Source organism: Hypanus sabinus, unplaced genomic scaffold (genome assembly GCF_030144855.1).
Source record: "Hypanus sabinus isolate sHypSab1 unplaced genomic scaffold, sHypSab1.hap1 scaffold_135, whole genome shotgun sequence".
In the NCBI taxonomy this organism is placed as follows: domain Eukaryota; kingdom Metazoa; phylum Chordata; class Chondrichthyes; order Myliobatiformes; family Dasyatidae; genus Hypanus; species Hypanus sabinus.
In genome coordinates, this window is record NW_026779420.1 from 769,308 (window position 1) to 840,972 (window position 71,665).

General features: G+C 45.1%; 4 protein-coding genes across 7 annotated transcripts in view; 2 read left to right on the forward strand and 2 right to left on the reverse strand.

The window, feature by feature from the left end:
- Nucleotides 1-11,604: 11,604 nt before the first annotated feature.
- On the forward strand, nt 11,605-29,617 carry LOC132386870 (zinc finger protein 214-like). Its single transcript, XM_059959226.1, has 2 exons — nt 11,605-12,490; nt 27,816-29,617. Exon 1 carries the CDS (start codon nt 11,680-11,682, stop codon nt 12,379-12,381), a length of 702 nt encoding a protein of 233 aa, XP_059815209.1. The 5' UTR covers nt 11,605-11,679; the 3' UTR covers nt 12,382-12,490; nt 27,816-29,617.
- LOC132386871 (zinc finger protein 850-like) lies at nt 17,225-48,825 on the reverse strand. Its single transcript, XM_059959227.1, has 4 exons — nt 46,686-48,825; nt 25,016-25,183; nt 20,439-24,931; nt 17,225-17,345 (listed from the first exon to the last, which is right to left on the reverse strand). Exons 1-3 carry the CDS (start codon nt 47,639-47,641, stop codon nt 23,926-23,928), a joined length of 2,130 nt encoding a protein of 709 aa, XP_059815210.1. The 5' UTR covers nt 47,642-48,825; the 3' UTR covers nt 17,225-17,345; nt 20,439-23,925.
- LOC132386869 (uncharacterized) lies at nt 31,120-39,038 on the forward strand. 4 transcript variants are annotated; one of them, XR_009509693.1, is made up of 3 exons: nt 31,120-33,486; nt 34,707-34,781; nt 36,664-37,292. XR_009509693.1 is itself a non-coding variant. In XM_059959225.1 (2 exons), the coding sequence occupies exons 1-2, from the start codon at nt 34,480-34,482 to the stop codon at nt 38,739-38,741; spliced, it is 822 nt and encodes a 273-aa protein (XP_059815208.1). In that variant the 5' UTR covers nt 33,796-34,479; the 3' UTR covers nt 38,742-39,038. The 4 variants fall into 4 exon arrangements, 1 of the variants encoding a protein (XP_059815208.1); XR_009509694.1 differs by lacking the exon at nt 31,120-33,486 and adding an exon at nt 38,222-39,038 and having other exon boundaries at nt 33,796-34,781; nt 36,664-36,771; XR_009509692.1 differs by lacking the exon at nt 31,120-33,486 and having other exon boundaries at nt 33,796-34,781.
- Nucleotides 48,826-63,324: 14,499 nt separating the features above from the next.
- LOC132386851 (zinc finger protein 850-like) overlaps nt 63,325-71,665 on the reverse strand; it is an 11,879-nt gene continuing 3,538 nt past the window's right edge. The window contains exon 2 of the mRNA XM_059959196.1: nt 63,325-66,744. Coding sequence (XP_059815179.1) covers nt 64,193-66,340 — 2,148 coding nt within the window. The 5' untranslated portion in view covers nt 66,341-66,744 and the 3' untranslated portion in view covers nt 63,325-64,192. The remainder of the gene's footprint in view (nt 66,745-71,665) is intronic.

Consider the following 71,665-nt stretch of genomic DNA (forward strand, 5'->3'; position numbering starts at 1 on the left):
AACACAAACAAAATGCTGGCGGAACTCAGCAGGCCGGGCAGCATCTATCAGAGAGAAAAATCACACACCCACCCCACCCCCCGCATAAAAAAACGGCATTGCGATCATCAACCCCCAGACCCACCCCTCCCGCACAAAAGGGAATATTATCATCGATCCCCCGCCCCCATAAAAAAAACCTACCCCGCACAACTGCGGAGGATGCGGTGTCACCAGTGTGGGGGCGGCCGCATCGGGAGCAGCGGACACAACGGGCGACCCCGGAAGATTCACAGGTGAAATGTCGCCTCACCTGGAAGGATGTTTGGACAACGGAGGGAGTTCGGCCGTCCGGCCCTTTCACTGTGACACCCTGAACTCCACATCAAATCCGTCAAAACGAATCTGGGCGAACTTTAATGACCAATAAATATAATTCCTCTCAGCGATCAGCTGTCTGAATGATCCCCTGACTCTGAGAGAAAGGGGCATCTGTGGTCCACACTGTCAGGGTGTTGAGTTTACCAGGAGACAAAGACTGCAGGGACGAGAGGTTTTCTGTTGACTAATACACTGTGTGTGGACCCCGTTGGCAATGCTGGTGTTGTGACCCGAATCGAGACAAACACCACGCTGCCCACTCCACCAACAACACGGCACAGCCGGACACTTAACAGGGGACTTTACATCCCACAACACTGGATTCAGTGATGAAACCCGTGATTAATGTTGTTGTCCCACCGAAATCATAAGAAACGTCCATTAATGTGCTTTAAATACGAGCGCTCTTCCGCAGGTGACGTCGGACACACCCCAGACGCGTCTGACGTCACACACGGGCTCCCCACACCGGGATCTGCCCTCAGGTGCGCGGTATCTTACGTCATCCCGCGGAGGGAGGGAGGGGGGGATTTTATTGAAAGGGTGAAGATGGTGTGAGAGGGGGCGGACAGGATGTTTGTCCCGGTGCGGACGTGGAGGGCTCATCTGTTGAAATGTCTGAGCCCACGGTGGTGTTGAGCAGAGGGATTCACCACCTTGGGGGCAAACACCAGCCGACTGTTGCCCTGCAAGCGGGGCTGATATTTAGGACAAAGTGACAATTATTTGTGCTTTGTTGAGATTGTACCTGAAATATGGTGTAAAATCCCGCTCCCCATACTAACACGGGTTATACAGACCAAAGAACAAACTGCCGGAGGAACTCAGTGGGTCGGGCAGCATCTGTGGAGGGAAATGGACCGTCAACATTTCGGGCCGAGACCCTCCCTCTGAAGTGAGAGTGGACGGGAAATAGTCAGAGAAAAGAGGTGCGGGGTGGGGATGGGGCAAGAGCTGGGGAGTGAGAGGTGGATCCAGGTGAGGGGGGAGGTGGGAAGGTGGAAATAGTGTCAGGGGTGGGAGGTGAGGGGTTGGGGCAACACGGGGCTGCAGAGGATGGAAATTAATTCCATAGAGGATTAACAAAGAGGTTAGAGAGTATTTGTTATAGAGAGTGCAATGAAGATTCACCAGACTGATCCCTGGAGTGGTGGGGTCATCATACGAAGAAAGATCAAATGTGATAACCCTTTCAGTTAGAGAATCGAGGACTGAGAGGAGAACACATTGAAATGCACAACATCATTACCGGTTGAACCAGGGATCCCAGTCTCTGAAACAGGGATGGACTGTCCGGGACTGAGATGAGGGGAAATGTCTCCAGTCCGAGGCTGGTGAATGTCTGTAAATCCTATTGAGAAATATACCTGACATAATCACAATATATACCTGAAATATAATCACTATGTAGTAGCTATTTACTATACAATGTAATCACTCTTGTGTACCGAATATTACTATGTATTATTTTACTAGACACATTTTGCTATGTATTTTTTACTCGTTACCTTGTATTCTCTTAGCTACATACTGTGCCAATTAATGAACACCTGTTTCGCATTAGCAACACTAATGAGCAGAAATGTACATATATCCAACAGCATGGCTTCTGAAGAGATAACAGGGAGGATGGTATGAGCAGGAAATGTGAGGGAGGTTAAGGGAGGCTGACTGAGAAACAACCGTGGCCAGGAATGAGGCACAAGAGGTGAAGTGGAAAGAAATACTGGTGGCGCACCGAGAGCTGGGCAAGAGCGTTTGATTAGTTCATGTATAGATGATATGCAACTAAAAATTGATTGGGTATGGTGATGAAACCGAAATGTAACTGAGATAAGAAATTACTATAAAGAATGCTGTACACCGGAGCTCGGCGGGCTTTCGGTGACAAGATCATTGATTGCCTCAGCCTTTGTTTTCAAATAAAGGTTTAAACTTCTCGAAGAATTGTCTGCGTCTCCTGTTCATATCATGTAACCACAACAATCCCCACCACAGAGAGCGGTGGAGACTCAGTGATCGTCCTCACGTACAAAAGAGGCCGGCAGATGTGTGGAGACCGAAGGGATCGAGGAAATGACGATCGGGCAGAAACATGTGGCTGAGATGGAAGAGCAGCCGCCATCTTGCTGACGGTTAGAGGGGCTGAGTGGCCACATCCTGCTGTTTCTCACTTGATGTTTCAGTGTTCCTGTCCAATGAAGCCAGAGGAATGTAAATAGAAATAACTGTTTATGAACATAGACTGATTTAAATGAAACCCGCACATTTCCGGGGTGGTTCTGAATTGTGTGTCGGGACGGGATGGGAATCGAAATTATAACTCTGAGAACTCCATGACCTGGGGGTGGCTGAAAAGGGATCGGGGAAGATATGGAGGGAAAAACTAAATACTTGTCTAATAGAAATAATATAGGGAAATAATGAAATATTTTGGGAAATGCGGCGGTGGGTAGGGTAATATGTGAAAGGGGAAGAAACAGTCACCGAGTCACGTGATCCTGTTTCACCGCAGATCGGTAGCATCTGCGGGTTTGATTCCGATGCTCCGCCCAACGCCCGTGACGCAATGAGCACAATGCGCATGCTCACAGTCCCGGGAAAGGCAGTGTTGTTTTTTCGTTCTTTGTGAAAGTTGGTTGGCAGTGTGTTCGGGATTGGGAGGGGGTTCTCGCCCCTTTGGACGGGGAGCCGGAGGCGGATTATTCTCTGTGGGGCAACACCAACAATTTCCCTTCGGTGAGTATAGAAGCCGGTTCCGAGCGGGGAGGTCTGACGGTGGGTAGTGAGTTAACTTTCCAGAACTCAAGCAAGATAAAGCCTGCAGATGTTGGGAATGGGAGCAAAGCGCACAAAATGCTGGAGGAACTCAGCAGGCCGGGCAGCATCTAGGGGAAGAATACAGTCGGCATTAGCAGCCGAAACCCTTCGACAGGACTGGAGAATAAAAGGTGGGGTGGGGAGGGAGAGAGAAACACAAGGTGATCGGTGCAACCTGATGGGGGAGGGTATGAACTTTCCCGAACTGGCGGCCTCGCCTCGCTTCCTTCACAGAATCTGCCGGGGTCGGTCCAGGTTGTGAGACCTTCACACCGAACCGTCTGAGATGAGCCGCCCCTCAGCCCCTGTTGTTCTGGTCCTGTTAACAGGATGAAGTAAAACATGTTTCCATATTGTTACTGACAGAGAATTGTACAATTTATGTTCCGTGTGTTTTCTGAATGTACTTGCCTGTGATGCTGCCACAAGTCAGTGTTTCTCTGTACCTGTACCTTCCCGTACTTGTGCACTTGGCAATAGATTCAACAGGACCTGAGAAATCTCAGTGAGATTTGATTCGTGATGATCATCTTGGCAGCTCGGTAGGTTGAATGTATGAGACAGTACACTGTAAAATGCAAAACCCTGAACAGTGTCGATGATCAGAGGGATCTTCGACTCCAAGTGCATCGCTCCCTGAAAGAGACTGCGCAGATTGATCGGATGGTTAAGAAGGCAAATGGCATGGTTGTCTTTATTAGTTGAAGCACTGAGTTCAAAAGTCGGGAAGTTGCGTTGCAGCTTTATAAAACTAGTTAGAGCACATCTGGAGTGTTTCATACAGTTCTGGTCGCCCCCATTCACGGAAGGATGTCGGGGCTTTGGAGAGGGCGCAGAAGAGGTTCACCAGGATAGTGTCCGGATTAGAGGGCATGAGCTGTAACAATCTCATGTTGTTTTCTCTGGATAGATGTTTATACGATTACCAGAGGATTAGAAGCAGTGTCTCAGAAGGCAGCGTCCATTGTTAAGGAACTCCAGCACCCAGGGCTGCCCTTTTCTCAATTTTACCATCAGAGAGAGAGAGAGGTACAGAAGGCTGAAGGCACACACTCAGTGATTCAGAAACAGTTTCTTCCCCTCTGCCATCTGATTGCCAAATGGACATTGAACCCTTGAACACGACCTATGCCTCTTATAATCTTATACACCTCTATCAGGTTACCTCTTATCCTCCATCACTCCAAGAAGAAATGGTCGAGTTCACTCCACCTATTCTTATAAGGCATGCTCCCCAATCCAGGCAACATCCTTGTAAACCTCCTTTGCACTCTTTCTAAGGTTTCCACATTCTTCCTGTAGTAAGGTGACCAGAATTGAGCACAGTGGTGTGTGACCAGGGTCCTGTATGGCTGCAACATTACCTCTCGCTTCTAAATGCATTCCCACGATTAATAAAGGTCAATGCAATATACATCGTCTTAAACAGAGAGTCAACCTGCGTCGCAGCTTTGAGTATCCTATGGACTCGGACCCCAAGATCCCGCGGATCCTCCACACTGCCATGAGCCTTACCATTAATGCTATATTCTGCCATTACATTTGACCAAACAAAATGAACAACTTCAAACTTATCCGGGTTGAACTCCAATTGCGACCCCTCAGCCTGGTTTTGCATGCTTTCGGTGCCCGCTGTAAGTGCTAACACTTTCCACACTATCCACAACACCCCCAAGCTTTGTGCCATCAGCAAATTTACTAACATATCCCTTCACTTCCTCATCCAGTTCATTTTATAAAAATCACAATGAGCAATGTTCCCAGATATATGGATACTGTAATTGATTTAGTTATTTATTTTTAGGATTATTTTTCTTCTATATTGTGTATTGCATTGAACTGCTGCTGCAAAGTTAACAAATTTCATGATGCACGCCAGTGATAATAAAACTGAATCTGAGTGGACAGATGATATATTTTTCCTGGGGGTTGAAATGTCTAATACACTTAAGGTGAGAGGAGATGTAAGTGGCAAGTTTGGCTCTTTCCACAGAAGTGGTTGGCAGCTGGACTCTCTGCCTGGGGTAGGAGATCCCACCAGCCACGTGATCCCGTTTGCCCCTCCCATTTAACCACAGATGTAACAATCCCTTCGCTCATGCTCACAGACTCCGGGTGGGCGGTGTTTTCCTTTCTGCTCCGTACTGAAGAGGAATGTCTGTGGGATCGGGGAAGGTGTCCTCGCCTCCTGGGTCGGGGAGCCAGAGGTCAGATCACAGTCTGTGGGCCAAAGATATTGCTGTCCCATCGGTGAGTGCTGCGACCGATCCCGAGTGGGGAGATCCAATGTGGGCCGTGAGCCTCGAACTGAGAGCCAATTACTCATTTATTTTCCGATTATCTGGGCTGGTCAAAAATGTGTCCCCTTCACTTAATCTGCATTGAACGATCCAAACCAGGAGCACAGGCTGTCTATTTCTGCAGAGTTGAAATGGGTGACCCACAGACAGGTCACATACGGCTTTTTCTTGCAGAACTCTCCCGCCCTCCAGTTTGTGATGCAAGATCACATGTTGTGTTGGGGAAATCTGATGTTGGCCACTGAGTCCCGTTAACTTTCCCCAAGTTGCCAAGCTTGCTGAGGCTCCTCACATTTGTCCGTGAGCTTTGTGGCTATTGTCTTCTCCCGGACTGGGGTGGGTGAGAAAGGAGAATGTCCCAGGTTGTGTGGATCTTTGATTTCACTGCCTGCTTTACCGAGGGACTGGGAAGTCTAGGGGAAGAGTGGTTTCTGTGATGTGCTGATCTGGATCCAAAAGTCTCTGCAGATCCTCACAGTCAGAGGCAGAGTAGTTACCATAAAAAGCAGGAAGTGTCCGGATGGAAAGCTTGTTGATAAAACTACGGTGAGGATCAAAGTATATCTGGCAATGTTTTTACTGCTTGTTCTAACTTTGTCATTTTGGAATCTTTTATACAGTAGTATGTACCATTAATTCAGTATCTGCATATTGCTGGAGAACCATCAGTGATTGTCCTTGATCTCTTCTCCCATCTGGTTACATCTGCTCATTCCCTGCCCATCTTGTTCAACCTCTGTCCAGTCTCTCTGACCCCAGCTTCAGTGATATGCATCAACTATCTGGGTCAGCCTTGGTCCGCCCTGTATCACACCTTTTCAGTGATATATATCAGCAATCCTTCTAACCATAGTCTTCATTGTGAACTATTCTTTTACACCTTTGACCTCACTGAGTTATTTCCAAAATCACTTTTTGTTAGCTGGAATGCCAGAGGGTCATCAGGTCCCATTTCTGTTGTGCATTGGTGTGGAGGGTCTAGTTTTTGAACTGTGACTGGCTGACACACTTCATCGTATTACAGTCAGCAAAGAGTACTGGGAGAGTTGGTGCTTGGACCCTAGTCCTGTGATGGCTTTGACTTCAGTTAGTGCTTCTACAGAAGGGGCTGGATGGTCATCCTTCTGCAATGAAGCAGAAATTTTGAGCAGCTGCACATTGGTTGTGGGGAAATCCTGGACTGCACTACCCAGTGTGAGAACTGTGAGGTTGGGTCCTGGGATATTACAGTTTTTGATCCAGGTAAAATGGAGCCGGGAATCGAGCTGCTTGGGCCTATGAGATGTTGAGCGAGTACTTCTGTTGTAGGTTCAGATGTTTGTTTCTGGAGTTCCTTTGGAAGCATTGACTGCTAATCTGAGGAGTGGCTATGAGTAAATGGGCTGTTCTGTGTTTACAACAGGAAAAATAGACCTGCGAGTTTGGTGTTCAAACTGTGTTTAGAACTCCCCCCCCCCCCCCCACCCCTGCCTCATCTGTTGGCCACTCGGTGTAAGTCAAGCAGAATCTCAAGTTGCTAGAGATCTGCACTAAAAACTGAAAACGTTTGAAGACATTCTGATGAAACCTTATTAACCTGAATTGTAAAGTTTGTACCTCTCCCCACAGCTGTTCCTTACCTGCTGAGCATTTCTGGTAATTCCAGCTTCTTTTTATTACATTAATCCTGGACTGGTTTATATTTTCCAATATGGACCTGATTTAACCTGGGAATGGAAATGGCTCGTTCTGTGCTGGTACAACAGTGAAGAAAGCACAACTTTCCCTATCAATTAACCTGGTACCAATTTGTCTGTTTTTCCTGGAAATGTGTTCAGTGCAATTGTTGCCAACAAGGTTCACATGAATGCTGAAAAGCCTGGTTACAGTGGACATGGAGAGGATGTTTCCATTAGACAGAGAGTCTGTGGTATGAGAGCTTAATCTCAGAATAAAGATGCTTCCCTTTAAAACTGAGAAAAATGTTTTGTCCAACAGATGTCTGATCTGTGGAATTTGTTGCAGCAGAGGTTGGTTGAGGTATATTTATGACAGAGATTAATATATTCCAGATGGCTAAGTAGCTGCAGGGTTACAGGAAGAAGGCAGGAATATTGTGTTGGAATAAAAATTAACCATGGTTGAATGGTGGGGCAGACCAGATTGATTGAATCATCTGCTTCTGTTCCTGACTGAATGATTGCTCCTTATCCCATATCTTTTTGTGACGTGTAAGGGACAATAAAAGCTTGTTTGCTGAGATCATTATATCTGCATTCAACTTTTAACTTGCAGTGAGTTTTGTTCTTAGTAATATTAAGCAGAAATGTTTGGTTCTCCTTTTTATTGTTAATGTGCTTTATTATCCCTCTGGTTAAAGTTCGACCTGCGGTGAGAGGTCTATTGGAAGAAAGACCCCAACTGGAAGCAAACCACGGCTGAAGACGGGAACAGCAACAAGTGAACCAGTGCGAGGACTGAGAGCATCAACTGGAGAGAACGCTCCTGATTCAGAGTTTCCATTGATTCAGTCAGGAGAAAGTTTGGTGAGTCTCATTTAGTCAAACATTGAAGTCATGGTTCAGCATGGTACGATGAATGTGCTGAGCTGTGTATATCACAATGCAAGAAGCATCGTAGGAAAGCCCGATGAGCTCAGGAAAGGGAATTATGATATTGTAGACATTATTGGAACTTGTTTTCACCCAACAGTCTTAGGGATTTAGAGGAACAAATTTGTAGAGAGATTGCAGACCATGCCAAGAAAGAAAAGTTGATTCAGTAAGTGATTTTAACTTTTGATATACAGGCAGTCCCCGGGTTACATATGAGTTCCATTCCTGAGTCCGTCTTTAAGACAGATTTGTACATATGTCGGAACAAGTACATCCGGTATTATTTAGTGTCAGTTAGTCAAATGTTTGTCTTAGTATATAGTATATATTTTACTTTTCTATGTATATAAAACACTTATAAGTATGTATTCCAATAATTAAACTATTGTGTTGCTTAATAATAATTGTAGCTTTCATCAGGGCAGGGACTTTCACATGCTCCATTATTCTCACCTTATCCATTATCGTTTAAAATTGTTACGATAGTTGATCGACTGTAGCCTAAAGCTTTTCCAATGATGGATGGCATTTCACCTCTTTCCAAACGCTTTATTATTCGCACTTTATTTTCAAGTGTGATTGCTTCCTGTCAATGGAACAGAAACACTGCAGGCAGTGGGTGCCAACCTGCGCCTGCTCCAAAGCTCCACTGGGTCCTAACAACTGCAGTACTAAATTCCACAGGTCCTAAACTGTACCGCACCGAGACAGGTTAAATGGGACAAGTGGGGGCTGTGCTGGGTTTGGGTATTTGATCCTCCATAATATTCTGTGTGGGAATTTAAACTGGAGGTGGCGGTGTTTTATTTACTAGGTCGAGTTGCGAGCTCGACATCAACCCTACATGGAGGATACAGGAGTCACTGGATCGACATCAACCCGGCACGGGAGCAGTCTGTCACTAAAACAAACTCGAGAACCTCCGTTCTCTAGCCCAGTGCTGAGCTGACTGCGCCACCAGCTGACAGGAATGGTGGGAGGAGGTTTGTGGGGTCAGGGTAAATCTTACTAAGAAAAATTTAAGCCCAATACAAAGTTAAACACTCAACACAGTGTCAGTGGCAACGACTTAAAATGGCGGACTGCATTCTCCTTCCTCGGTTCGTAAGTACAAGTTGCCTGTAAGTCGGACATTTGTAACTCAGGGACTACCTGTATTGATTGGGACTCGAATAGTGTAAAAGGGGTAGATGGGGTAGAGTTTCTCAAATGTGCCCTTAATCAGTATGTAAAATTCCTAACGTAGAAGTGTGCAATAAGCTGTTAGGAAATGATCAGGGCTTGTGACAGAAATTAGTGATCATAATGCCATGAATTTCAAAATAAAGATAGAGAAAGAGAGGTCTGGACCACGGGTTGATATTCTAAATTGGAGAAAAGTCAATTTTGATGGTAACAGGAAGGATCTGACAAGTGTGGCTTTGGACAGTCTGTTTCCTGGCAAAGGAGTACTTGGTAAGTGGGAGGCATTGAGAAGTGAAATTTTGAGAGTGTAGAGTTTGTATGTGCCTAAAAACATAAAAGTTGAAACGTAACCAGTGCAGGGAACCTTGATTTTCAGGAAATATTGAGGCCCCGGATATTTTGTTCCTCTAAATGCCTCGGACTGTTGGGTGCTGCCAAGACTCATGAATGACTACAATATCATAATTCCACTTCCTGCGCTCATCTGACTTTTTTTTAGTTGTCTTCTGTTAGGTTCTAAAAGCTTCCAAATAATGTTTGCTCTTTTGTTTTCCCCTCTCTTTGGCTTTTATGTTGTTTTTGGCTTCTCATTTCAGCCACGGTTGTGTCCTCCTGCCTTTCCAATGCTTCCACTTCTTTGGGATGCATCGATGACTCAGCTTCCAAAATGCTCCCAGAAACTCCAGCCATTGCTGCTCCGTTGTCACTCCTACCTTTTCCCTTCCAAACAAGTTTGGCCAGCTTCTCTGACATAGAAACATGGAGAAGTTCAGTACAGAAATAGGCTATTTGGCCCATCTAGTCAATGCTGAAAAAAACATTTAAGCTGTGCAACTACCTGCACCAGGACCATCGCCCTCCATACCCCTACCATCCACACTCCCATCCAAACTTCTTTTAAATGGTGAAACCGAGCTCATATTCACCACTTGTGCTGACATCTCATTCCACCCTCTCACAACCATTTCAGTAAAGAGCTTTTCCAAATGTTCCCATTAAATTTTCACCTTTTCCACTTACCTATGACTTCTGGTTATCATTGTACCCAACCTCAGTGGAAAATCCTCCTTCCATTTACCCTATCTTTACCCTCATAATGTTGTATACTTCTGACAAATACTCAAAGCAATGTATAATTTAATTTTTTATGTTTAGAGCATTTTTAGGTGTATAAGCTGATGAGGGGTATTGATCATGTGGATATCCACAGGTTTATTCCCAGGGCTGAAATCACTAACACGAGGGGACATAGTTTTAAGGTGCTTGGAAATATATACCGAGGGGATGTCAGGGGTAAGTTTTTTTACACAGAGAGTGGTGGGTGCGTGGAATGCACTGCCGGCTATTTGTGTGAGAGTGTTTCAGTTACTGTGGGGGAGGAACCCATGCAGCTCAGTGGGAACAGGGAATAATACCAATCGAGAGAGTCAAACTGAGGCAGGTCACAGATTGGAGATGGCAGAGGTGACCCATTCTTATAGAGACAGGAAGAGCGTCAGAGAGTTTAATGGTCATTCCAGATACCAGCACTGTGCCCAGTTAGAAGGTGATTTCTCTCTCCAAATTGGGTTAAACTTCACTGTAACAGTGTGATGTCAGAACACACCTTGACAACTCAAGTGATCTCAGCTGAAATGTTGTTCTACACCAATTGATGGATTTTGTAAATCTTTTCGCAGGTTAAAAATGACAAGGAATTTGTCTATGGGAATGTCTAACACAACACACATGTTTTGCTGTCTCTTTTGATATTTAAGAAGTGGAGCAAGGGATTCACTCGATTATCCTTCCTGCTCAGACTGTGGCGAGGGATTTACTCGGTCATTTCAATTGAAGGTACATCAGCAAGTTCACACTGGGACAAGGCCATTCACCTGTTCTGTTTGTGAGAAAGGATTCAGTCGTCTTCCCACCTGTGGACACACTAGTCAGATCACACTGGGCAGAAGCTCTTCATCTGCTGAATTTGTGGGGAAAGATTCATTTTGTCATCTAACCTAATGGCTCACCAGCGAGTTCACACCAGAGAGCGGCCATTCACCTGCTCAGACTGTGGGAAGAGATTCACTCGGTCATCCCAACTGAAGGCACATCAGAGAGTTCACACTGGAGAGAGACCATTCACTTGCTCAGACTGTGGGAAGGGATTCACTCAGTCATCCGACCTACTCACACACCAGTCAGTTCACACTGGCGAAAGGCCATTCACCTGCTCAGACTGTGGGAAGGGTTTCACTCAGTCGTCCGCCCTAATGGCACACCGACGAGTTCACACTGGGGAGCGGCCGTTCACCTGCTCGAACTGTGGGAAGAGATTCACTCGGTCATCCCAACTGAAGGTACATCAGCGGGTTCACACCGGGGAGAGGCCATTCACTTGCTCAGACTGTGGGAAGGGATTCACTCGGTCATCTAACCTAATGGCACACCAGCAAATTCACACCGGGGAGAGGCCGTTCACCTGTTCAGACTGTGGGAAGGGATTCACCTGCTCATCCCAACTGAAGGTGCATCAGCGAGTTCACACCGGGGAGAGGCCGTTCACCTGCTCAGAATGTGGGAAGAGATTCACTTGGTCAGCCCAAATGAAGGTACATCAGAGAGTTCACACTGGAGAGAGGCCGTTCATCTGCTCGGACTGTGGGAAGGGATTCATTTGCTCATCCCAGCTGAAGGTACACCAGTCAGTTCACACTGGGGAGAGGCTGTACACTTGCTCAGTCTGTGGGAAGGGATTCACCCGGTCATCTCAGTTACTGAGACACCAGTCAGTTCACACTGGTGAGTGGCTGTTCACCTGCTCAGACTGTGGGAAGGGATTCACTGAATCATCTCAACTGGAGGTACATCAGAGAGTTCACACTGTAGAGAGGCCATTCACCTGCTCAGACTGTGGGAAGGGATTCACTCGTTCATCCGACCTACTGGCACACCAACGAGTTCACACCGGGGAGCGGCCATTCACCTGCTCAGACTGTGGGAAGGGATTCACTCGGTCATCTGACCTACTGGCACACCAGCGAATTCACACCGGGGAGCGGCCATTCACCTGCTCAGACTGTGGGAAGGGATTCACTCGGTCATCTAAGCTGAAGGTACATCAGCGAATTCACACTGGGTAGAGGCTGATCACCTGCTCAGACTTCGGGAAAAGATTTTCTCAGCCAAATCAACCAAGTGTGCATCATTGAGTTCTTACCGGGGAGTGTCTGTTCACCTGCTGTGAATGTGGTAAGCAATTAACTCAGTAATCAGACACAGACATACTTTATTATTCCTGAGGGAAATTGGGTTTCGTGACAGTCGCACCAACCAAGAACAGGAAATATAGCAATATGAAACCATAAATAATTAAATAATACTAAGTAAAGTATGCTGTTACGTACCCAGTAACTGGGTTAACAGACCAGCAGAAATGGAAGGATATGTTGGTGTCTGGTGGTTCTTTAACTAAAGGTGTTTATTAGTAAAATAAACCAAAGAGTATCAATAATGCAAATATACATATAAAACAGGTTAGCAATAATAAACAAGCTCTATCAATATCTAGGGGTAAATGAATAGTCATAAGAGAATATAAAGTTCAGTTCAGTTCGTCCATGCTGAGGTAGCTGTTGCTGTGCTGCAATTGGAGAGAGAGAGAGGGGGGCAGAAAGCGACCAAGAGATTGGGCAGCTGCAGCAAGCAAACCTTCTGTTGTCTTCTTATTCCGTTGTACCATTGTGGTCATTCGGTTATGACCCCTCCGTTCTCAGCTAGACTGTTCTTCAGTGGTGGACTCATCACCCTGGCATGACTGGACACACACACAAGTCCCCACCAGCCCTGCCGTCACACTGTGAGCCTTTGTGACCGATCTTCTGATTCGGTCCTCTAAGCCCCCACCTTCCTGTGGGTGCACAACACTCGGTCAGTGTCCACTGGTGTGTTTGAAGAGTGTCTCCCCAGACCCGTCTTTTATCCCCACTGACGGGGTATCAGCCATCCATCAACTCAATATGTCTATGTCCATCAAACTAGGCCACTCCTGCTGTCTCTTCAGGAATGTTAACGAGCAAAGAAGTGTCCCTGCAGCAAAAGGTTTCGTTTACCTGTCCATCAGTGAAGCAGCCATAATACCTAAATCAGTTGTCTCTCTCTTATCTGTAGCAGATATCTCTACCTCTGTTCTTCATCTCTCTCTCACTCTCATTAGCTGCATAGTCCTCAAAGGGCGGCGGGGAAGGGTCAGCTCTGGACCCCATTTCCATCAGGTCTGTTCAGCACACATAACACCCCCACCCTTCAAAGAATCTTCACCGGGTTGAAAATTCACTAGTAAAGCACATTACAGAGTCTAATCTAATACAGAAGTGGTCTTTAACTACAAGGATACAGGTATACTTTCAAATTATCACCTGGATAAACAATCAGCAATTACATTGTCATTTCCCTTTACATTTTGTATTTTAATATCAAATTCTTGTAACAACAGACTCCAACTTAATAACCATCTATTTTTATTCTTCATGTTTGTCAAAAATACCAAGGGCTTGTGATCAGTATAAACTATCACTGGTTTCTATGCTGGTCAAATGTAGACCTCAAAATGCTGTAATGCCAGGGTAAGTGACAGTAATTCTTTTTCTACAGTGGAGTTAGTTCTTAGCTTAGGTGTATATCACAAAGAGTGAACCACTACATGTGTGATTATAATGTAGTACATTACAGAAGATTGTGCAAATAGTAATCTCTATTTTACTTCAAAACCTAACTTTCAGTCAACCTACTATGATATCATCTTTAACTTTCACAAGCTTCGTACAGAAAAATAAAGCTTATCACCGATGTTTTCTAAACTAAGCCCATTTTCTGAACTTCCACACCACTCATTAATTTTAAGCAGGTCATTAATTTTATCTTCAGGATCTTTAATTTGATTAGTTTCCTTGATGACACTAGCAGATGGTCTCTCTGGGCCAAAACAACACTTTAAGTTCTGCCTCTCCAAATCACATACTTGAGCAACATCACCAAGTTGTTTATCCTTAAATTTCAAAACAAACATCTTGTTAACAAACCATTGTTTAGTTAACGGTCCCTTCCCTTTGCACAACAGTCCTGGAACCAAACCTGACTTTACATTTACTTTATTCAAAAGTCGAGTAACACTTTTTCGCTCAGTATCTCCAATAACATCCATCTCACCAGCTTTTATCTCATCACTGACTTTTAATACACATGACTGAGAATCCTCACTCTCTACTGGTGCCAAGGTTAACCCTTTCTTCACTGAACCAAGTGCATCTGACCCAAAAGGATTGCATTCCTTTTTAACCAAATCAGACATTTCAGACCTTTCCTGAGTCTCCACACAAGGTTCAGTAAACTGAACACAGGCCAATGGGACAACTGCCTCTTCTTGGCTTTCAATACCAGCCCCAGTTTCAAATTCCGAGTTCCCCTGATCCTCCCAGTTACTCTCTGGGCAACTCCCATCTGGAGTAAACTCAACCTTGCAGGTTAAAACAACCTCGTCCGCTAACCCAGCGGACTCCCTCAAGGTATTATCTCAGAAAGCCTTTGCATTATTGAGAACACACTTAAATTCTTCAACTACAACCAGCTCTGTCAATCCAGATACATCATCCGTGTCCAACCCTGGACCTTCTAACTGCCACATCTGTTCCTCATCTTGGGTCTGTGCCTCCATAAATTCCTTGCTCACTCCAAAATGTCCACCCAGGGGTATCTTACGGGCCAATTTCAAGATTCTGTTCCTTGACAACACTGACTCTGCTTTGTCTCCCTTACTTTCCTTAGCCCCACTATTCTCCGTTTTACCACCCTCCAACCTCTCCTGGTACAAGGCTGGTAAAAATGTCTCTGCTAAATCAAGGTTGGACTCGGCTAAATCAGGGGTTGTCTTAACAGCTTTCCTCGACATTCTTCTGGTGACTGCACCTGCGGGATTAAATTCAGAAACTATGGGCGGGGGCTCAGTCCTGGCAGGCTTACTCGCGAGCTGAACTGCAGAGAACACATCCCCCGCCCAGGTCATTCCTGAGTAAGACATCTACATGGGGTATCAGGAGTGCAGACTGTATCCCGATCGTGACTGGTCCAGATACCAGATCACTCTTCAAAAATACTTTATGTAACGGTACGGCCTCAGTTCCATTTCCAACCCCTTCTATCACGTTCACGTCACCAGTATCTGTCTCACTATTGAATTCCAATGCTCTGTTTAGGACTAAGGACTAAAAAGCCCCAGTGTCTGTCCAGATTCTTACTGGCACTGGGGGTGACCCCTCCCTCACAGGTACCAACCCGGTTGAAAGGGATTTCTCACATCCCTCCTGAACTCGGTTTAGCTCCTCTTTTAACGGCATTTCAACCGGCTTAACACAGCCCGTCGGCGCGGTCGCCTTTCCTTTCCCTGTCTCCTCCTTTGGAGCAAAGCACTTAGATGCTATGTGGCCAGATTTCCCACTGTTATAACACACACCGCTAGGAGACCTGCCAGACAGCTTTTCCTCCTTGTCTTTTCCGGTAGACCCCGGCTTAGTCTCAGACTTAGACGTTAGGCTTTCTCTACCACCCCTACTACTCCTGTGGTAGCACTTATTTGGGGAAAATTTCATTTGATGGGTTAAGGCGTATTCATCTGCTAGCTTGGCAGATTCTGATATGGACTTATTCTTCTTCTCATTCAGGTATGTCCGGACATTATCCGGAACACAATCTTTTAATTCTTCAATCAGGATCATCTTTCGTAGGCAGTAGAAATCCTCCCCAACCCCTTCTGCAGCGCACCAGCGGTCAAAGTACACACACTTGTCGTATGTAACCTCTGTGAACGTCTGATTCCACTGCTTCCTTAAGTCCATGAACTCTTGTCTATAGGCTTCAGGTACCAGCTCATAGGCCCGAAGGATAGCCAGTTTTGCTTCCTCATAATCCTCTGCAGCCTCCACAGACAATGCTGCATATGCACGTTGAGCCTTCCTTTTAAGTACACTTTGTAACAACACCACCCACTTATCTCTAGGCCACTTCTGGATCACAGCCACTTTTTTCCCTACAGGAAAGTGTTCTAACAACTCTTCCTTGAATATCTGCATCATGAGATAATGTTCAGCCATCTTACGTTGTATCTCTGCCATTGTCGTCCCTTTCTTAAGCTCCTTGAATTCCAAGGACTCCACCATTTCCCAAAACTCAGACTTTTTAGCCTTCTTTAATGCCACAAAGTCTGGACTTAACAGAAACTCGTCAACATCCATTTCTGCTGCCTGTCTTTCTGGTTTCTCACACAACCAGATCAGATAAGGGAAATCTATCACGTTAGCTAAAGGTGTTTATTAGTAAAATAAGCAAAACAGTATCAATAATACAAATACACATATAAAACAAGTTAGCAATAATAAACATAGAAGTGTAGGAATAATAATCAATAATAAGAAACAAGCTCAATCAATGTCTAGGGGTAAGTGGAAACCAGCGCAGGACCAGCCTATTGGCTCAGGGTGTCTGAAACTCTGAGGGAGGAGTTGAAAAGTTTGATGGCCACAGGCAGGAATGACTTCCTGTGACGCTCAGGTTTACATCTCAGTGGAATGAGTCTCTGGCTGAGTGTACTCCTATGCCTAACCAGTACTTTATGGAGTGGATGGGAGACATTGTCCAAGATGGCATGCAACTTGGACAACATCCTCTTTTCAGACACCACCGTCAGAGAGTCCAGTTCCACCCCCACAACATCACTGGCCTTACGAATGAGTTTGTTGTTTCAGTTGGTGTCTGCTACCCTCAGCCTGCTGCCCCAGCACACAACAGCAAACACAATAGCACTGGGCACCACAGACTCATAGAACATCCTCAGCATCGTCCGGCAGATGTTAAAGGACCTCAGTCTCCTCAGGAAATAGAGACGGCTCTGACCCGTCTTGTAGACAGCCCCAGTGTTCTTTAATCTAACCACATGTAACTCTCGCTTTGGCCCTCAGCTTAATATGGGGGGTGATAGACCCGCAGCCCGGCCAAACTAAAGAAATATCGTTTTGGTGGATGCTGTGTGCCGTGTCCCCTGTAGTAAATCAGTACCCTGAAATACAAAACAGTACACAATATGTGATTAAATGATTGAGCTTTATAATTCTTACTTTGACCCCAGGGTTAGTAAAGAAAACAAAAAAAAAAAGAAAAAGGGTCCAGTCTCTCCATTCACGTCTTCTCATCTCTCCCCAGCAAAAGAGCACAAAATCTCTCTTCCAAACTCACAAGAAAGAACATTTCTCTCATTGGATAGCCTCGCACTCCAAAACCCTGTCACCTCTAGTCATAACCTAAACATTGTTATACTTGTGACAGACTACCAGTTTCACACTGGGGAGAAAGTTTCAATAGGCTGCATGCTGGATATTTGTCCATCACCGTTGCTGAATGCAAGTTTGAGACTGACAGTCGGTGCTGAACTCTGCAATTATTGCTGCTGCTCACCACACCCAGTCCTGCACCCTGGTCACTGGGCATGGGAGGAGTTTTTTTCTGCTGCACATTCACCTTTAATGGGACGGGAGTTTAATATTCTGGGTCTAAGACAAATAAATCAGTTCTATGTTAAACTCTGTCTTGGTGAATTTACAACACACCTAGTGTACAGTAGAGAGTCAACTCGGGCCAGCTGGACCCTGTGATTCTGTCCACAACAGTCCTTGTAAATCCTCCGGTTTTCCCCCTCTCACTCTCCCTGTGGTGATGGGTTCCTAACAGTCACCACTCTGTGGGTGAAAAGGTTTCCCTTGAATTTTCTGCTGACTGAAGAAGTCGAGCTGACTGCAGTTCTGTCTGAGATGTTCTTCACCCCTCTAATCTCTGGATGAGGAAGAATGACATTGGGAGTTAAACTCCTTAATCACATCTCATTTCCACATTATGGTTCACTTTCCCTGCTTCTAAAGTGTTGTTAGAGAACACCACTGTTCTCTAAAAACTGAAAGCAGAATGGGAAACGATTAGTTGAATGCTCAATGAAGCAGGGTCAGAAACCAGAGGCGAGTCTGCACAGGGCAGAGTTTGGGGGTCTGGATGATAGTTGTCATAAGAACATATGATGAGAAGGGGATCAGCAGCAGAATGAGGCAATGAATGACAGAGTAGCAACATTTGGAAGCTGATTGACAGAGAAAATAATTTGGTTGTCTGACTGATGACACAAACAACACCTGGGGTGCGGTGCTCCACTGGTTGAGGAACACGTGTGTGTTGGGAATGGTTTTATCTGTTGGGGGAGTTGTTCCTGTTTGTTTATCCTGTAATATTATATCTGGATGGTTCTTATGGATTGTCCTATCTGAAATAATGTATTGATTATCATCTAATTTGCTAGATTTTGACACTAAAACTGTATTGGGCTTGAATTTATTGTACCTTTATGAAGTGATGGAGGGCATTCATGAGTTTGTATTTTAAAGCAAGATTTTAGTGAATGATATTTGCCATTTCTTTGTAACTTTGTAAGTAATCAGATTGAGTAAATCTGCTGCAGGATCCTGGAATGTGTTGGATTGTGTCTGATTTCTCTGGCATTTTCTGCACTAACTTCCTCATTTGTTAATATTTCATGTATTTTTGATGTTTCCCCCCTTTTGTCAAACAACTTGTCCTGTATTTCTGCAAGGAACTCCTTTGTTTTTTTAGGGGGAGTTCTTGAACTCTCAGTCAGGTGCTCAAGGCTTCCTTGTCACCATCTAGTCTACTCAGATCGTTGGGATGTCTCGCATGGAGGGTCATACTCATTTCACTGGTTAAAGTTTTCTTCCGGAGTGATGATTGATTGTTCTGAGTTGGCCTATCATTTAGGTTTTCTGGTCTGTATTTCTTATCACGATTGCAAATACACACATGGAGTGCTGAATCCTGTTCATTTTTGATGAAAATATATACTTAAAAGTTTTATCTGACTGTTTTTTCTTGTTTTTTTTATTGAAGTTCATCATAAAACAAACATTTCCAGAAGATATATTTCAGACATTGTAAATATATATCATATAATCATATATGCCACAAATCCCCACATAGAATTTATCTGAGGTATACCCTTCTATAAGTGTGAAAGAAAAAACAAGCAAAAGGAAAAAAAAAACTATGTACAAGTAGGGAGTGATCTTTTTTTTACAACATATTCATTGATTTGTGAGAATAAAAGCAGGCCTAGAGGGATTATGTAGTTAAGCCATTTTTCCTAGTATGAATCAATTTGTTCCAGATTATGATTATCTTCTCCATCTTGTCCATTGTAATTTCCATCCATGCATTTAAAGTTGGGCTCTCCTGTGATAGCCATTTCCTAGTAACAGTCTTTTTACCAGCTGCCAACAATATATTCATTAAATATTTATCTTTTTTCAACCATTCTTGAGGTATACATCCAAAATATATGGTCTTACTCCCCAAGGGTATTTCACATCTAACGATGCCATGTAGGGCATTGTGTATCCCCCTCCAATAGCTTTTGATAACAGGGCCGTCACAAAAAATATAATAATGATTTGCATTTCAATTTCCACAGTTTCTCCAGCAAACAGTGATGTTACTATCATAATGGGATTTCTGGGAGGGTGTAATGAAATATCTTATCAAGTTTTTCCATCCGAACTCCCTCCATTTCTGAGAACTGGTACACTTCCATTGATACCTCCATATTATTGTCCATTCTTCCTCAGATATAATTATCCCTCCTTCCTTCTCCCATTTTGTTTTAATGTTTGAAGTCAAATATGTTTTAAGATTTGACAAACTCTTATGCATGCTTGTAACAATTCTACTACCGTTATCTGAATTATATGCTTTTCTAAATAGCTCTATCATGCATGTGCTTGCCTTGGATACAATTTTAAGCATCCTATTAACATACTGTCGCATCTATAAATACTGATAAAAATTTTGTTTTTCTAAATGTTTCTCTTTCAGCATTTCAAAGCTGAACAGTATTCCTTCTTTCATTATGTTGCAAAGAACTGTTATTCCTTTAGCTGTCCAGTCCTTAAATCTAGCATCCAATTTATTTGGTGTAAAATCTGAGTTATATGCACACCATTGAAGAATTGCAGTATCTCCCTCGAGATATATTCTTTTATAATAGTTTTCCATATTAAGAGTCAATTTCACCCATGGATTATCAATAGTATTTATGTACCTTTGCAAGTTATTATCAGCCAAAACTGCTTGTATGGGGATGGGAAGTACCCGCTCCTCAATGTTTTTCCATTGAGCGTCATATGATGGGTTGCTCCAGCACATCACAGCTCTCAACTGTGCTGCAAAATAATAACCTCGAAGAGAAGTTAGGCCGCATTCACCCTTTTCCTTTGCTAATTGCAAAGTTTTGAGATGAACTCTAGGCCTTTTACCTTGCCAAATATACCTTGATAACATCTTGTTCCATTCATTGAATTGATTTTGATTAATCTCTATTGGTAGGGGCTGAAAGAGATATAACAGTCTGGGCAGTGTATTCATTATAATAGACTCACTCCTTGAACTGAAACTAAAAGAAAGGAATCAGGTTCCATCTTGCTATATATTCCTTAATGTTCTTTTTATATAAAGGCTGATAATTACATTCTGATAATGTTGCCTAATCTTTTAGCATAATGATGCCCAAATATTTGAAAGACTCTGTTTGCCATGCCCGGGGTTATCTACTTTCAATTTCTCTTGCTGGGCTGTAGTAATATGAAAGTAATTGGGTTTTATCTATGTTGATAATGTATCCTGATAATTGACCATATTGTTCAAAGGATTGCATCAATCAGGTAAAGAGTATGTTGGTTGCCCTAGATAGATCAAAATGTCATCCACGTAACAAGCCAATTTATGCTCTGCCCCTTTACTAGTAATTCCCCACTTTGTCTCATGTATTGAGCTAATGGTTCCAGATATAATGCGAAGAGTAGTGCTGACCATGCACAACCCTGTCTTGTGCCCCTTTCTAGGGTAAGACTATTTGATTAAATATCCATTGATTTTAATCCAGCGGTAGGGTTGTCATATAGTGCCTGTATAGTTTTAATAATTGTTATGGAAACCAAATCTATGTAAAACTCTGTAAAGAAAATTCTAATTAACCGAATCAAATGCCTTTTCAGCGTCCACGCTTATCACTATTGCTTTGATTTTATTTTTTTGTATATATGATCCATAATGTGAAGTATCCTTCGTATATTGTGCAAACACGAGGAAATCTGCAGATGCTGGAAATTCAAACACACACACAATGCTGGTGGAACACAGCAGGCCAGGCAGCATCTTTTGGGAGGAGCACTGTCAACGTCTCTGGCCGAGACCATTCGTCAGAACTAACAGAAAGGAAAGATACTAAGAGATTTGAAAGTAGGTGGGGGAGGGGGAAATGTGAAATGATAGGAGAGGACCGGAGCGGGTGGAGTGAAGCTGAAAGCTGGAAAGGTGATTGGCAAAAGTGATACAGAGCTGGAGAAGGGAAAGGATCATGGGACAGGAGGCCTAGGGAGAAAGAAAGGTGGAGGGGAGCACCAGAGGGAGATGGAGAACAAGTGGAGTGATGGGCAACTAAGCATGTCAGGGATGGGGTAAGAAGGGGAGGAGGGGCATTAACGGAAGTTAGAGAAGTCAATATTCATGCCTTTCTTTCTCCCTTATCACTATTGCTTTGATTTTTTTTGTATATGAATTTGTATACAAGTTCCCTCTCTTCAGCAAGAGTCATTCCTTTGCCGCCTGGCTGGCAGTTTCCGCAGCCACAACCCCCGCATTTTGGCTCGCATGCTGCGCCAATACTATCCCACTTCCGATTTCCACACTCCATTTCCATAGCGGTTTTCTAGAACACAGAAGATGACATCTGCAGTTTTATAAGTTTTGAGGCGAAGGTCTCTTCTGACTTTGTCGTCAAGACTGTCCAGCAGTTGAACCTTTTTCACCTCTCTTGAACCGGTCAGCTCTCTCTGCCTCTGGAGTGCTTCCCAGTCCTTTCTCCACCTGTGAAAATCACGTCTGCTGCCAGTAAACTTGGGAATGGCCGTCGGTTTCAGTCTGATGGCTGGCGTGGGAAAATTGGAGGAAAAGCCCAATGCCGTCAGTGTTAGTCTTTCAGCATCCTCCTTTCTCCTTGCCTGTATGAAGTGGGCCTTCTTGGAAACCAGCTTGGGGATTTGGAGTTCGAGCCCCTTTAGGCGACTCTGAAGGTGCTTCCGATCCCCCGGCCAGTTCCATCGTTCCCACCTCCTTCGCTGTCTTTACCATTCCTTGCAGATGGTTAAGCATGAAGCCGACCGCCTCCTGGTGGCCATCGGGTTGTACAGCAGTGACGTCTTTACATTCATCCTCTGCTGCTTGTAGTACTGTGAGCAACTCAACATTTCCAAAGTTGGTCCAAAGAGTCTCCCAGATCAGCCTTCTGATTTCCTTCAGTTTCAACTCACACTCATTTGCCGTCTTTGCCAGATCAGCTTTTTGCTGTTCAGTTAACACAGCTACTTTCTCTGTGTTCAGCTCCACCTCCCATTCTGCAGTGAGTCCGGCCTCCGCATCGTCATTGGCTTTCATGGGCTTCTATTGTGAGTTTATTGAAACTCACTCTGAGCTCCTCTTCAGACATGTCTTCATAGGTCCTGGTAATACTGTTAGCCAGACAAGAAAACAATCTTTTTGCTGTCATTCTCTCTAGCTTGAGTTGCTCAACTGATTTCCCAATAGCTTGATCAGACATGTTTGATTCCCTCTGCAGGGGAGAGTACAACTTTTTAGTGATGCTTTGATGTTGTTTTATCTGAACTTGATTTCCTTCCTATTTCAGGACTCCAGGTTATTGCTCTTGCTGTTCCAGCTCAAAGCTCCCAGATTTCTTTTTCCTGGTCAAACAGTGTTGTCAAGCAGTATTTTCACTGTCAAGTCGGAGTTCTTGCTCCCATGTGCAGCTTCCCCACTTGAAAGGGACAGAATACGCCTACCTGAAGGTTTTAACCGGATTCCACTCAATGACCAAACAACTTTCTTTCTTCTTCCTTTTTTATTTTTATTTTCGCAAGTGTGGCAGTTGGTAATTATTAGTCAGTAGTCATAAATAATCAGCGGTAAGTCAGTCATTAGTCTAGTCAAGGATAGTCATAAGGCAGTGGCAGTAGCATTAGCATTAGGATCAGGTGAAAAACTGGCTGCCTCTCGGACTTTGGAGATGATTTTGGACCTGCACCTCTGTTTCTCTACTGGACCGTTATGGTTCCAAACTGGGTGAACTCTCTCGAAGGTTCGCAAGCTCTTCTTAAGCCTCGCACCGGTTTCAAGAAGTCCCTGCATGCGATGATCCCGGTGGCGGAGTTCACCCAAACGCAGTGACAGCAGTGCTCCTTTCCCTGAAACAGTCTCAACAATTATTTAAAGTTCGGCATCTTACCGCGGGTTGTGACGCTGCTCCTGGCTGCCGATGTGACGCTGCTCTCGGACTGCCACTGTGACGTTGCGGGGTCCGCCCAAATGTTCTGGGCAGAAACCGCCCTCAGGCAGTAGGTTCCGTCCTCTCTGCCAGTGAATTCTTGCTCTTCCTTGATACCTTCCTGAAACTCAAGTTTGACTTGACAATCATGCACATTTGGTGGAGATGGCCGAGAAAATCTCTGACCAAAGACTGAGCAGGTGATCAGCCTCTACCCAGTGTGAACTCGCTGGTGTCTCAGTAGATTAGATGACAGCGTGAATCCCTTCCCACAGTCTGAGCAGGTGAACGGCTTCTCCCCAGTGTGAATTCGTTGGTGACTGTGTAGGCTGGATAACTGAGTGAATCCCTTCCCACAGTCTGAGCAAGAGAACGGCCTCTCCCCAGTGTGAACTCGTTGGTGACTGCGTAGGCTGGATAACTGAGTGAATCCTTTCCCACATTCTGAACAGGTGAATGGCTTCTCCCCAGTGTGAACTCGCTGATGATTTTGTAGATCAGATAATTGAATGAATCCCTTCCCACAGTCTGAGCAGGTGAACGGCCTCTCCCCAGTGTGAATTCGTTGGTGACTGTGTAGGCTGGATAACTGTGTGAATCCCCTCCCACACTCTGAACAGGTGAATGGCTTCTCCCCAGTGTGAATTCGTTGGTGACGGTGTAGGGCGGATGAATCACTGAATCCGTTCCCACAGACTGAGCAGGTGAATGGCTTCTCCCCAGTGTGAACTCGTTGGTGACTGTGTAGGGTGGATAACTGAGTGAATCCCTTCCCACAGTTTGAGCAGGTGAATGGCCTCTCCCCAGTGTGAACTCGCTGGTGATTTTGTAGATCAGATAATTGAATGAATCCCTTCCCACAGTTCGAGCAGGTGAATGGCTTCTCCCCAGTGTGAACTCGCAGATGTCTCTGTAGGTGGGATGAATTACTGAATCCCTTCCCACATTCTGAGCAGGTGAAAGGCCTGTCCCCAGTGTGAACTTTCTGGTGTCCCAGTAGTTGGGATAACCGAGGGAATCCCTTCCCACAATCTGAGCAGTTCAATGGCCACTCCCCAGTGTGAACTGACTGGTGTCTCAGGAGGTGAGATGACTGAGCAAATCCCATCCCACATTCTGAGCAGATGAATGGCCTCTCTCCAGTGTGAACTCGCTGGTGACTCTGTAGGTTGTATAACTGAGTAAATCTCTTCCCACAATCTGAGCAGGTGAATGGCCTCTTCCCAGTGTGAACTCGGTGGTGTCTCAGTAGGTGAGATGACTGAGTAAATCCCATCCCACAGTCTGAGCAGGTGAACGGCCTCTCTCCAGTGTGAACTCGCTGATGTACCTTCAGTGCAGATAACTGACTGCATCCCTTCCCACAGTCTGAGCAGGTGAATGGCCTCTCTCCAGTGTGAACACGTCGGTGCGCCAGCAGGTCAGATGATCGAGTGAATCTCTTCCCACAGTCTGAGCAGGTGAACGGCCTCTCCCCAGTGTGAACTGACTGGTGTCTCAGTAGGTGAGCTGACAACGTGAATCCCTTCCCACAGTCCGAGCAGGTGAACGGCCGTTCCTCAGTGTGAACGCGCTGGTGAGCCATTAGATCAGATGACCGAGTGAATCCTTCCCCACAAATTCAGCAGATGACCAGCCTCTGCCCAATGTGAACTGACTGGTGTGTCCACAGGTGGGAAGACCAACTGAATCCCTTCCCACACACAGAATAGATGAATGGCCTTGCCCAGTGTGAACCTTCAGTTGAGATGACCGAGTGAATCCATTCCCACTGTCTGAGCAGGAGAACGGTCTCTCCCCTGTGTAAAATGACAGACGTGTCAGTTGGTCAGATGACCGAGTGAATCCCTCCGCACAGTCTGAACAGGAAGGATGGCTGATTGAATCCCTTGCTCCTTAAATATCTAGACAGCGACAGCACAACTGGTGTGTTGCGTTTGAATTCACATAGACAAATTCCTTGTCGATTTTAACCTGCAAAAAGATTTAAAAATCCATCAGTCGGTGAAGGACAACATTTGAGATGAGATCACTTGAGTTGCCAAGGTGTGATCCGACATCACACTGTTACAGTGAAGCTCAACACAAGTTGGAGAGAGAAATCACCTTCTAACTGGGCACAGTGCTGGTATCTGGAACGACCATCAAACTCTCTGATGCTCTATAAGAATGGGGCACTTATGCCATCTCCAATCTGTGACTTGGCTCTGTTTGACTCTGTCCTATTGAATTAGTCCCTCTTCCCACTGAGCTGAAAGGGTGTCTGGCCCCACGGTAACTAAACCCTCTCACGTAAATAGCCTTTGTTGACGTGCAGCTGGGGTTTCCCTTTATGTAATGTTAATATAAAGTTCCACAGTTTCAATGCCATGTCATTGCCATGTCCTGTCCTGGCTGGTGGCATAGTGGCATCAGTGCCAGACTTCGGGACGAAAGGTCCCGAGTTCGAATCCGGCCGGCTCCCCTGCACGCTTTCCATCCGTATCCGTGCTGACTTACGAGCTGGTGATCTCTTTGGAAACTCACCTGGCAGAAGTTTCCCCTCATGGTCCCCTGAATGTTTCACCTTTCACCCTTAACCCATGGCCTCTGGTTATCGTCACACCCCACCTCAGTGGTAAAAGCCAGCTTGCTTTTACCCTATCTCTAACCCTCATAATTGTAGTATACCTCCATCAAATCTCCCCTCAATCTTCCACATTCCAAGGAATAAAGTCCTGACCTGTTCAATCTCTCCTTATAACACAAGTCCTCCAGATCTGGCAACATCCTTGTGAATTTTCTCCAAACGCTTTCAAAGTCTTTACATCTTTCCTGTAGGTTGGTGACCAAAACTGCACACAATACTCCAAATTAGGCCTCACCAATGTCTTGTACAAAGTCAACATAACATATAATTCAGTACTTCGGATTATGAAGGCGAATGTGCCAAAATCTTTCTTTCCGTCCCTATCGAAATGTGTCAACAGTTTTAGTGAAATTTCGACCTGTATTCCCAGATCCCATTCTTCAACAACACTCCTCCATGTCTGACCAGTCACTGCGTAACACCCACCCTGGTAGGTCCTACCAACATGCAACACCTCGCATTTGTCTGCATTGAATTCCATTTTCCATTTCTCAAGCCATATTTCCACCTGGTCCAGATCGCACTGCAAGCCATGATAGTCTTCTCACAGTCCGCTGAATCCCCAGTCTCAGTTTCATCCACAAATTTGCTGATCCCAAACCATCTGATCATCCAGATTACTGATATAGATGACAAACAATAACAGATCCAGCACTGATCCCTGTGGCAACCACTAGACACAGGTTCCAGTCAGAGAGGCAACCATCTGCTACCAAACTCTGGCTTCTCCCAAAGACAGTGTCTCATCCAATTTACTGTCTCATCTTGAATGCTGAGTGACTGAACCTTCTTGACAAACCTCCCATATGAGACTGTGTCAAGTGCCTTGCTAAAGTCCATGTAGACAACATCCACTGCCTTGCCTTCATCCACTTCCCTGATAACTTCCTCGAGAGACTCTGTAAGACTGGTTAGACATCACCTACCATGCAAAAAGCCATGCTGTCTATCCTTAATCAGTCCACATCGACCCAAATACTTAATATATCCAGTTTCTGCACTTATGTTCTAATAACTTTCCCACAACTGATGTCAAGCTCAATAACGTAACATTTTCTCGTTTCTCCTTACAGCCCCTCTCGAACAGTGGAACAACATTGTCTGTCCTCCAATCCTCCAGTGCCTCACCTGGCACTAAGGATTATTTCAATATCTCTGCTTGGACCCTGACAATTTCTGCACTTGTCTTCCGCAGGGTCCGAGGGAACAACTTGTCAGGTCCTGGGGATTTATCCATGCTAATTTGCCTTAAGGCAGCAAAACCTCCACCTCTCTAATCTGTCCAGGGTCTCTGAAGTTGATGCTGCTTTGCCTCACCTCTATCGACTCTGTGTCCATCTCCTGAGTCAATATGGATGCAAAACTACTATTTAAAACCTCCCCCATCTATTTTGTCTCCCGTACAGATTACCATTCTGATCGGCCAGAGTGGGCATGTTTCTGTTCTGACTTTCTCCATGTTTCTGTGACAGAGAAGCTGGCCAAACCTGACTGGAAGGGGAATCTGGTAGGAATGACGATGGAGCAGCAATGGCTGGAGTTTCTGGGAGCAACTCGGGAGCTGAGTGATCGATACATCCCAAAGAAGTGGAAGCATTGGAAAGGCAGGAGGACACAACTGTGGCTGAAATGAGAAGCCTAAGCCAACATAAAAGCCAAAGAGAGGGCAAATAATAGAGCAAAAAACATTGGGAAGCTTTTAGAAACCAACAGAAGGCAACTAAAGCAAGTCAGATGAGCTCAGGGTGTGGGAGTATGATATTGTAGTCATTAATGTGTCTTGATAGCACCCAACAGCCTGAGGAATTTAGAGGAACAAAATATCCGGGGCCACGATATCTCTTGAAAACCAAGGTTCCCTGCACCAGTTACCTTTCAACTTTTATTTTGGTAGGCACATACAAACTCTGCACCCTCAAAATTTCACTTCTGAAGAACCCCCACTTACCAAGTACTCCTTTGCAGAAAACAGCCTGTCCCAGTCCACACTTTTCAAATCCTTGCAAATACCATAAACATTGATCTTTCTCCAATCTAGAATCTCAAGAGAGGTCCAGACCTCTGTTTTTCCGTACTTACTTGGAATCTCATGGCATTATGATCACTAGACACAAAGTGTTCCCATTCACTAATTTCTGTCACCAGCCCTGGAGCAGTTCCCAACAGCTTATTGTACACTTCTACGCCGGATGTTTTATGTACTGATTAAGGAGCATTTGACAAACTCTACCCCATCTAGTCCTTTTACAGTATGGGAGTCCCAGTCAATATATGGAAAGTTAAAATCACTTACTATATCAACTATTGTTTCTTGGTATAGTCTGTGAACTCTCTAAAAATTTGTTCCTCTAGATCCCTCAGACTGTTGGGTGCAACCAATTCCCAGTAATGCCCACGATATCACAATTCCATGCCCTGGGCTCATCTGGCTTTCCTGCGATGCTTCTTGCATCGTGATTTCCACAGCTCCACGCATTCATCGCACCAGGCTCAAGCATTTGATTACTGACTCTATCTGAGCTCTGAACAACATCTGTCTGGTGTCAAGAAAGCAACCTGTCCCTCAATGTCAGGAAAACATCTGACGCTGAATTTTGTGGTGAGGATGCAGGAAAGGTTTTCTTCTGATGACTCTCCATGCAGGTCATATTTGTGCAGGTGTCACTGCACAGTAGAACAGTGCACCACCACTCCAGAGTCTGCTAAATCCCCCTGAATGTTTTTTACAGTCAAACAGGGGTTTTGATTTGCCTTTCTAGCAATCCTACGAGTAGTTCTCCCAAAAAGTTTTCTTGGTCTTCCAGACATCAACTTGACCTCCACCGTTCCTGTTAAATGCCAGTTCTTACTTACATTATGTACTGAGGAAACGGCGACCTGAAAATGCTTTGCTATCTTCTTAGAGCCTTCTCCTGCTTTGTGGGCATCATTTATTTTAACTTTCAGAGTGCTCAGCGGCTGCTTAGAGGAGCCCATGGCTGCTGATTGTTGGGACAAGGTTGGAGGAGTCAGGGTATTTATAAAACTTTGCAATTTGTACAGCCTGGCCTGTCCTAATGATGATTGCAAACAAGCCATAGCCCTAACAAGCTAATTCAGATCTGAGACCTCGGTAAAATTTAACTGAGAGCTCAAATCTCTTGGGGTGCCTGAACTTTTCCATGGTGCTCCTTTCCCTTTTTTCTCCCACTCTAAAATTGTACAAAACAGAAATAATACACTAAACTCCTGATGAAGGGTTTTGGCCTGAAACGTTGTCACTACCTCCTCCCATAGATGCTCTCTGGCCTGCTGAGTTCTGCCAGCATTTTGTGTTTTTAATAATACACTCATCTTCCTTAAAATGTTGAATGTTTTGTCTTTAATTTTCTGACTTTTGGAGACCAGTTCACCTTCTACTCACTTAACTATTCACAGTAACAGGAAGTTTGACCACTGGTGCCCAGCCGTTTGCATACCACTATATGGGATGGGGTGGAGAGTGCGGGGTGTGACGGGAGAAAGGGGGAGGAGAAGGAGGACTGACAGGGAGCGAAGAGGGAGAACGCGTGGGGTGAGTGGTAGATTTAGAGGATGAGAAAGAGGGGAAGACAATGTGGGATACGGGAGACAGCAGGGAGTGTTTGAGAGAGGGGAGAGGGTGGGATGTAGGGAGAGAGAGAGAGAGGTTGAGAGCTGGAAATGGAGGTGGTTACAGAGTGGCGGAGGTGAGTGAGTGAGAGACAAGTTTGATTGAGGTGCGTGAGAGAGGAGGAGAAGGAGAGGGGAAGACAGAGGGCGACTGATATTGAGAGTGGGATGGCGGGTGATAGGGGTAGGGACAGGGATTGTGGAATGGGAGACAGAATGGAAGAGAAACAGATGGAGAGATGGATAGAAGGGGAGAGAGTGAGAGAGAAATGAAAAGAGGCATGACAGAGTGAGGAGATGAAGAGAAACAAGAGAGAGGAGTACAATTTATTACTAGAGGGGTAGAGAGAGTGGCAAAAAAGGAGAGCGCGAGGAAAGGGGTGAAAGAGAGTGGGAGGCTGGTCAAGTAGCAGTGTAACTGAGAGGGATAGGGAAGAGAGAAGCGGGAGGGAGAGAGGCGGTGAGGAAGCACGGATGATTGAGAGGGGTGATGATAAGGAAGGGGTGAGGGAGAGCTGAGAGTGAGGGAGAGAGGGAGCAGGAAGGGAGGGCTGGAGTAGAGGGCCCTATGAGGAAGACGGACTGTGAGGTGGGTGTGGTGAGGGAAATGGGGTAAGTAGCTCGGGGTGAGGGAGAAAGGCAAGGAGATTGGTGTGTATGATCTGAATTGTTAGATTAACTGTTTATCCAGTCCCCAGTTGCAGGGTCATTAATCACGTCTGTTCACAAGTCACCGAACAAATCCACCGTGGGATTATGGTTCCATGCTGGGAATTATGAGTGTGAGGGCAGCTTGCTGTTCTCGGTGTCGGATGTGGGAGGTCCTGGAGTTTCCTAGCATCCCGGACGTTCACATCTGCGCCGGGTGAGCCGAGCTGCAGTTCCTAAGGGACTGTGCCAGGGAACTGGAGCTGCAGCTCGATGACCTTCGTCTGGTCAGGGAGAGCGAGGAGTTGATAGAGAGGAGTTACAGGCAGGTGGTCACACCGGGGCCATGGGAGGTAGACAAGTGGGTCACGGTTAGGAGGGGAAGGGGAAGAGTCAGGTACTAGAGAGTACCCCAGTGGCTGTACCCCTTGACAATTAAGTACTCCTGTTTGAGTACTGTTGGGGGGGGGGGGGGGGGGGGGGTCAGCCTATCTGGGGGAAGCAACAGCGGCCGTGCCTCTGGCACAGAGTCCGGCCCTGTAATTCAGAAGGGTAGAGAAAGAGAAGGCAGTAGCAATAGGGGACTCAACAGTTAGGGAGTCAGACAAGCGATTCCGTGGACGCAGTCAGGAGACCCGGATGGTAGTTTGCCTCCCTGGTGCCGGGTCCGGGATACTTCTGATCGCGTCCAAGATATCCTGAAGTGGGAGGGTGAGGAGCCAGAGGTCGTGGTAGATATAAGTACCAATGACATAGGTAGGAAAAGGGAAGAGGTCCTGAAAGGAGAATATAGGGAGTTAGGAAGGGATTTGAGAAGAAGGTCTGCAAAGGTAGTAATCTCGGGATTACTGCCTATGCCACGTGGCAGTGACAGTAGTCATGGAATGAGGTGGAGGATAAATGTGTGGCTGAGGGATTGAAGCAGGGGGCAGGGATTCAAGTTTTTGGATCATTGGGACCTCTTTTGGGACAGGTGTGACCTGTACAAAAAGAACGGGTTGCACTTGAAAGCTAGGGGGACCAATATCCTGGCAGGGAGATCTGTGGAGGCTACTGGGGAGACTTTAAACTAGAATGGTTGGGGGGGGTGGGAATCAGATTGAAGAGACTAGGAGAGAAGAGGTTAGTTCACAAATAGAGAAAGCTTGTAGACAGTGTGAGGAAATCTAGGAATAATGGTGCATATTTCCCTGAAGGAGGAAGCTCATGTGGTGATGAAGAAAGCTTTTGGTATGCTGACCTTTGAGCATTGAGTACAGGAGTTGGGATGTAATGTTAAAATTGTACAAGGCATTGGTGAGGCCAGATTTGGAGCATTATATACAGTTCTGGTCACCAAATTATACGTAAGATGTCAACAGAGAACAGAGATTTACTAGACTGTTACCTGGGTTTCAGCACCTAATTTACAGAGAAAGGTTGAACAAGTTAGGTCTTTATTCTTTGGAGCATAGAAGGTTGAGGGGGGACTTGATAGAAGTATTTAAAATTATGCGGGGATTGATAGAGTTGATGTGGATAGGCTTTTTCCATTGAGTGTAGGGGAGATTCAAACAAGAGGACATGAGTTGAGAGTTAAGGGGCAAAAGGTTAGGGGTAACATGAGGGGTAACTTCTTTACTCAGAGAGTGGTAACTGTGTGGAACGAGCCTCCAGTGGAAGTGGTAGAGGCAGGTTCGATTTTTTCATTTAAAAAAAAATTGTATAGGTATATGGACAGGAAAGGAATGGAGGATTATGGGCTGAGTGCAGGTCAGTGGGACTAGGTGAGAGTAAGCGTTCGGCACGCACTAGGAATGCCGAGATGGCCTGTTTCCGTGCTGTAATTGTTATGTGGTTCTACCGCGTACGATTCTGGTCTCCATATCCGATAGCGGGGAGTTTTAACTCATATGGGGACCAACTGCAGCTCAACCCCAGCTGATGCGGGTGTTTCCCCTGTTCAGGTGGCGGTGAGGAAGGGGTTAATCTCGGGTTTGTGTAAATCGAGGGCTGGTTGCTGTGGGAAAGGGCCGGGACCGAGCCGGACAGCGGGAGGCTCCGGGCTCTCCAGTCTTGCATCCCTGGTTTTAGTTTTGCACTGAGTCGAGATCGCGGGATCAGTTTGCTCTGGTTCCCCAAGCTGGGAGGGTGGACGTGGGTGAAGGGGGCCTGTCTATGTGTCGGTGTGGGATGAATGGTCAGAAGGGTCTGGGGCCACTGGCGGGACGGAGGGTGGTTGGGGTACTGTGGGTTATCGGAAGTAACATGACCTGGGTGGATGGGCAAGGGGTAAATTACGTTGTCAACGAGGGTGGAACTGGTCCAGTGAATCAGACAGCTCAGCTCGCATGTCCTTTCAGGAGGCCACAATTCTCTCATCATCTTAATCACTGATTAATCTTCCTGTTAACATTGAGTTTGTTACAGAGCCCCAGGGTCTGGGAATCGCTGGGTGGTAGGAGGCAGAGGGTGATGGTGAGAGGCAGTTTCTTGGACTCGAGTTCCATGCTTAGTGACGTTCCCTGGGGTTACACCCATTGCTACTTGTAATCTATGTCAATAATTTGGTTGAGATAGTACAGGGTATGGGTAGAGAGTTTGCAGCAAGTTCAAACAAATACTGTTTTTGAAAGACAGTCAGTAAAAACACTCCCCTCTCTTTCCCTCTCCCCACTCAGATCTGACCAAAAGCTACTTCAGAGGATGCAAGATCTTTTACTGAGTAACCACTGTGAGGGAATGGGAGTGGTTTCAAAGGGCTGGGCTGCTGGAAGCACATTACCAGACCTGGATTGATTGCAACTGGGTCTGGCAGAGGCATAACTGGTTCTGCTGGGCACATTCAGTCTCACTCCCAACTATTTCCTCCCTTCCTTTGTACAGGTATGTAATGTCTAAAGGACCAGTGTTTGAGTAAATGAGACTCACCAAACTTTCTCCTGACTGAATCACTGGAATCTCCGAGTCAGATGGGTTCTCCCCAGTTGATGCTCTCAGTCCTCGGGTTGGTTCATTTGTTGCTGTTCCCACGTCATCAGTCGTGGTTTGCCTCCAGTTGGGGTTTTTCTTCAAATAAATCTCTCACCACAGGTCGAACTTTAAACAGAGAGACAATGAAGCACATTAATAATGAAAAGGAGAACTAAACATTTCTGTGTAATGTTACTAAGAACAAAACTCACTGAAATTTAAACACTGAAGGCAGATGTAATGATCTCAGTGAAGAATCTTTTATTGTCCCTCACATGTCACAGACGATATGGGATAAGAAGGAGCCATCATTCAGTCATGGTAAGACATAAGACACAGGAACAGAATTAGGTGATTCGATACATCTGGTCTGCTCCACCATTCAACCAGGGCTGATTTTTATTCCAACACCACATTCCTGCCTTCCTCCTGTAACCCTGAGCTGCTCAGCAATCATCAATATGTTAATCTCTGTCATATGTATACCCAAATGGCAGCTTCAACCACCCTCTGTGGCAACAAATTCCAAAGATCAGACATCTTCTGGCCATAAAATGTTTCTCATCTGAGTTTTAAGGGGAAGCATCTTTATTCTGAGACTGCACTGTCAGATCACAGTCTAATGGAAACATCCTCTCCATGTCCATTGTATCCAGGCTTTTCAGCATTCGGTAGGTTTATTAACCATACATCCCTCCACCACCCCCACCGGCCCTCTAAACTCCATTGAGCACAGGTCCAGAACCATCAAATGCTCCTCATTCATAACACCGATCGTTCCTGAGATTATTCATGTAAACCTTGTTAGGAACACTGTACTGAACACATTTCCAGGAAAAACAGAAAAATCGGTTCCAGGATAATTGACAGGGAAAAGTTGTGCTTTCTTTACTGTTCTACTATCACATGTGCTGGCGCGTGGCCAAGTGGTTAAGGCGTTGGTCTAGTGATCTGAAGGTTGCTAGTTCGAGCCTTGGCAGAGGCTGCCTGTGTGTCCTTGAGCGACGACACCGGTGCCAAGCTGTGTGTGTCCTAATGCCCTTCCCTTGGACAACATCGTTGGCGTGGAGAGGGGAGACCTGCAGAGACTCTAACGGAGGCCTACAAACTATCACAGCCATTTTCATTTCCAGGTTAAAACAGGTCCATTTCATGAAATATAAACCAAGAAATAAAAAGAAACTGGAATTACCAGAAAGACTCTGCAGGTAAGGAACAGCTTACAATACAATTCAATTAATAACATTTCATCAGATTGAGTTCAAACATTTTCAGTTATTAGTGCAGATCTCCAGCACAGCTGCCTGATTTCCACTGTGTGACAGTGGGGGGGGGGGGGGGGGGGGAGATTTCCAAACACAGTTTGAACACCAGACTCAGGGTCTATTTCTACTGTTGTAAACACGGAACAGCCCAGTTACTCACAGCCTCTCCCTGTGAGGATGGAATGGGAACTCATCCTCTCCTCAGACTGGCAGTCATTGCTTCCAAAGGAACTCCAGAAACAAACATCTGATCCCAGGCCAGAAATACTCGATCAACACCTCACAAGCCCAAACAGCTCGATCCCGGGGTCCACTTTAGCTGGATCAAAAACTATGATATCCCAGGACCCAACCTCACAGACTCACACAGCTTAATCTGCCACTCACCGACCCTGAGAGTCTCACACATTGTCCCCACATCTCACACTGGGTCGTGCAATCCGGGATTTCCCCACAACCAATGTCCAGCTGCTCGAAATTTCTGCTTCATTGCAGGACGAGCGTCCGGCCCCATCTGTAGAAGCTCAAACCAAAGTCAAAGCCAAAACACCAATAGTTCCATTTGCCTGGAATGCTGATCACAGGATTAGAGCCCAAGCACCAACTCTCCCAGTACTCTTTGCTGCCAGCAAAATGCTGCAGTGTGTCAGCCCGTCACTGTTCATAAACTAGCACCTCCACACCAATGCACAACAGAACTGGGACCTGATGACCCTCCGGCATTCCAGCTAACAATAACCGATTCTGGAAATGACTCAGCGAGGCCAAAGGTACAAAAGAACACTTCACAATGAAGACAGAGGTTGGAAGAAAGTTTGCTGATATATAACATTGAGGAGGTGGGATACAGGGTGGACCGAAGATGACCCAGGTGGGAGATGTAAATCACTGAAGCAGGAAGATGGGTTTAGGAGACTGCACAGAGGTTGAACAAGATGAGCAGAGATAAGCAGATGGAACCAGGTGGGAGAAGGGATCATACATTCAGAGGTGCAGTGCTACCAGAGCTCACCGGACAACTGCTCCGATACCTCTGTAAAAAAGTCAAAATAAACAAGCGGGTAATTTAACAGCAGCCACATATTAAATAGAGGGAATTCTACGGAAGCAGGGGGTTGGGAAGTGGGGGTGTTGGCTGGTGGGGAAAAGTACCAGTAATAACATTAGGATATTTGATCGTTTTTGGTTTAATCCTGGAGCTGTGACTGTTTTTTATTTAGGTATTTGTGAAATTCCTTCTCGCTCGACCCATTGTCCAAGGAAGCTGGGAAATACCTGCACAGAAGTGCAAGCATTTTCCTGCTCTTTCCAACGGGTACCATTGGATTCCAGGAAGGAGCTATATTAAGCAAGGAATGAACATAGAAACCCAAGTTTAGAAGTTTAAAACAATGAAAGAAAAATTCACTGCTCGCTCATCTTCTTCCTGATTTTGATCAAATACACAAGCTAATCATCCAAAATCCTCTTCTACACCTGGATAAATTTAGTTTTGTTTTACAAGCTAAATGGAAAAAAAAACATTTCTGGGCTATAAGGTAGTTTTATGTCATTTCAACTACCATTAATAGCGGATCAACCCCTTGGCCTCGCTCCACCAACTGTAGCTGATGGGAAAGAGGCTCTTTTTCTCTTTGTGTTGATAGGAAAAAGAGTAATTTAGTGAGGCAATGAATGAGATGAAATGCATTTCCAAAACTCCCAAATGGTTGCTGTCCTCCCGTTAACATTTGTCACTTCCAAACAACGATATTTTCTATTTGTATAAATGCGATAATAATTTATGTAAAGATTCAAACTTCTTTAACTTTTTATATATTTAAAGACTAAACAGGATCTGTAAAGGTCGAACTATGTAACACCCGACGTGTGAGGAGATTGTATCGACACTCACAGATACACTTCCCGTCCAACCATTTCTGCGAGAGAAATGGTACGAGGCAGATTTGCCAACCTACCACTTTTGAGAATAACATTCAGCAATATTTGTGGCTTTTGCAATAGTTCATCAGAGTTTATTTTTTCATACTTGATTACTTGGTTCCAATTTAGGTGGCTAAAATCGTAAAAAATGAATTGCTTTATTTCTGTTATTTTTATACCTCTGAGGAACACTGCTAAGCGCTGCGGGCCCTGCCGTCTGCTCTGACTCAGTCGTATTAGTAAGGCTACATCTATGGTGGTCCGTGGATTACTCGCAAATCCTAAAGTAAATTTTTCTCAGTAACAACCCTTTGGCTTCTAAGCAAACAAAGTTATTTTACTTGCTTGATAATTATATTTTATGATAATCGCTTAAGTGCAACAATGCAATATTTTGTCATATTATTAAATTAAGTATTATATGTTTAATTTTACCAGTTATACACTGAAATGTAATGATAGGCTGTCATCTTGTTAATGTCTTAGCTGTGGAGCTCTGGAATTCATATATTTATTTCACCTTGGTTTACTGCTTGCCATTATAGCAAGCCCTATATATGTCACATCCAATTTGTGCACCTGCTCATTGCACGTATGGGGCAAGGCAGTTGCCCAGTAAATGAAATGAGCATGTACACAAATTGGATATCACAAACTGGAAGTGATTTATAAGTTCATGGCCTAAGGTGGAAGGAGTCAATTTTACAAAACCGATCAATTTTACAAAACCTAGCCATTTTCAATTATGTCAAACAGAAATACCACAAAAGTTATTAACTTCAAACTTTCTGCATAATCACTCAAAGAGTTGAACGACACGTGCAGGCACCGAGCGCTGTATAACTTCAGGCCTTTCAACTTAGGCCACGAACTTATCAATCAAACCACCACCCCCCACCCCCCACCCCCCCCGCCCACAGCTCCGGCAGCTAAAAAATTACCACTTCAGCCCTGCTCCAGCCGTCCGGCAGAGCTCGGGCCCGGCCCTTTCCCAATGCAACTGGCCCCCGAGTTACACAATACCGGGATCATTCCCGACTCACCCCTGCTCGAATCGGAGAACCGCCAACAACAGCGGCACTCGGCACCGCGCATGCGTTCAGCAGGCGTTTCTCCGCAGCGCCACCGATGGCCGGAGGTCTGCACATCGTCTCCGAAGGCCGGAGATCTGCACAGCGCCACCAGTGGCTGGAGATCTATACAGCGCCACCCGTGGTCGGGGGCCGGAAGGACAACGGAGAGTTAAATCACAAACACGACAAAGTCTGCAGATTCTGGAAATCCAAAGCAACACAAACAAAACGCTGGCCGAACACAGCAGGCCGGGTAGCAGCAGGAATGGAAATCAGAATGAAAATGTTTGGACACCGGGAACTCCCGCACGGAGCGGATAGTTCAAAGGTTAGTTTATTATTAGAGCAGCTATCCATAAATAACACTGAGTTTCTGTTTCTCCATAGAACCACGAAACAAAGAAAGAGCATGAAAGTCGCTCAGGGAGAAAAATCAAACTCCCACCCCACCCCCCGGATCAAGAAGAACGGGATCCCAATCATCAAACCCCAAAACCCACCCCTCCGCACAAAAGGGAACAATAACATCGAGCCCCCCACAAAAAAAATCACCCCTACCCCGCACAACTGCGGTGGAGCCGGTGTCACCAGTGTAGAGGCGGCCGCATCGGGAGCAGCGGACACAACGGGCGACCCCGGAAGATTCACAGGTGAAGTGTCGCCTCACCTGGAAGGATGTTTGGACAACGGAGAGAGTTCGGCCATCCGGCCCTTTCATTGTGACACCCCGAACTCCACGTCAAATCCGTCCAAACGAATCTGGGTGAATTTTAATGACCAATATATATCGATCAGCTGTCTGAATGATTCCCTGACTCTGAGAGGAAGGGGTATCTATGGTCCACACTGTCAGGGTGTTGAGTTTACTAGGAGACAAAGACTGCAGGGACGAAAGGTTTTCTGTTGACTAATACACTGTGTGTGGACCCCGCTGGCAATTCTGGTGTTGTGACCCGAATCGAGACAAACACCACGCTGCCCACTCCACCAACAACACGGCACAGCCGGACACATAACAGGGGACTTTACATCCCACAACCCTGGATTCAGTGATGAAACCCGTGATTAATGTTGTTGTCCCACTGAAAAGTCCATTAAGGTGCTTTTAAATGCCTGCGCTCTCCCACAGGTGACGTCACACAGCTCCTACCCCCCACGCGCCTGACGTCACACATGGGCTCCCCACACCGGGATCTGCCCTCACGTGCGCGATGTCTTACGTCACCCACGAGCTTCATCGGTACAACGGCTGGGCTAATAATCACGTGACCAGCCCATTCCCCCATCGCTGTCAACAGAGGAGTCAGGAGCTACGTTATTCCCATTGGTGCGAAGCGATGTCAATCACTGGTTACAACCAGTCACGGAGGCGGACAAGCCGAGTGGGCGTTACCCCGCTGAGTACGTCTCCCGCTCAAGCGCCAACCGCCTCCTCAGAGCGGAGAAAACCTCAAAGTAAATGTCCGCTTTCTGATTTATTTCCATTTCCCTCCGAGGGAAGTTGGGGCGTTTGTGAAGCGTCTCCCGCGGCCGGAGTCTGATGTATCGCTGAGAGGTAGGGGGAGACCGCTCGGCCCGTCGGTTTGATGCCGGTTCCCCGGGGAGGGAGGGATTGTATTGAAAGGATGAAGATGCTGAGAGAGGGGGCGGACAGGATGTTTGTCCCGGTGGGGACAGGAGGGGCTCATCTGTGGAAATGTCTGAGCCCACGGTGGTGTCGAGCAGAGGGATTCACTACATTGGGGGCAAACACCGGCAGACTGTTGCCCTGCAAGCGGGGCCAATGGTCCGGGTAAAGTGATAATTATCTGTGCTTTGTTGAGATTGTACCTGGAATATGATGTAAAATCCCGCTCCCCATACTAACACGGGTTGAACAGACCAAAGAACAAACTGCTGGAGGTACTCAGTGGGTCGGGCAGCATCTGTGGAGGGAAATGGACCGTCAACATTTCGGGCCGAGACCCTCCGTCTGGACTGAGAGTGGACGGGAAATAGTCAGAGAAAGGAGGTGAGGGGTGGGGATGGGGCAAGAGCCGGGGAGTGAGAGGTGGATCCAGGTGAGGGGGGAGGTGGGAAGGTGGAAATAGTGACGGGTGGGAGGTGAGTGATCGGGGCAACACGGGGCTGCAGAAGATGGTAATTAATTCTATAGAGGATTAACAAAGAGGTTAGAGAGTATTTGTTAGAGAGAGTGCAATGAAGATACACCAGACTGATCCCTGGGGTGGTGGGGTCATCATATGGAGAAAGATCAAATGTGATAACCCTTTCATTTAGAGAATCGAGGACTGAGAGGTGAACACACTGAAATGCACAACATCATTACCGGTTGAACCAGGGATCTCAGTCTCTGAAACAGGGATAGACTGTGCGGGACTGAAATGAGGGGAAATGTCTCCATTCCGAGGGTGGTGAATGTTTATAAATCCCCACCACAGAGTGCGGTGAAGACTCAGTGATTGTCCGCACGTAAAACAGATGTGTGGAGACCGAAGGGATCGAGGAAATGAGGATCGGGCAGAAACACATGGCTGAGATGGGTGAGCAGCCGCCATCTTGCTGATGGTTAGAGGGGCTGAATTGCCTCCTGCTGTTTCTCACTTGATGTTTCAGTGTTCCTGTCCAGCAAGGCTCTGGAGGAATGTGAATAGAAATTAGTGTTTAGAAACACAAAACTGATTTAAATGAAACGTGAACATTTCCTTTTTGCGTCTGAATTATGTTTTGGACCTGGATGGGAATCGAGCCGGTGACTCTGTGACCTGGACGTGGAGGGAAAAGGATCGGGGAAGATATGGTGTGGAAAAATAATCATGTATCTGGGGTAAATATGGAATAATGTGGGGAATGCGGTGGATAGGTCGGGCAGCATGTGAGGGGCGAGGAGCAGAGTCAACAGTTCAGGAGGGAGTCCCTCCACCCGTCACCTGATCCCGGTTCCTGTTCACATTTTTCTGCAGATCTGCAGCATCTGCGGGTCACTGTTCTATGTGTCCGTGTAGCTTCATCTTTCCCCGTTCAGACAAGGCAGTGAGATCTGGATCTGTCACGTCCTCTCGTTGTGGGTGGACAATGTCTTTTTTCTCTGCAATATTTTCTGTTGTTTCATTCACTGTTTTGAGGTGCTGAAGTGCTGCCAATGTTTCTGGGTGTCTGACCCGTTTATGTGAGAATTTAGCCATTTGTATTTCTCTGAGCTTCTCATAAATGTGTAAAGTTTAGTTCAGCTTCACTTCAGAATTTCCAAAGCAACACCCAGTCAGTCAAATTGCTCCACACAATTAAAATAGCTTATTACTTTTTTCTCTATTTTTGTACTATATATATGTATATTCTTATTTTAAATCACAATTTTTCAAAACTATTGTTATCAATTAGGTTCTGCTGCTACCGCAGGGACAAATTTCATGACACATGCCGGTGCTATTAAACCTGATTCTGATATTGATATGGGAGACCAACCACCGGTTACCTGATCCCAGTTACCGCAGATCGTAATGTGAGATTGAAGTATTTTCCATATATTTGCTTTCCACAGAAATGACAACAGTTCAGTTTCCTTCTGTGGTTCCAGAGCAGAAGCTCAGTCTGTCTATTATTTCCACACAATTAAAATGGGAAATTTGTTTATTATCATCATGTACTGAGCTACAGTGAAAATCTTGCCTGATGTACCATCCAGACAGATGGATACATTTCAACAGTACATTGAGCTGATATACATCAAAATAATCACTGTAACAAAGCATTATGGCTGCAGAGAAAGTGCGGTGCAGATAGACATATGGTGAAGGGTCACGTCCAGTTACATTGTGAGGTTGAGTCCATTTTATCATTCATTTGGCTTATAACTGCAGACAGGAAGCCGTCCTTCAGCCTGGTGTTACGCACTTTAAGGCTTTTGTATCTCTTCCCAATGGGATAGCAGGTTTGCAGCAAGAATGTCTGTGGTTGTGAGGATCTTTGAGTCCGTGGCCTGTTTTTCCGAGGCAGGGGAAGTATAGGAAGAGTCCATGGAGGGGAGGCTTGTTTCTCTGATGTTCTCTGCAGTTCCTTGCAGTCATGGGCAGAGCAGTAGCTAGACGAAGGCGTGAAGTGTCGACAAGGAGCTCAGAGACCTCGGCCTTCACCCTGCCTTGTGTAGCTGGATCCCTGGGCTTCCTGTCAGATTACCGGCAGGTGGTAAGAGTAGGCTCCATCTCCTCTGTCTCTCTGACCCTCAGCACACATACCCCACAGGGCTGTCTCTTTGGCGCCCTCCTTTACTCTCTGTGCACCCATGACTTGTGTTGCCACCCACAGCTCCAATCTGATAATTAAATTTGCTGACAGCACTACATTGATTGGCCTAATCTGAAATACTGATAACAATCAATCAAATGCCTTCTGACAAGGCTCGGTCCAAACAAACTTTTCACCCTTCTTCAGGAGATTGGTCAGAGGAAGAGCAATAGCAGCAGAGTTCTTACGGTAATATCCATCCATTCCCAGAAACCTTCTAACAGCCTTCTTTGCAGTCAGAATAGGAACTTGAGAAATTGCCTGGACTTTTGCCCGAACAGGAGCCAACTTCCTTTGACCTACAACATAGCCAAGACAGGTCACAGTGTCATGGCCAAATTCACTCTTAGCCAAGTTAACTGTAAGGTTGTCCTAGGAAAGCCTGTCAAACAGCTTTTCTACTGCAGAGATATGCTCTCCCCAAGTGTCACTCCCTGTGACTAAGTCATCAATATAGGTATCTGTGTGTTCTAACCCTCGAATTACAAAATCAATCATTCTCTGGGATGCTCCTGGAGCATTTTTCCTTCCAAAAGGCAAAACATTGTATTCATACAACCCAGATGCTGTCACAAACACAGAAATGTCTCTACCTCTGTCCATCAATGGAACACACCAATACCCTTTCAACAGATCAATCTTTGTAAGATATTAGCCATTCCAACCTTATCGATGCAATCATCCACCCTAGGGATAGGATAGGCATCAGTTTTTGTTACTGCATTTACCTTTCTACAATCAGTGCAAAATCTAACACTACCATCATGTTTGGGCACAATAATGCAGAGTGACTCCAATCTCATTTTGAAGGCCTAATAATACCATTCTCCAGCATATACTCAATTCCCTGGTCAGCCAATTTACACTTTTCGACGTTCATGCGAAGTGGGTGTTGTTTAATCGGTTTGGCTTGACCAACATCTACATCATGTACTGCGACCGTGGTTTGCTTGGGAACATCGGGAAATAAATCTTTGTACTTCAGAATTAATTCCTTCAGCTGTTGTTGTTGCTTTGGCTGCAGATGAGCCAACTCGTTATCAATGTTTTCTAGAACAACCGAGTTCATTAGCCTAACTGGGACCATGTTTGGCTTGTGAAAAGTCTCAGACAAGTCAATTGTTTCATTCTCAGGGTTACCAGATTCATTTGTTTTGACAACAATACTCACAGATGGTGCCTGCTTGTCAAAAAAGGCTTTATCATATTTATGTGCACCACCTGTGTTAGTTTACGTCAGTCGGGTGTTTTAATAACAGAATTCACATTATTAATTTGAGAGACTATCTCATACGGTCTATTGAATTTCGCCTGAAGTGGATTCGTCAACATAAGGCAAGCACCTTATCTCCCACCTGGTATTTTCTTTCGCGAGCCCTGTTATCAAACCAACACTTCATTTTGTTTTGAGAAATCTTTAAGTTTTGTCTCGCTAGACTACAGGCTTGGTGTAGTTTATTTTTGAACTTCAAAACATAGTCTAACGAGTTAACATGTACATCCCCATCAATCCACGGTTCCTTTTAACAAGGTCAAAGGTCACTCTGCGACCAAATACAAGTTCAAATGGAGTAAAGCCCAGTGATTCCTGTACTGACTCTCTTTCTGTGGACAAAATCAAATGTATTCCTTCATCTGGACAAAAGCAAAAGTATCCCTTCATCCCAGTCTTTTCCATTTTCAACACAATATGTCTTAATCATTGTTTTGAGGGTAGAATGAAATCTTTCTAAAGCCCCTTCTGGTTCCGGATGGTATGCAAATGATGCAATCTGTTTTGCTCCCAATTCATAAACTACCTGCTTGAATAATGCAGATATACAAATACATCCTTGATCAGACTGTATTTCTTTAGACAAATCGAATAAAGTGAAAATCTTGGTAAGAGCCTTCACCACAGTTTTAGCTTTAATATTTCTGAGAGGCATTGCCTCTGGGAATCTGGATGTAGTACACATAATAGTTAGCAGATACTGATGGCCAGCTTTAGACTTTGGCAATGGGCCAACACAATCCACTATAACTTTGGAAAAGGGTTCACCGAATGCAGGTACAGGCCACTGGGGTGAGCTCATTAGGTTTACCCACAACTTGACAAGTGCCTTTTGGAAACTCTTATTCAGGGTAAACATAACTTCATGAATTAAAGCAAACTGATCTGCTAATCCAGCAGATTCCTGCGGAGTGGCAGCATCATTTCCATCTAAATACGTCTTTATGTCATCAGGGACGCACCTTTGGAATTCTTCAATTAAAACCAAATCTCTCAAGCTGTTAAAATCATCATTTACATGTTCAGATGTGCACCAGTGGTCAATAGACACAAATTTCTCATAAGCAAATTCCGTATATCTGGTTCACAGATTTCTTCAAATTTCTAAACTTTTGCCTGTCTGCTTCTGGGACCAACTCGTAAGCTTTGAGCACAGCCTGTTTCACTACGTCATAATATGTGGTCATAATGCGTGGCCATGTGGTTAAGGTGTTGAACTAGCGATCTGAAGATCATGAGTTCGAGCCTCAGCCGAGGCAGCTTGTGTGTCCTTGAGCAAAACACTGAACCACACACAGCTCCTGCACATTTATAGCCCAGTGGCGATGATTGGGGCAGCATAAATAAGTAAATAATAAGCTGCTTCAGCAACTGTCAAAGCAGAATAGGGTTGCTAAGCCTTCCCCTTAAGTACACTTTGTAAGAGAATTTTCTGTCTGCTTTTCTGCCTCTTTAGCCTGAAACTGCATCTGCCTTTCCGGAGCCTCCATCTTTAATATTTCTAACTTCTATTGGAGCTCACGAGGTTTACATTCAGGAAACACCTCCAACTCCTTCACTTTAAACACATCCTCAGATACATAATGTTCAGCTATTATCTTCTGCATCTGTGCCCTCCTCATTGTCAATTTCACCTTAGCAAGTATTAACGTTCTAGCAATACTCAACAACTCAATCTTTCTGGTGTCCTCTAATGCCTGAGAGGTTCACACTTCCAGATATCTATCAACATCCATTGCTGCTGGCTTTCCACACACAAGTAAATCAAAAGGGATTTCCCCAATGAAATTGATAATTAATCAATCCTTAAATTTGTCATATCCCAGACACAGCCCCATTTTGTTACAAACCATAATGCTTTAGAAATGAACCAACAGCAAAAGACTACTCCCAGTGGCCACACATTTTAATTCCACATCCCATTCCCATGCTGATATGTCTATCCATGGCCTCCTCTATTGTCAAAATGAATCCAAACTCAGGTTGGAGGAACAACACCTTATATACCGGCCGAGTAGCCTCCAACATGATGGCATGAACACTGACTTCTCTAACTTCTGTTAATGCCCGTCCTCCCCTTCTTACCCCATCCCTGACATATTTAGTTGTTTACCTGTTCTCCCCCTCACTCTGGTACTTACACCCCCACCCTTTTCTTTCTCCCAAGGCCTCCCTTCCCATGATCCTTTCCCTTCACCAGCTCTGTATCACTTTCGCCAATCACCTTTCCAGCTCTCAGCTTCACCCCCACCCCCTCAGGTCTTCTCCTATCATTTGCATTTCACCCTCCCCTCATTACTTTCAAATCTCTTACTATATTTCAGTTAGTACTGTCGAAGGGTCTCGGCCCACAACGTCGACAGTGCTTCTCCCTATAGATGTTGCCTGGCCTGCTGTGTTCTATCAGCATTTTTTTTGTGTTTGTATTTCCAGCATCTGCAGATTTCCTCATGAGTGTTATGTGTATGTATGTGTGTAAATATAACTCCCAAACTTCTGAGCTCAGGGGAAACAAGGCTTGGAGTCTGGAGATGTTAAAGTATTAAAGTTCAATTAATTCACAGAATAGGTGATGTGAGAGAGATATTTTTGTAATCCAGGGTAAATGTTGAGAGAAGGCAATTATGTTGTATTCCACAGGTTCCATGGTGGTAAAAAGAGAGAACAGTCGCTCTAGATTTTATCCATCATCTTTACAAATGTACATACGAATTATCACCTAAAGTGAATTGTCATAAGTGGTATCATCAAATGAATGACCACGCCACAGCCAGGCAAGGCTTAACACATAAGTCGTCTCCACAGGATATCCCAAATCAGATCCACTCCTGTGGATCAAATGAGGTGACAACCACACATTCGATGTACGGTGAATCGATAATTAGCCCACCCTTGTGAGCGAAGGAAAGTTCCAAACAGTGATCCTTGGCTACTAGTTCCCTGGTTTTGATCCTTCCATTTTTCCTCCTTTGTCTCCGTCTGACTCTGAGTGTCTGTGTCCTCAGTTAAAACTAAACAAGCTGCGAGCGATGTAAACAAGCTGCAAGTCAGACTGATTCACTTTCTTAATTTCTCTCTCTCTCTCTCTTAAAATGACAGTCTACAGCAAACAAAACCAAAGGATTCATAACAATGGCCTCTCCTTACTGTGAACTGACTGGTGTGCCAAGAGGTGGGATGACTGAGTGAATCCTTTCCCATATTCTGAGCCTCTCTCTAGTGTGAACTCGCTGATGACTCTGTAGGGTGGATGACTGAGTGAATCTCTTCCGACAGAATAAGCAGGTGAACGGCTTCTCCCCAGTGTGAAGTCGCTGGTGTCTCTGCAGGGTGGAAGAGTCAGTGAATCCTTTCCCACACACTGAGCAGGTGAACGGCATCTCCCCACTGTGAACTCGCTGGTGTCTCCGTAGGTTGGATGACCGAGTGAACCGCTTCCCACATTCTGAGCAGGTGAACGGCTTCTCCCCAGTGTGAACTCGCTGGTGTCTCCGTAGGGTGGAAGAGTCAGTGAATCTCTTCCCACAGTCTGAGCAGGTGAACAGCTTCTCCCCAGTGTGAATTCGCTGATGTACCAGTAGGATGGATGACACAGTGAATCCTTTCCCACAGACTGAGCAGGTGAATGGCTTCACCTCAGTGTGAACTCGCTGGTGTCTCTGTAGGTTGGATGACAGAGTGAATCCTTTCCCACAGACTGAGCAGGTGAAAGGCTTCTCCCCAGTGTGAACTCGCTGGTGACTCTGTAGGGTGGATGACAGAGTGAATCCTTTCCCACAGACTGAGCAGGTGAATGGCTTCACCTCAGTGTGAACTCGCTGGTGTCTCTGTAGGGTGGATGACAGAGTGAATCCTTTCCCACAGACTGAGCAGGTGAATGGCTTCTCCCCAGTGTGAACTCGCTGGTGACTCTGTAGGTTGGATAACTGAGTAAATCTCTTCTCACAGACTGAGCAGGTGAACGGCTTCTCCTCAGTGTGAATTTGCTGATGTACCAGTAGGCGGGATGACAGTGTGAATCCCTTTCCACAGTCTGAGCAGGTGAACAGCTTCTCCCCAGTGTGAATTCGCTGATGTACCAGTAGGGTGGATGACAGAGTGAATCCTTTCCCACAGACTGAGCAGGTGAATGGCTTCTCCCCAGTGTGAACTCGCTGGTGACTCTGTAGGTTGGATGACTGAGTAAATCTCTTCTCACAGACTGAGCAAGTGAACGGCCGCTCCCCAGTGTGAACTCGCTGGTGAGCCATTAGGTCAGATGACAGAGTGAATCCTTACCCAGAAGTTCTGCAGAAGACCAGCCTCTGCCCGGTGTGAACTGATTGGTGTGTCCACAGGTGGGATGACCGACTGAACCCCTTCTCACACACAGAACAGGTGAATGGCCTTGTCCAGTGTGAACTTGCTGATGTACCTTTAGTTGAGATGACCGAGTGAATCCATTCCCACTGTCTTGGCAGGTGAATGTCCTTTTTCCTGTGTAAAATGATGGGCGTGCCAGTTGGTCAAAATCACCGAGTGAATTCCTCCCCACAGTCTGAGCAGGAAGGGTGGACAATTGGATCCCTTGCTCCACTTCTTAAGTATCTAGGCAGAGACAACAAAACTGGCGTGTCGTTTTTGAGCTTCCTGGAGATGAATTCCTTCTCATTTTTAACCTGTAAAAAAATTTACAAAATCCATCAATGGGTTTAGGACAACATTTCAGATGAGATTACTTGAGTTGCCAAGGTTTGATCTGGTATCACACGGTTACAGTGAGGTTCACCCTAAGTTGGACAGAGAAATCATCTCCTGACTGGGTAGAGTGCTGGAACCTGGAATGACCATCAATTCCCTGATACTCTTCCTGTCTCAATAACAATGGAGCATTTCTGTCGTCTCCAATCTGTGACCTGGCTCATTTTGACTCCCTCCATTGGTATTATTCCTGGCTCCTGCTGAGCGGCACGTGTTCCTTGTCCCACAGTGACTGAAACACTCTCATGCAAATTGTCTTTCTTGACATGCAGCTGGGATCTTCTCTTGTGTATTATTAACAAAATGCCACAATTTTAACGCCATTTAAAAAATTCCTGCTGAAATGACTGGTTGGCCGCACATCTGTTAAAAGGACTTAGAGTGAATTTTTGTATTATTTCAGGTTCTTGTCGCAATCATAGAAAATTTCAACACAGAAACAGGCCCTTTGGGCCATCTAGTTTGTGCTGAACTATTTAAACAGCCCACTCCCACACCCCTACCATCCAGGTATCTACACAAACCTCTTAAACGTTAAAATCGAGCTCGCATGCACCACTTGTGCTGGCTGCTCATTCCACAGCCGGATGACCCTCTATGTGAAGAAGTTCCTCTCATGCTCCCCTTAACATTTCACCTTTCACCCATAACCCATGGCCTCTGGTTGTAGTCCCACCCAATCTCAGTGGAGAAAGCCAGCTTGCATTATCACTATGTGTGCCTCTCTATCACAATCAAATCTCCCCTCAATCTTCTACATTCCCAAGAATAATGCCCTGATTTGTTCAATCTTTCCTTATAATCCAAGTCCTCCAGACATGGCAACATCCTTGTGTATTTTCTCTGAAATCTCTGAACTTCTTTTACATCTTTCCTGTAGGTTGGTGACCAAAACTGCACATAATACTCCAAATAAGGCCTCACCAATGTCTTCTACAAGTCAACATAACATCCATCTATTGTTGTCACTACTGTGGTTCATGAAGGGCAATGGGCTAAAATATTTCCTTCCATCCCTATCTAACTGTGATACCACTTTCAGTGAATTAAGGACTTGTATTCCCAGGTCCCTTTCTTCTACAACACTCCTCCGTGCCCGATCAGTCACTGTGAAAGACCTCCCTTGGTAGGTCAGACCAAAGTGCCACGACTCACACTGGTCTGCATTAAATTCCATTTTCCATTTCTCAAACCATTTTCCCACCTGGCCCAGATCACACTGCAAGCCATGAAAGTCTTCTTGCAGCTGCTAAACCCCCAGTCTTGTTGTCATCCACAAATTTTCTGATCCAGTTAACCACACTATCATCCAGATTACAGATATAGATGACAAACAACAACAGATCCAGCACTGATCCCTTTGGCACACAACTAATCACAGGATTACAGTTATAGAGGCAACCATCTGCTACTACACTGTGGCTTCTCCCAAAGACAGTGTCTCATCCAATCTACTGTCTCATCTAGAAAGCTGAGTGACTGAACCTTCTTGACCAACCTCCCATATGAGACTTTATCAAGTGCCTTGCTAAAGTCCATGTAGACAACATCTACTGCCTTGCCTTCATCCACTTCCCTGATAACTTCCTCGAGAGACTCTGAAAGATTGGCTAGAGCCATACTGTCTATCCTTTATCAGTCCACATCTATCCAAATACTTACAGTATATACTTGGTTCCTGCACCCACATTCCAATAACTTTCCCAGTTCTGATGTCAAGCTCACCAATGGATAACTTCCTAGTTTATTTTACAGCCTTTCTTGAACAGCAGAACAACATTGTCTGTCCTCCAATCCTCCAGTACCTCACCTGTCACTAAGGATGATTTAAATATCTGTGCTTGGACCCCAATAATTTCTGCACTTGTCTTCCGCAGGGTCCAAGTGAACAACTTGTCAGGCCCTGGGGATTGATCCACACTAATTTGCCTCAAGACAGCAAACCCCTCCACCTCTGTAATCTGTACAGCGTCCATGAAGTTAATGCGGCTTTGCCTCAATTCTATAGACTCTGTGTCCATCTCCTGAGTAAATACGGATGCAAAAAAAATCTCCCCAAGTGTAGGCTATCCTTCATGTGGATTACCATTTTGATCTTCCAGAGGATTAATTTTTTTTCCCTTGCAATCTTTTTTGCTCTTAACATATCTGCAGAATCCCTGAGGATTCTCCTTCACCTTGTCTGCTGGGGCAACCTCATGCCTTCTTTTATTTCTTTCATAAGTGTTCACTTGAATTTCCTGTATTTCATAAGTACCCCATTTGCTCCTATCTGCCTGTACCTGGTATGCACCTCCTTTTTATTGATCTGGGAGAGGAAAGCCAAAGAGGTGATAGATCTGCATGGAGGGAGGTGGGGGTAAGAAGTGTTAAACTAAAGTTGCAGGGGGAATGGGAGCCTGAATAACAGAACAGATGGTGGTGGGGTTGTGGAGAAAGATGTTGTTCAGGCCTCAGACAAATTTCAGGAATGAAAAAGTTGAGCATGGTGCAGTGAATATGCTGAGCCCTGTATATTTCAATACAGGGAGCAGTGCAGGAAAGGTGGATGAGTTCAGTGCATGGATCAACACCTAGAATCAACACTAGGACCTGGCAACTGTGGATTGGGACAGGCTGCTTTATGGCAAAGGTGTGCTTGGTAAATGGGAGGCTTCAAAGCAAAATTTTGAAAGTAGTAAGCGGGTATGTCAGAATAAAAGGTAAAGATAGAAACTGTAGGGAAACTTGGATTGCACGAGATATTGAGACCCTGGTAAAGCACAAAATGGAATTGCATAACAGGGATAGGCAGTCAGTTTCTTATGGAGTATAAGAAATGCAAGAGAACACATAAGAAATCAATCAGGATGGCTAAAAGATGGCATGAGGTTGCTGACACAGAAAAGGTGAAGGATAATCCTCAGGGATTCTAGTGATAGATTAAGAGCAAAAGGATTGCAAGGCACAAAGTTGGTCCTCTGGAAGACCGGAATGGCAATCCACGTGTGGAACCAAAGCAGATGGGGGAGATCTTAAATATTTTTCCATCTCTCTTAACTCAGGAGATGGACAAAGGGTCTTTGGGAGTGTGGAAACTCGGCATTAACCATTTCAACCCTGGGGGAAAAAACACTCCTCTGGCCACTCACATGCTCAATACCCCTCATCATTTTATACACCAAAAAATGTCTCTAAATATAAACAAGGAAATTATACATTGCACAATCTACTTTCCACGATTCAGTACATTTACACAGACAGGTGTGTAAAAAGGGCCCAACGAATATCAGCAACAAAAAGGCCCAATTCACCAGAACCACAAACTGTTCCTGCTGCTATCACCCAGGACACGGTACCACAGCAAAAGGGCCAACAGGCTTCGGGACATCATCTTCTACCAGGCCATCAGACTGATTAATTCATGCTGATACAATTGGATTTCGATGTTATATTGACTGTCCTATGTACAAACTATCTATTATAAATTACTATAAATTACACATTGCACATTTAGATGATGTAAGGTAAATATTTCTACTCCTCATGTTTATGAAATATGTATCTAATAAAGTCAATTCAATTCACCCTCTCCACTATCTGTTCTGTCATTCTGGCTCCCATTCCCCCTACAACTTATTTTAACCACATCACCCCCTCCCCTGCTCACTACCACTAGCAAGTCTTACCACTAGGATATTCGTCCCCTCTTGTTCTGTTCCTCTAACTAACGAATCCCCTATCAGTCTTTTGACTTTCCTCTGCCAGGTAATTCCCCCCACAGCTTCTGAAGTGGTCCACCTGTTGTTGTGTGAAATGGCCACAAGAGTACTCTGCGATGCCTATTTAACCTCATTCCCCTTCCTGACTCTCACCCAGTTTCCTGTGTCCTGCACCTTGGGAGTAGCTCACCTCCCTTCATGTCATATCTATCACCCCCTCCAACTGCTGGATGATATGGAATTCACCCATTTCAAGCAGCTCATTGAAGTGCAGGGTTACAAGTTGCAGCTGGATGCACATCTTGTAGGGGAGGGCATCAGGGACACTGCAGGTCTCCCCTCCTTCCCTCGAATACCCCTCTACTTTGTAATAACCAGTGTGCAGATAAATCTTGTACTGTGTATTTTTTACCCAGTGACAAGATGTGCACAGTGAATTTTATATAGAGAGGTATTCATTTTCACGGCTAGCAAATCACTGTCAATAGGAACTTTGATCTTCTCTGGGTTTGATCGAGTTCATCTGCACTCTCACACAACCTATGTAGCAGGCCTGTAACAGGAAATGCAGGAGTTTCTCACCAAAGCTTTTGCACATTGTCCATATGTGGTTTGCTTGCTAAATTACACTTTAAGAAGTCAGATTTCCAAATATCACTCCACTTCTTCCCACTTGCAAATTCTCCAGCAACTTTTGCATCACCAAAATGCAAACAGGCATCACTAGTTTCTGTGTTCTACATAAATATTCCCCCTGAACCCGTCCCCAATGACTGACGGTGGTGAACTCAGTGAATGAAATCCCAATGAATATGAAGGGATGGGCAGTAGTCTGTCTCACTGGAGTCTGGCACATTTGTGAAGTGAAAGCTACTTGTTGCCCAGGGCAAAGGTGTTTGATATCATAATGTACCCAGAGAGAATGGGACAAAACATGTTCTCACCGGTAGAAAAGTCCAGAGCAAGAGGAGGTAGAGGAAGCAACACACACAAAATACTGGAGGAACTCAGCAGGCCAGGCAGCATCTACGGAAAAGAGTACTAATGCTGAGTTCCTCCGGCATTTTGTGTGTGTTGCTTGGAATTCCAGCATCTGCAGATTTTCTCTTGTTTGTGTTGGAGGGAGAACAAAGGTGATTTTCTCAACTGCTGATGTAAAAGATTTTGTTCCCTTTCTCCGAGTTCCTAATCCTTGCATTTAGATAGCTGGAGCTCAGCTCTGTCTGAGAGATCCATCGGTTCCCATTCCCTCATCAGCCGGAAGCTCCCCGGGGCCCGTGTACGGATCGTGGAGCTGAGAGAGAGGGAAGAGGGCAGGACTGTCCCGGGATTGCTGCCCACGGTGTCCGAAATTCAGAGGAATTATCCTGAAGTCGGTATTTAAGATAAAAACACAATTAATCGCTCTTACCTGCAACCGACATTTTCAAAGCCTTCTGTGCACTGCGCGCATGCGTGAAACTCAGGGACGTCCTCAGCCTGACGCCTGCGCATTTCATCGGCACTTCAGCGCCGGCGAAATTCTTAACGAATTGCCCTATGGGTAATCACGGTGCCATTAAACATTTCTGCAAGCACCGGTTCAATGTCCATACCTCATTTTTTTTATCTTGGGTATAGAAAAAATCTGCAGCTGTTTTAATGCAGAAAGCGGCTCCCATAAGCAATATAGTCAATATCAACGTGTATCTAATGCCAAAGTAAAATGCAGATATAAAACATAGGAGATTCTGCAGTTGCTGGAAATACTGAGAAAACATTTTCTAAGTATTCCTCTCCAAAATTTCTGCCTTATCTGTTGATTTCCACCTGTGTTTTGCAGAAATTAACCACCTTTTTTTTCGATCAACCAGTTTCCAAATGCTTCTAATCTTTCACTTTTAACCACATCGTGCTGGTCTTATTCGTCCTCCTCCTCTGGACACCATTCTCTCTCTGGAGCCCCTGACTCAGGCTGGCAAATCTTCGGTTTCTGACTCTGCACCATCGGAGATTCACTCGTTAGTCTGCTGTCAGACTTTAGAGGTGCATTGTGTTACGAGACCGCAGGTTCGTTTACTGTGAGTGTCGCTTTAAGTGGCTGAGTGAGGCGGGGCTGTGACGTCAGACACAGGCTGCGGCAGCCTGAGGGAGCGGGAGAGGGAGAGGGAGAGGGAGACAAGCTGTTGGAACTTCAGCGTGTGACTGCTATAGGCTGCAACTCTTCCATGCCCAAAAGGTTGTGTTGATCTGATCATCGACACGCAGTGCAGAACGGATGTGTGACTGTCACTTCGTATCATCCATATGTGTGGATTTGCTGGAGTATCCTGTGGTATCACTTTTGTTGGCCCTTACCTGGAATCGGGGTGTTCTGTGGTAATCACTTGAAGACGATATTCCTGTGACTGTCACCTGGTGATATTTCTAAGTGGATTTCGGAGCTAATCGACGGATAAGATCTTCGGCGACTGTTATTTCGTTTACCCAGCGTGGAATGTGTGTGGAATTCTTCGTAATTGCCTTCTCTCTACATTCCCTTTATTAGTAACTACGCTATACAACAATATAAATGCAGATATATCAAACAGGTTAGCAATGATTGTGTGTGTGTGTGTGTGTGTGTCTGTGTGTGTGTGTGTGTGTGTGTGTGTGTGTGTGTGTGTGTGTGTGTGTAAATAGGAAAGCCAAGCTTCTTCACGCCTCGGGGTGAATGGATACCGTCTTACGGTGATGAGTGAAGTTCGGTTCAGTTCGTGGGATTGAGTCGGGGAGTGATGGAGAGAGAGAGAGGGAGAGTTTTGAGTCTTCAGGTAAGCTGACGCCGTCGATAGTCCCTTCGTCCTCCGAAATCCTTTGGAAGTCACCGACTGTGACCACTATAAATGGGACCGTTCTTCAGTGGTGGAGTTATTAACCCAGGCGAGGGATGGACACACGAATAACTCCCCACCGGTCACAGCCTTTTCACACTGCGAGAGCCACTGATCGATGCTCCGGATCGATCTTCCAAAGCCCAACTTTTTCTGTGGACACAACAAAGCTCATTCAGTGTCCAAAACCATGTGTCTGGAGGTCTATCAGCGGACCTCCTACTTATCTCACCGTGCTGAGCCCCAGCTGTCCATCAAACAGTTCCTCCCTTCTCTCTCTGTAAGAACACAGAAGCTGACAGTGTCCTTGTAAAAGTGTCAACAAGCTTGCAGAGAAACCATAACATCGTCTCCGAGCAGTCTTCCTCTCTAACTCTCTCTCTCTCTCTCTCTCTCTCTCTCTCTCACTCTCTGTCCACCTTCCCTCCCTCCCTCTCTCTGTGTCCGGTGTTGAACATCTCCCTCTCTCTTTTCAAAAATACAGTTCATAAGGATAATTCAGGACCCCGTCACTATAATAATGAAGAGAGTGGTTTTAACATCGAAACCAGACTCCGTTAGTGATCTATTGCTGCTGGCACGTAACAATTGCAACAACCCAGCTGTCTGAGGCACAATCCTTTAAAATTGGTGAAAATGACCCAAAACGTTGAAAAGAGCGGGGAAGAAGGAGTTTAACCAACTTCGTCCGGAGCCCTGAACAACGTCACAACCACAGTGAGCTCATCGTCTTGTTCAGCCCGGAGAAAATCATGCAGGAAATTCATGCAGGTGTATAAGATGATGAGAGGCATTGGTCGTGTGGATAGTCAGAGGCTTTTTCCCAGGGCAGAAACGGCTAACACGAGGGTGAATAGGTTTAAGCTGCTTGGAAGTAGGTATAGAGGACATGTCAGAGCTAAGTTTTTTAAACAAAGAGTGGCGTGTGTGTGGAATGCACCGCCAGCGACGGTAGTAGAGGCGGATACAAAAAGGTCTGTTAAGATAGGTACATGGAGCTTAGGAAAATAGATGGCTATGCGGTAGGGTAATTCTAAGCAATTTCTAGAGTAAGTTACATGGTCGGTACAACATTGTGGGACAAAGTATCGATAATATGTTGTAGATTTCTGTGATTCTATGACATTCAAGGGAAATCTCCTATCCCACGGAGTGGTGACTAGATGCAACCTGTCATCTCAGGGAGAGTGAGAGGGAAACGGCGGGGGTAGATTTTCATATACTGATATGGAACAGAAACATGGGCAGGGACCAGCTGGGCTGAGTGGCCTCTCAAGCGAGACACGGGATTTGATACAGGATTTATCTTTCACGGGATTTATCTTTCACAGATCCACAATAGTAAACACCAGTCTAGTTTAAGGCTAACATCAGCAGAACAGACTCCTCCAATGCTCAGTGACCAGGGTTCAGTCCTGGGTGCGATGAGCAGCCGCAAGAACTGCAGAATCTGACAGTAACAGTCCCTCATGAACCTGCAGCTGCCTTCAGTCACCGTGATGGTTAAACATTTAACACGGAGCTGATTTGAACTTCCTCCCTGATGTGAAGTTTCTGGTGTTGCAGCAGCTGGGATGATTGAGTAAAACTCTTTGCTCACTCCGGACAGAAATGTGGCCTCTATTTATTGCGAACTCACCGGAGCATCACAAGGTGGGTTAACTGAATGAGTCTCTTCGCACACACGGAGCAGGTGAACGGCCGCTTCCCAGTGCGAAGCTGTTTGTGTATCTGCGATGGCCGACTGAATCCCTTCCAAAATGAGAGCCAGTGAATGACGTCACAGTGCTATAACGTCATGGCGATGTATCCAATCAGATCACGGACATGGACACGTGATCGGGCTCTCCTTGTCGCGAGTGGGGCGCTGTCTTCTCCAACATCTCCGCCTCCACATTCAAGGACCGGAGGCATTCAAGCGATGGTGACCTGACAGATACAGCAGACAAACGTGTTTGTGAGTCCCATAGACAATTCCTTTGCCTTTTCTACACTGTTAAAAGCTTACAACGCACGTTGGAGGGTGAAGGACAACATTTCAACTCAGGTAATTTTACTCTCCATGGTGCCTTCTGAAAAAAACTGTCACAGCTCAGAACACGTTGGAGGAACAAGACTTCATCTTCTAACAGGCTACAGTTCCGGCATCAGGCAGAACATCAAACTCTCCGCTTCCCTCTCTGTATCAAAATGGATCATTCCTCCCCTTCATCAGTCTGTGACTTGGCTCAGTTTGTCCGTCTCCTTCGCATTCTGAGCATGCGCCACACACCCACTGAGATCACATTTTATTTACACGGCTGTGACTAGAGACTTTCTGATTATTATGTCCCTCCCGGCATTTGACGGCTGTAAACTCCGAGTCAGCAATGGTATTGACCCTCAGGAGTAGGTGATTAGGCTTTTTCGTTGGAGATCGATAAACTGCCGGTAGTGTGTGTCTGGATGAGTGGGTCGTTTTCAGACTGGAAGGAGGTAGCGTTTGGAGTTCCCCAGAGAGCAGTCCCTGACCACAGTTGTTCACAGTTTAATGTCCTGGCGGAGGCAGCGAGATGAGAGATGTCCCAGTCTGCTGGTGACGCAGAAAGAGTGGAGTTGGGGGAGGGGAGTCTATTCACATGCAATTTCGTAGCTTTGCAATCAGTACATAGTGCACTGTGGGGCTGCAGTGGCGGGTTCCAATCTGCTAATTAGATTTGCTGACCACAGTACATTGATCGGCCGAATCCCAAATGATAACGAGGCAGCCGACAGAGAAGAAGTCATCAACCCGACACAGTTGTGTCAAGAAAACAACCTCTCCCTCATTGTGACAAAAACAAAGGAGATGGTTGTGGATTACAGGAGGAATGGAGACTGGGACCAAATTCAACATTTCCAAGTCTGTTATTCACACAAATGCACATTTTAGTATTGATCATGACACGATGTATTTTAAATATCGTTAATGACATAAAACATATTTACAGATTGTTACGGACAGAGAATCGTATAACTTCTGTTCCGCGTATTTTCTGAATGTACTTGCCTGTGATGCTGCTACAAGTCAGTGTTTCTCTGTCCCTGTACCTTCCCGTACTTGAGCACTTGGCAATAAATTCAACAGGACCTGAGAAATCTCAATGAGATTTGATTAGTGATGATCATCTTGGCAGCTCGGTAGGTCGAACGTATGAGACAGGACACTGTTAAATGCAAAACCCTGAACAGTGTCGATGATCAGAGGGATCTTAGACTCCAAGTTCATCACTCCCTGAAAGAGACTGCACAGATTGATCGGGTGGATAAGAAGGCAAATGACATGGTTGTCTTTATTAGTTGAAGCATTGAGTTCAAAAGTCGGAAAGTTGGGTTGCGGCTGATCCGAGCCTGCGGTCGTACTGTGACTGTTTCTTTAAGAGCGCCGGCGTGAGGAGGCGGGACTATGACGTCAGTCACAGGCTGACAGCGCTGACTGTGGACTGAACCATAAGAGAGAGAGAGAGAGAGATCTGCAGACAGGCAGTCGGCCAGTCTAAAGAGAGAGAGAGAGAGACTGGAAAAGCTGATGGCTTTAGTTAGTCGCAGCTGAGGCTTGGAACTCTCCTATGCCCGCAAGAGTGTGTTGACCATCGGTACACGGAACCACAACGAATGTGTGTGGCTGTCACTTCGTATAATCCATAGGAGTGGATTGTGGAATATCTTGTGTTAACCCTTGCCGGGGTATGTTGTGTGGTAACCCCTGGAAGACGGTATTCCTGTGACAGGTCACTTTCGCTGATAACTCGTATGTGGACGGATTCAGCGGATAAGAACTTCGACGGCGGTTGGTTGAAGTAACGGCCTTTTCTCTGCGTTTCACCCTAGATCACAAATATCTCTGTCCCATCATTCCGTGGATTACTGAACTTTCCTACTTTACCATCTCAAGACTCTAAGCTTTGTTCCCTCAGTCTCGATAGTCTGGGAGATATATTTACACACATATACACATAACACTGTTAACTTCCCTTCATTTCGTTAAGTTACTATATTATAAGTCGATACTACTAAAGATAATGGTTTTAACATCAAAACCAGACTCCAGTGTGAACTCTATTGCTGCTGGTTCGTTTCTAAAACGCCACAGTTCGTAACACAGTTTTATAGAACTAGTTAGACCACATCTGGAGTGTTTCATACAGTTCTGGTCGCCCCCATTCTCGGAAGGATGTCGGGGCTTTGGAGAGGGCGCAGAAGAGGTTTACCAGGACACTGCCTGGATTAGAGGACATGAGCTATAACGAGAGGCTGGACAAACTTGTGTTGTTTTCTCCAGAGCGGCGCAGGCTGGGGTGAGACTGGATGGACGTTTATAAGATGACGAGAGGAATAGATAGAGTGGACAGACGATATATTTTTCCTGGGGGTTGAAATGTCTAATACATTTAAGGTGAGAGGAGATGTGAGCGGCGTTTGCGTCTTTCCACAGAGTAGTGGGTAAACGGACATCTGTCTGGGGTGAGAGACCAAAGCGGCCATGTGATCCCGTTTCCTGTTCACGTTTCTCTGCAGATCTGCAGCATCTGCGGGTCACTGCTCTACCTATACGTGGAGCTTCATCTTTCCCCGTTCAGACAAGGCAGTGAGATCCGGATCTGTCACGTCCTCTCGTTGTGGTGGACAATATGGTTTTTTTTTCGGCAATATTTTCAGCATGTTTCATTCCACTGTTTTTACCTGCTGAAGTGCTGCCGATGTTTCTGGGTGTCTGACCCACTTAAGTGAGAATTTAGCTTTTTATAATTATCTGAGCTTCTCATAAATGTGTACAGTTCAGTTAAGCTTCACTCCACTACTTCCAAAGCAACAACCCAGTCAGTCAAATAGTTCCACACAATTAAAATAGTTTATTACATCTTTTTTTCATTTTGTACTATTTATATAATTTAACAATGTGATAGTTATATTCTTATATTAAATCACAATTGTTAAAATCTATGGTCAAAAATTAGGTTCTACTTCTGAACGAATTTCATGACATATGCCGGTGCTATTAAACTTGATTCTGATATTGATATGTGTGTTCTAACCCTCGAATTACAGAATCAATCATTCTCTGGAATGATCCTGGACCATTTTTCCTTCCAAAAGAGAAAACATTGTATTCATACAACCCAGAAGGTGTCACAAATGCAGAAATTTCTCTACCTCTGTCCGTCAATGGATCACACCAATACCCTTTCAACAGATCAATCTTTGTAAGAAATTTAGCTTTTCCAGACTTATTGATGCAATCATCCTCCCTAGGGATAGGAGAGGATTCTGTTTTTGTTACTGCATTTACCTTCCCATAATCAGTGCAAAATCTAACACCACCATCAGGTTAAGGCACAATAACGCAGGGTGAGCTCCAATCTGATGCCAAAGGACTAATAATACCATTTTCATCATATATTCAATTCCTTGCTCAGCCAATTTACACTTTTCGACGTTCATGCAATATGGGTGTTGTTTAATCGGTTTGGCTTGACCAATATCTACATCATGTACTGCGACTGTGGTTTGCTTGGGAACATCGTGAAATAAATCTTTAAACATCAGGATTACTTCCTTCAGCTGTTGTTGTTGCTTTGGCTGCAGATGAGCCAACTCGTTAGCAATGTTTTCTGGAACAACCGAGTTCATTAGCCTAACTGGGACCATGTTTGGCTTGTGAAAATTCTCAGACGAGTCGATTGTTTCATTCTCAATATGTTTTGACAACAACACTCACAGACGGTGCCTGCTTGTCAAAATATGGCTTTATTATATTTATGTGTACCACCTGTGTTAGTTTACGTTGGTCGGGTGTTTTAATAGCATTATTCAGATCATTAATTTAAGAGACTATTTCAAGCACCTTATCTCCCATCTGGTATTTTCTTTCTCAAGCCCACTTATCAAACCAACACTTCATTTTGTTTTGAGAGATCTTTAAGTTTTGTCTCACTAAACTACAGACTTGGTGTAATTTATTCTTGAACTTCTAAACAGAGTCTAACAAGTTAACATGTACATCCCCATCAATCCACTGTTCCTTTAACAAGGACAAAGTTCCCCTCACTATAAATTTTTAAAAGGGTTCACCGAATGCAGTTATAGGGCAGAGTGGGGCCACTGGGGTGACCTGATTCGGTTTACCCACAACTTGACAAGTGCGACAGCTTCTGCAAAAGGTCACAACATCTTTCCTCAAATTAGGCCAGTAGAATTATTACATAACTGTTTACAGTTTTATTCACTCCAAAACGTCGACCTAATGGCATACTGTGGGCCAAAGTTAAAATTTCAGCCATATAACTTTAGGAACTACAACTTGGTGAACAATTTCCCTCACTGGCTGGTATAGCAGGTGGCCTCCACTTCCTCATTGACACTTCATCATGAGATAATACCCTAATGGCACATTCTTAATCTCATCATCTGAGAGGGCTGTTTCTTTTAAAGCTTCAATCTCAGGGTCTCGGTTCTGTTCTGCTATAAACTCCTTCCCAGACAGGGATAAATCTTTCTCATCAGACTTACGACTGAATCCTGTTGAAACAATGAAGGCAGAAATTCCCTGACAAGTCATCATAACCTGAATCCCGATTTTGGCTATCATGGGTATCAGAATCATGCTGCACAGATTCGTCTGCGTCGGCAGACATTTTAGCCATACTTTGAGTTCCTGCGCAGGAAGGATAAATGTTAAAATCCATCTGTGGGTCGTCAGCGGTTGTCTTAGTTGTCAACAGCGCTGCAGGAACAATTTTAGGTCATTCCCTAACAGCAAACTAACATCTTCCAATGGTAAAATGGAGTATAATCCAATTTTAACAGGTCCCAAAAGCAACCCTGACAGTAAATTTACCTTGTACAATGGCACAGAAACCATGCTACCCCCAAAGCCTTTAATAAGATTTACTTCATCAGTGTTCGTCTCATCACCAAACTTTAGAACGCTGTCTAATATAAGTGACTGAGAATCCCCAGTAACTCGAAGAATTTTTGGTAGTTGGGTTGACCCTTCCTTTACTAATACAAACCCATTTGACATAAAATGATCAAAAGCCTTCTTAATTCAGTCAGAGTTCTCAGTCCATAACTGAGCCTCAACAGAATGTTCAGAACCCTGTGGGTTTATAGGTGCGTCAACAAACTGAACACCGGCATTTGGGACTGGCTTCTTTTCATTTTTCTTATTCAGGATAGAACAATTAGCCATCACATGACCAGCTTTCTTACAATAGTAACAAGCAAGACCAGAATATTTCTCTTTCAACTGCTTCCCTTCATCCTTACTCTTGTCACTAGTCCCAGCTGTAATTTCTGGTTTACCCTGGTGATCTCTGGCACTCTTTTGGAAGCTCTTATTTGGGATAATCTTAACCTTATGAGTAAAAGCAAACTCATCTGCTATTCTATCAGACTCCTGCAAATTGGCAGGATCCTTTTCATCTAAATATGTCTTTATGTCGTCAGGAGCACACCTTTTGAATTCTTCAATTAAAACTAACTCTTTCAAGCTATTAAAATCATCATATACTTATCATCATCATCATATATGTGCACCAGCGATCAAAACACACAGACTTCTCATAAGCAAATTACATATGTCCGGTTCACAGATTTCCACAAATTTCAGAACTTTTGCCTGTATGATTCTGGGACCAACTCGTAAGCTTTGAGCACAGCCTGTTTCACTATGTCACAATCAGCTGCTTCATCAACTGTCAAAGCAGAATAGGCTTGCTAAGCCTCCCCCTTTGTAAGAGAACCAACCCTCTTTTGGCCACTTTAAATTCTAAGCAACCTTCTCAAAATGCTGTAAGTATTTATCAACCTCTTTCTGATCAAATGGAGGTACCAATTTAATTTCCTGACTAGCCTCAAACTTATCACCAGTGTCTAACGCTAGACCCCTTTGCTGAAACCACTGTATCTTTTCCAGCTCGAATAGCCTCTGTCTTTCTGCTTCCTCCTTCTGTTTTTCTGCCTCCTCTCTGATTTTCTGCCTCTCTAGCCTCAAATTGCCTCTGCCTTTCCGGAGCCTCCATCTTTAATTTTTCTAACTTGTCCTGGAGCTCAAGCTCACTAGGTTTACTTCCAGGAAACACGTCCAACTCCTCCACTTTAAACACACCCTCAGATACATAATGTTCAGCTATTACCCTCTGCATCTGTTCCCTCCTCATTGTCAATTTCAACATAGCAAGTTTTAACCTTCTAGCAAGACTCAACAACTCAATCCGTCTGGCATCCTCTAATGCCTCAGAGGTTCCCGCTTCCAAACAATAATCAGCATCCGCTGCTGATTTTCTACACACAAATATATCAAAAGGGACTTCCCCAATGAAATCGATAATTAATGACTACGCCCCCATAGCTGTTCATATCCCAGATGCAGGCCCCAATTTTGTTATGAATCGTAAAGCTTTAAAAAAGAATCAGCACCAATAGACTACACCTGGAACAACACACACAAAATACTGGTGGAACACAGCAGGCCAGCCAGCATCTATAAGAAGAAGCATAGTCGACGTTTCAGGCCGAGACCCTTCATCAGGACTGCCTGAGACTGCCTGACAAAGGGCCTCGGCCTGAAACGTTGACAGTGCTTCTCCTTATAGATGCTCCCTGGCCTGCTGTGCTCCACCAGCATTTTGTGTGTGTTTGACTTCCAAGCATCTGCAGATTTCCTCGTGGAGACTACACCAGGAGTCTGTTTTTGATCTTAAAACTATCTTTATTAGAATCGACTTATAATGTAGTAACTTAAGCAAGATAAACAAAAGTTAACAGTGTTATGTGTATATATGTGTGTAAATATAAATCCAAAACTATTGAGCTTGGGGAGAACAAGGCTTGGAGTCTTGAGATGGTAAAGTATGAAAGTTCAGTTCAACCACAGAATAGGTGATGAGAGAGATATATGTAATCCAGGGTAAATGTCGAGAGAAGGCAATTATGTCGAATTCCACAGGTTCCATGGTGGTAAAACAAGAGAACAGTCACTGTAGATATTATCTGTCATCCTTCCAAATCCACATAATAATTATCACCCAAAGTGACTTGTCACAAGGCGTATCGTCTTCAAGTGAATTACCACACCACACCCAGGCAAGGGTTAACACATCGGTGGTCTTCACATGATACCCCAAATCAGATCCACTCCTATGGATCAAACGAGGTGACAACCACACATTCGATGTATGATGAATCGATAATTAACCCACACTTGCGGGCATAGGAAAATTCCAAACAGTGACCCTTGGCACCTATTTCCCTTGTATCGATCTTTCCATTTTTCCTCCTTCATCTCCGTCTGACTCTGAGTGTCTGTGTCCTCAGTTAAAACTAAACAAGCTGTGAGTGATGTAAACAAGCTGCAAGTCAGACTGATTAAACTTCGTAATCTCTCTCTCTTAAAATGACAGTCCACAGCAAACAAAACCTAGGGATTCATATCAACTGACTGGTGTGCCAGTAGTTGGAATGACTGAGTGAATCCTATCCCACATTCTCAGCAGGTAAATGGCTCCTCTCCAGTGTGAACTCGCTGATGTCTCTGTAGTGTGGAAGAGTGAGTGAATCTCTTCCCACATTCTGAGCAGGTGAATGGCCTCTCTCCAGTGTGAGCTCGCTGATGTTCCAGCAATCTGGATGAGTTATTGAATCTCTTCCCACAGACTAAGCAGATGAACGGCTTCTCCCCAGTGTGAACTCGCTGATGTTCCAGTAATCTGGATGACTCAGTGAATCTCTTCCCACAGACTAAGCAGATGAACGGCTTCTCCCCAGTGTGAACTGACTGGTGTCTCTGCAGGGAGCGTGAGTGACTGAACCTCTTCCCACATTCTGAGCAGGGGAATGGCTTCTCTCCAGTGTGAACTCGCTGATGACTCTGCAGGTGGGATGACTGAGTGAATCTCTTCCCACATTCTGAGCAGAGGAACGGCTTCTCCCCAGTGCGAGCTCGCTGGTGTCTCTGTAGGGCGGATGAATGAGTGAATCTCTTCCCACATTCTGAGTAGATGAACGGCTTCTCCCCAGTGTGAGCTCGCTGGTGTTTCAGAAGGTTGGATGACAGAGTGAACCGTTTCCCACATTCTGTGCAATTGAACGGCTTTTCACCGGTGTGAACACTCTCATGTCTCTGTAGGTAGGATGACTCAGTGAATCCCTTCCCACATTCTGAGCAGATGAACGGCTTCTCCCCAGTGTGAGCTCGCTGGTGTCTCTGTAGGGCGGATGAATGAGTGAATCTCTTCCCACATTCTGAGCAGATGTACGGCTTCTCCCCAGTGTGAGCTCGCTGGTGACTCTGTAGGGCGGATGAATGAGTGAATCTCTTCCCACATTCTGAGCAGGTGAATGGCCTCTCTCCAGTGTGAACTCGCTGATGACTCCGTAGGTTGGATGACTGAGTGAATCCCTTCCCACAGACTGAGCAGTTGAACGGCTTCTCCCCCGTGTGAACTCGCTGATGACTCTGTAGGTGGGATGACACAGTGAATCTCTTCCCACAGACTGAGCAGGTGAATGGCTTCTCCCCAGTGTGAACACGCTGGTGACTCCGCAGGTCGGATGACTGGGTGAATCCCTTCCCACAGACTGAGCAGTTGAACGGCTTCTCCCCCGTGTGAACTCGCTGATGTCTCTGTAGGCGGGATATCAGAGTGAATCCTTTCCCACAGTCTGAGCAGGTGAATGGCCTCTCCCCAGTGTGAACTGGCAGATGACTCTGTAGGTGGGATGACTGAGTGAATCTCTTCCCGCATTCTGAACAGGTGAACGGTTTCTGCCCAGTGTGAAGTCGCTGATGTTTCTGTAGGGTGGATAACTCACTGAATCCTTTCCCACATTCTGAGCAGGTGAACGGCTTCTCCCCAGTGTGAACTCGCTGATGTCTCAGTAGGCTGGATAACTCACTGAATCCTTTCCCACATTCTGAGCATGTGAATGGCTTCTCCCCAGTGTGAACTCGCTGATGTCTCAGTTGGCTGGATAAATCACTGAATCCTTTCCCACATTCTGAGCAGGTGAATGGCTTCTCCCCAGTGTGAACTCGCTGATGTACCAGTAGGTTGGATAACTCACTGAATCCTTTACCACATTCTGAGCAGGTGAATGGCTTCTCCCCAGTATGAACTCGCTGATGTCTCCTTAGGTTGGATGACCGACTGAATCCCTTCGCACAGACTGAGCAGGTGAATGGCTTCTCCCCAGAGTGAACTCGCTGATGTACCAGTAGGTTGGATAACTCACTGAATCCTTTCCCACATTCTGAGCAGGTGAATGGCTTCTCCCCAGTGTGAACTCGCTGATGTACCAGTAGGTTGGATGACCGAGTGAATCCCTTCGCACAGACTGAGCAGGTGAATGGCTTCTCCCCAGTGTGAGCTCGCTGATGTCTCTGTAGGGCGGATGAATGAGTGAATCTCTTCCCACAGACTGAGCAGGTGAAGCGCCTCTCTCCAGTGTGAACTCGCTGGGGACTCCGTAGGTTGGATGACTGAGTGAATCTCTTCTCACATTCTGAACAGGTGAACGGCCTCTCCCCAGTGTGAACTCGCTGGGGACTCCGTAGGTTGGATGACTGAGTGAATCCCTTCCCACAGACTGAACAGGTGAATGGCTTCTCCCCAGTGTGAACTCGCTGGTGAGCCATAAGGTCAAATGACTGAGTGAATCCTTTCCCAGAAATTCAGCAGATCACCAGCCTCTACCAGGTGTGGTGTGAACTGACTGGTGTGTCCACAGGTCCAACTGAATCCTTTCTCACACACAGAACAGATGAATGGCCTTGCCCAGTGTGAACTTGCTGATGTACCTTTAATTGTGATAACTGAGTGAATCTACTCCCACTGTCTGAGCAGGTGAACAGCCTTTCTCCTGTGTAAGATGACTGGCTTGCTATTTGGTCAAATGATCAATTGAATCCCTCTCCACAGTCTGAGCAGGAAGGATAGTCGATAGAATCCCTCGCTCCACTTCTTAAATATCCAGACAGAGACAGCAAAACTGGCGTTTTCTGTTTGAGATCCCCACAACAAATTCCTTCTCGTTTTTAACCTGTGAAAAGATTTACAAAATCCATCAATGGGTTTAGGACAACATTTCAGATGAGATAACTTGAGTTGCCATGGTTTGACTTGGTATCACACGGTTACAGTGAAGTTCAACCCAAGTTGGACAGAGAAATCATCTTCTGACTGGGCACAGTGCTGGTATCTGGAAGACCATCAAACTCTCTGATGCTCTTCCTGTCTCTATAAGAATGGGGCATTTCTGCCATCTCCAATCTGTGACCTGGCTCAGTTTGACTCTCTCCATTGGTATTATTCCCCGTTCCTGCTGAGCTGCATGGGTGCCTGGCCCCACAGTAACTGAACCAGTCTCACGCAAATTGTCTTTGTGGATGTGCATCTGGGATTTTCTTTTATGTATTATTAACTTAAAGTGCTACAGCTTTAACACCATGTAAAAAAATTCCTGCTGAGATGACTGGTTGGTCCGCACAGCTGTTAAAAGGGGTTAGAGTGAATTTTTGTAATATTTCAGGTTCTTGTAGAAAAGTACAACACAGAAACAGGTCCTTTGGGCCATCTAGTCTTGTGCTGAACTATTTAAATTGCCCCTCCCACACCCCTACAATCCAGGTACCTACACGAACCTCCTAAATGTTGAAATCGAGCTCGCATGCACCACTTGTGCTGGCTGCTCATTCCAAACCTAGATGACCATCTGTGTGAAGAAGTTTCCCCTCATGTTCCCCTTAACATTTCACCTTTCACCCTTAACCCCTGGCCACTGGTTGAAGTCCCACCCAATCTCAGTGGAGAAAGCCAGCTTGCATTTACACTATCTGTGCCCCTCTACCACAATCAAATCTCCCCTCAATCTTCTACATTCCAGAGAATAAAGTCCTGACCTGTTCAATCTTTCCTTATAACCCAAGTCCTCCAAACTTGACAACAGCCTTGTGAATTTTCTCTGAAATCTTTGAATCTCTTTTAAATCTTTCCTGTAGGTAGGTGACCAAAACATCACACAATACTCCAAATTAGGCCTCTTTTACAAGTCAACATAATATCCATCTATTGTCAGTATTTGGTTCACGAAAGCCAATGGGCTAAAATCTTTCTTTCCGTCACTATCGAACTGTGATACCACTTTCAGTGAATTAAGGACTTGTATTCCCAGGTCCCTTTCTTCTACAACACTTCTCCGTGCCCGACCAGTCACTGTGAAAGACCTCCCTTGGTAGGTCAGACCAAAGTGCAACAGCTCACACTGGTCTGAATTAAATTCCATTTTCCATTTCTCAAACCATTTTCCCAGGGGGTCCAGATTGCACTGCAAGCCATGATAGTCTTCCTCGCTGTCCACTACACCACCAGTTTTGGTGGTCATAAATCTGCTGATCCAGTTAACCACACTATCATCCAGATTACTGATATAGATGACAAACCACAACAGATCCAGCACTGATCCCTGTGGCAACCACTAGTCACAGGCCTCTAGTCAGAGAGGCAACCATCTGCTACCACACTCTGGCTTCTCCCAAAGACAGTGTCTCATCCGATTTACTGTCTCATCTTTAATGCTGAGTGACTGAAACTTCTTGACCAACCTCCCATATGAGACTTTGTCAAGTGCCTTGCTAACGTCCATGTAGACAACATCCACTGCCTTGACTTCAACCACTTTCCTGATAACTTCCTCAAGAGACTCTGTAAGACTGGTTAGACATGACCTACCATGCAAAAAGCCATGCTGTCTATCCTTAATCAGTCCACATCTAGCCAAATACTTATATTTCCGGTTCCTGCACATAAGTTCCAGTAACTTCCCCACTATTCACTACTAGTCACCACTCCGTGGGTTTGGAGATTTCCCTTGAATTTCATAGAATGATAGAAATCTATAGCACATTACAGACCCTTTGGCCCACAGTGCTGTGCCGACTATGTAACTTACTCTAGAAGCTGCCTGGAGTTTCCCTAGCGCATAGTCCTCTATTTTTCTGAGCTCCATGTAACTATCTAAGAGAGTGTTAAAAGTCCCTGTTGTATCCACCTCGACAACCGCTGCTGGCAGTGCATTTGACACATCCAACACTCTCTGTGTAAAAAACCTACCCCTGACATCCCCTCCGCATATATTTCCAGGCACCTTAAAACTATGCCCCCTCCTGTTAGCCATCTTAACGCTGGGGAAAGATCCTCTGGCTATCCACACTCTCAATGCCCCTCATCATCTTATACACCTAAAAAAGGCTCCAAACATAAACAAGGAAATTATACATTGCTTTGAGGATTTGTTAGAAGTAAACACAATTATGAGGGTATAGATAGGGTAAATGCAAGCAGCTTTTTCCACTGAGGTTGGGTGGGATGACAACCAGAGGTCATGGGTAAGTGGGGAAGGTGAAAGTTTAATGGGAACATTTGGAAAAGTTCTTTGCTGAAATGGTCGTGAGAGTGCAGAATGAGATGTCAGCACTAGTGGAGAATATGAGCTCGATTTCACCATTAAGAGAAGTTTGACAGGTACCTGGATGGTAGGGGTACGGAGGGTGATGATCCCGGTGCAGGTAGTTGCATTAGAGAGATTAAATGTTTTTGGCATTGACTAGATGGGCCAAATAGCCTGTTTCTGTACTGAACTTCTCCATGTTTCTGTGACAGAGAAGCTGGCCAAACTTGTTTGGAAGGGAAAAGGTAGGAGTGACAATGGAGCAGCAATGGCTGGAGTTTCTGGGAGCAATTCGAGAGCTGAGTGATCGATACATCCCAAAGACGTGGAAGCATTTGAATGGCAGCAGGGCACAACGTGGGTTAAATGAGAAACCAAAACCAACATAAAATCAGAGGAGAGGGCAAACAAAAGAGCAAAAGACCATTAGGAAGCTTTTAGAATCCAAAAGAAGACAACTAAAGGAAAGTCAGATGAGTTCAGGAGTGGAATTATGAAATGGTTGTCATTAATGAGTTTTGGTTGCACCCAACAGTCCACAGCATTTAGAGGAACGAGATATCCAGGGCCTCATTATCTCTTGAAAACCAAGATTCCCTGCACTAGTTACCATTCAACTTTTATTTTGTCAGACACATACAAACTCTACACCCTTAAAATTTCTTTCTGAAGAACTCCCACTTACCAAGTTCTCCTTTGCTAAAAAACATCCTGTCCCAATCCACACTTGTCAAATCCTTGCAAATATCATAAAAATTGGCCTTTCTCCAATTTAGAATCTCAAGAGAGGTCCAGGCCTCTGCTTTTCTGTATTTACTTGGAATCTCATGATCAGTAGATACAAAGTGTTCCCATACACTAATTTCTGTCACTCCCCTAGATCACTTCCCAATAGCTTATTGCACACTTGTACATCGGGAATTTTACATACTGATTAAGGTAGATTTGATAAGCTCTACCCCATCTAGTCCTTTTACAGCCTAGGATTCCAGTCAATAAATGGAAAGTTAAAATTCACTCACTTTGTAACCTTTGTTTCTTGGCATAGTCCGCAATCTCTCTACAGATTTGTTCCTTGAAATCTCTCAGACTGTTGGGCGCAAGCAAGTCCAAGTAATGGCTACAATATCATAATTTCATGTCCTGAGGTCTGAATGACATCTGTTTGGTGTCAAAAATAAACCTTGCCCTCAATGTCACTGAAACAAAGGAGCTGGCTGTAGACTACAGGAGAAATGGAGACAGGCTGACCCAGGATCTGGGGTTGAGAAGGTGAACAGCTTTAAGTTCCCTGACACACACAACACCGAGGATCTCACCTGGTCTGTACATACTGGCTGTGTGGTGAAAAAGGCACAACAGCACCACTTTCACCGCAGGCGGTTCAGGAAGTGTGGGATGGGGCCCCAAATACTAACAACTTTCCACAGGGGCACAATTGAGAGCATCCTGACTGGTTGCATCACTGCCTGATATGGGTGCTGTACTTCACTCAGTTGCAGGACTCTGCAGAGAGTGGTGTGGACAGCCCAGTGCATATGTAGATGTGAACTTCTCACTATTTAGGACATTGACAAAAACAGGTGTGTAAAAAGGGCCACTGTGTAAAAAGGATCATTGGGGACCAGAGTCACCCCAACCACAAACTGTTCGAGCTGCTACCATCTGGGAAACGGTACGACAGCCTGAAAGCCCGGATCAACAGGCCCAGGGACAGCTTCTTCCACCAGGCCCTCTGATTGATTAATTCATGCTGATACAATTGTACTTTTATTTATCTTGACTGTCCTGTTGTACATACTATTTATTATAAACTATTATAAATTTCACATTGCAACTTTAGACAGAGACGTAACATAAAGATTTCTACAACTCGTGTATGAAGAATGTAAGTAATAAAGTCAATTCGATTCAATTCACCCTCTCCACTATCTGCTCTGTCATTCTGGCTCCAATCCTCCCTGCAACTTTAGTTTAACCACCCACCCCACAGGGGAGCACTAGCAAGCCTTGCCACTAGGATATTCGTCCCTTTCTACTTCTGTTCCACTAACTAACAAATCCCCTATCACCCCTTTGACTTTCCTCTGCCAGGTAATTCCCCCCAACAGTTTCTAAAGTGTCCACCTGTTGTTGTGTGGGATAGCAACAAGAGTACTCGGCGATGGCTATTTAACCTCACTCCCCTTCCTGACTCTCACCCAGTTTCCTGTGTCCTGCACCTTGGGTGTAACTCACCTCTCTGCACATCATACCTATCACACCCTCTGACGCTTGGATGATGCGGAATTCATCCATTACCTACTCCAACTCCTTAAAGTGCAGCTGGATATACGTGAGGACGTCAGGGACACTGGAGGTCTCCCCGCCTTCCCACCAATATCCCCTCTAATTTGTAATGACCAGTGTGTGCAAAAACCTTGCACTGTACAATTTTTACCCAGTGACAACAACATGTGCAAACTGAATTTTATATAGAGAGGTATTCATTTCAACAGCGAGCAAATCACTGTCA

Bases quoted from the DNA above. Each gene is read 5' to 3' on its own strand.
- LOC132386870 (XM_059959226.1), top strand. From the start codon at position 11,680: ATGGCACACCAGCAAATTCACACCGGGGAGAGGCCGTTCACCTGTTCA.
- LOC132386869 (XM_059959225.1), top strand. From the start codon at position 34,480: ATGTGCTGGCGCGTGGCCAAGTGGTTAAGGCGTTGGTCTAGTGATCTG. The intron at 34,782-38,221 runs GTAAGGAACAGC...GTTTCTCCATAG, and splicing joins TTACCAGAAAGACTCTGCAG to AACCACGAAACAAAGAAAGA.
- LOC132386871 (XM_059959227.1), bottom strand. From the start codon at position 47,641: ATGGCTCACCAGCGAGTTCACACTGGGGAGCGGCCGTTCACTTGCTCA. The intron at 25,184-46,685 runs GCCGTTCACCTG...CACTGGGGAGAG, and splicing joins CGACTTCACACTGGGGAGAA to GCCGTTCACCTGCTCAGACT. The intron at 24,932-25,015 runs GCCGTTCACCTG...CACTGGGAAGAG, and splicing joins CGAGTTCACACTGGAGAGAG to GCCATTCACCTGCTCAGATT.